The sequence below is a fragment of the Delphinapterus leucas genome, chromosome 11 (genome assembly GCF_059928025.1).
Source record: "Delphinapterus leucas isolate spDelLeu-1000000601 "Yukka" chromosome 11, BTC_Dleu_Yukka2, whole genome shotgun sequence".
Classification (NCBI taxonomy): domain Eukaryota; kingdom Metazoa; phylum Chordata; class Mammalia; order Artiodactyla; family Monodontidae; genus Delphinapterus; species Delphinapterus leucas.
This window is the reverse complement of record NC_143139.1, coordinates 4,184,472-4,256,330: the sequence shown is the minus strand read 5'-3', so window position 1 is coordinate 4,256,330 and position 71,859 is coordinate 4,184,472.

The window sequence follows — 71,859 nt, the reverse complement described above, 5'->3', positions numbered from 1 at the left end:
GGCTTGCCAAAGAAGTGGGAAAATGCTACCTACAATGAGGAGAAAAATCCATCTCTCCAGACCAACCTAGAAAGGACAAAGACGATGAAATCAGTAGACAAGGTCTTTAAAATTATTACTGTAACTGTATTTCACATGTCCAAGAAACTAGAGGAAAGATTAAGTGTGTTACGTGGTGACGCAGAAGGTAGAAAATGAACTTCTAGAGATAAAAACTATATGTGATTTTTAAAAATACGACAGATTAGATTAATAGCAGATTACATGTCACAGAAGAAAAGATTGACACAGGCAATAAAAACTACCCAAAATAAAACACAGAGAGAAAAAGATTGAAAACAAAAAGCTAAACAGAGCATCAGTGAGGTGCGAAACAACTTCCAGTGAGTCAGTACACGTGTGGCTGTGGTACCCAAAGGAAGGGGAAACAGAAAAATACTCAATGAAATATTGAAATGGTGGCTGAAATTTTCCAAATTGACAAAAACCATAAACTTATAGATCCAAAAAGCTCAGCAAACCCTGAGGAAAAGAAATTAGAGGGAGAAAAACACACCAAACTATATCACAATTAAAGCTTAAACCACTGATAAACAGAAAATCTTAAAAGCATCCAGGGACGGGGGATAGAGATACGTTACATACAAAGGAACTGATATAGGAATGAGAGCCAACTTCTTATAAGAAACAACACAGGAAGACAGGACGGCACCACCTTTAAAATACAGAAAGGAAAAAAAAAAATCTCTCAACTTGGAATTTTATACCCAGTGAAAATATCTTTCAAAAATAAAGCCAAAGTACAGATTTTTATAGACATACAGAGGTGAAAGATTTCATTATCCACAGGTCCACATTATAAGAAATGTTAAAGGGCATCCTTTGGGCAGAAGGAAAATGATAACAGATGGAAATCTGGATCCACACCAAGAATGAAGTGCTCTGGAAAAGTAACTTTTATGGATAACCATAAAAGACCTTTTCCTTATTATTTAAATCTCTTTAAATGATTATTGACTGTTTAAATTAAAAAATAATAACAATGTCTTCTAGGATTTATAACATAGGTAGGAATAAAATGTATGATGGCAATAGCACAAAGGCCAGGAGGGAAGGAATGGAAGTACACTGCTGTATGATTCTTATAGTACACGTGAGGTGCTGTAATATTACTTGAAGAGAGACTATAAGGTCATTATACTTACTACAAGCTCTAGGCATCCACTCTATAAAAGCACAAAAAGTTATACATAATAAGCCAGCAAAGAAGATTAAATGGAATCTTAAGAAATACTCAGGTATCGTCCCCCAAAAAAGGCGTAAAAAGAGCGCAAGTGTAACAAAGAACAGATAAGTAACATAGAAACAAATAGCAAGATGGTAGGTTTAAACCCTACAGGATCAATATAATATTTATAATTACATTAACTATAAATGGTCTGAACACCTCAATTAAAAAACAGAGGCTATCATATTAGATTTTCTAAACAACCACATGCCTCCCTGTTTGAAACTTACTTTTAACACAAAAACAGTTTTTAAAAAAGGATGAAAAACAATATACCATGTTAACTTGAATAAAGGGAAAGCTGGAGTAGCTATAAGAGTATCAGAGAAAGTAGATTTCACAGCAAATAATATCAAGAAAATGAGGATCTCTTCATAATGATAAAGTGGTCACTTCATCAAGTAGACACAGCAATTTCAAATGTTTATTCATCTAATAAAAGAGATGCAAAATATATGAAGCAAAAACGGACAGAACGAATCATTAGGGAAATGCAAATTGAAACCACAAGGAGACACCACCTCACACCCATTAGGATGGCTAATAATTAAAGAAAACAAAAAAACGGGAAAATAAGTGTTGGCAAGGATGCGGAGAAACTGGAAACCTTTTGCAATGAGAATGAAAAATGGTGCATTCACCATGGAAAAGTTTGGCACTTCTTCAAAAAATTAAAACTAGAGTTACCATATGATCCAGTAATTCCACTTCTTGGTATATGCCCGAAGTAAGTGAAAGCAGGGTCTTGAAGAGATATTTGTGCACCCATGTTCATAGAAGCATTATTCATAATAGCTAAAATGTGGAAGCAACCCAAGTGTCTATTAATGGAAGAACGGACAAGCAAGATGTGGTCTATACATACAATGGACTATTATCCAGCCTGAAAAGGGAGGGAAATTCTGACACACGCTACAACATGGATGAACTTTGAGGACATTATGCTAAGTGAAATGAGCCAGACACAAAAAGACAAATACCGTATGCCTCCCCCTACATGAGGCACTTAGATTAGTCATATCCATAGAGACAAGTAGAATGGTGGTGGCCAGAGGGTGGAGGGGAGAACGGGAGTTATTGCTGAATGGGCACAGAAGTTCAGGTTTGCAAGACGAAAAGAGTGCTGGAGACGGATGGTGGTGATGGTTGCACAAGAATATGAAGGCACTTCACACCGTTGAGCTGCACGCTTAAAAATGATTATGACAGCAAGTTTTATATTATGCGCATCTGACCACAACGAAAAAAATGGAGAAAAAAGCTGATAGAAGCAAAAGGAAAAACAGACAAAACCTGATTATTCTGGTGGCTTGAAAAGCATTAAAAAATCAGCAATCCCTGGATTTAAAGCCTATGAAATCTGGATGCAGCATTTCCCATGCTATCTTTTCTATCCCTTTCAAAATTCCTGAATCAAGAGACTTGGCTGGGAGTGGTGGTGAACACAACACATGAAACGTTTACTTGTCAAATGAGCACTTTAGTGCAAATTCACTCTCAAGGTCCCTTCCCTCCTGAGAGGAGGAAGAAAGTACATTGTTATAATGATGGGAAAGAGGATGAGGACAAGCCCAAGAGGCCATTTTCCCAGGGCATACCTGTGGCTCAGAGACAACAAGTCACTGGTTCAAGGTCATAGAGTCAGAAACTGGTGGAAGGTGGAGTCAGACTCAGGAGAGGCAGTGCTGCCCCGAGGCCGAGACTCTGACGGGCAGGAAACCAATAGTGACAGCCCTGCCTCCACAAAAACACTTTCCCGGCAAAGTCATCCCACTTAGGTCCCACCGTGCGGCCCTCTGGACGCTCTTAAGCACCTGGTCATTTTCCCCATTGAACACAATCACCTGTCCCTCTCGTGAATCACCCCACCCTGGACCCCATCTCCAACAAACTGGCGAGGGCCCGCCTTTATGTAGGTTCGTAAAAGATCTTGGAGAGGCAAGCGTCTGACTGGGCAGCCGGTGAAGTTTCAGCGAGCCTCAGCCCCAGAGCAAGGACCACGCGATGAGCGAAGGCTACGTTGAGACCTGGGAGCTCTTTCTCCAGCCCCGGCTTTGCCCCTGCCTCGCTGGGCATCCTTGACCAACCTTTACCCTCTCTGGCCTTGGATTCCCGTCCGTGGAAAGTGGCGGCACCGGATTCGAGGCTGTGGACCAAGCAGGCAGGTATGTGGAGACCACGTGGGCCGCGTGCACAAGCGGACGGAGGGGGTGGATGCGGACACCCCTGTGGGGAGCAGGAACCAGGAGGCCAAATGAAACATCTGTGCAGGGAGGTTTGGCCCATGTCCTCCTGTTACTTACCAGCATTGTGCTCACACCTGGGGGACTGAAGCCCAGAGAAAGGAGAAGATCCGTGGAAGATGAGCCCGGAAAAATAGGTGCACAGCCCTGAGAAGCCAGCTGGGAGGAGAGCCTGGGCTGGTCACAGTCACCAAACACAGAAAACAGAAAGCACCGGAGCCCGGGGCAGTGGCCGGTGCTGACGGAGCCTGCTCCCCAGAGCAGGCCAGAGGAGGAACCAGCCACGGCAGTCCAGCCACGCAAGGCTGGGGGGAAAGGGACGGCGGCTGAGGTAGCTGGGGTCAGTGAGAGCAGTGGTCCTCAAACCCTGGTGGACATCCCACCTCCACTGAGGCTGGATCCCAGCCTCGGATCCAGTCAGTCTGGGGTGGGGCTGAGAATCTGCATTTCTCCCAAGTTCCCAGATGATGCGGGCGTGGCTGCTCCAGGGATCCCACCAGTAACCAGCAGGAACTTGGGTCCTGGGACGTGGCTGCTCGTGTTTGGGACCAGCGTCCGCCACCTCCTTGCTCTGTGACCCTGGGACATTCACTGCATCTTTCTGAGTCGCAGTTCCCTCTCTCGCAAGCCAGGGACATTATTAGTATCTGCCCTCAGCGTTATTTAAGAATGAAATTAGATTATCCACGGAAAGAGCTTGGGAAGATGCTTGGGGCAGAGTAAGTGCTGGGTGAGCACCATCAAGTATTTCTGTTCGTAAGGGCAGCTTAGCGGAAGCCCCCGGTGCTGGTAAGATGACCCCACGGTGACCTCTACGTGTCAGGGCTCAGGAAGAGAGAAGTTACTCTCAGCCCAGAGGTGGTGAGGGCTCATGTGGAAGCCTCAGTTTAGGGGAAGAGTCGACGGTAGAGCCTACAGGGAAGGAGCTGGAGGAATAACTGTTCTGAGCTCACTCCCCTCCCTTCTCTGATCTGCTGATGCTCCGTTGGTGGCGCCCCAGCTCACAACACCCCACCATGGGACCCTGCCAGCCAGCAGCCTGCGGGAGCTGGGGTGGGAGGGGAGCCTGTCCATGCAGTTCAGCTTTCTGGGGCAGAGAGCAGGGTGGAGAAGGATGGAGAGCACGTTAGAGGTGCAGATGTAAGACAGCAGCACGCTTGCACATCGTTTCATGCATACCCTGCCCCCTGAGGCAGGGCGACCCCCTAATCCAGCCAAGAGCTGGGGGACTCGGAAAGGCTCCAAGGCTCTGGGTGAGCAGCTCCTCTCCAAACCACATCCTGCGGCTAGAAATACCAGCCACACCCCAACACGGATCTGGTCCCTGGCACTCCCAGCAAGGTGAGCGGGACGGTCCTGGTTCCAGCCCCGGCCAGGGCTCTGGCACTGAGCCATCCAGGCACCTACCTCGAAGGAGACTGAGCTCTTTGGCTTTCTGTGGGGAACAAGAGACCACCTTGCAGGAAGCAGAAGAGAGAGGATGGATTTAGCCGAGACTGGAAAATAGACACAGCAACCTGACACATGGAACAGTCAGGGCTCAGAGCCCGGCTTTGGCCCTGAAATCAACTCTCTGGCCTTGACAGCGGACCTCTCCTCGGAGCCTCCCTCTCCAAAGGACAGTCACTATTAGTCCTGCCTGTTTCTCTTCCCAGCTCCTCCTTAGCCTTCAGGATTTGGGGCCTAGAAAAGGATTCCCAGATGTGTTAAGTCACACTAGGCTCCTTGGATGAAATCACTAGAGCCGTATCTAGCCACAGTCATAGATATGACTGTGATTATTCATTATCTAAAATTGGACGGGATAAAGTACTGCAAAATAATACACTGTAGGGAATGTTCTGCCGAGGCAACGGACTGAATTAAAACCATCGCTGTGAAACATTTCCCACTGGTGACCTGCGGTGCTCTCTTTACTCACATGCCGGGTACCACACACTTCCCTGACACTGACGGGAAAGTGACGTGTAAGAGGCAAGTGGCCGGCTTTCCGAAAAGGTCCAGGCACAGTGAGGTGTAGACACTGTGACAGGGAGATTACCTTGAAGAGAGAAGATGGTATGCACCCTGTCACGGGCACGATTCATGCACTGAACACTGCGACAGGAAGAGCAGAGTTAGCGCTGGAAACCTGAAGGGTGTCTCAGTGACTCACTGGTCCTGTCCCCTGGCTTCAGGTAAGATGTGATCCACCAGCCCAAAGGGTCCAAGGGGCTCCCTGGGGGTCACTCAGCCAGCCCCTCAACCTGAATACGAAATCCCCACTCACCCCGAAACATACGGAAACTTAAATAAGAGTTATCTGCTCAACAGGCACTTGCCCTATTCGGGTTACGAATCAGAGCTCTGCAGAGAGGCTTCTGGAACCCCCAAGACCCAGCCCATTTTGTCACAATGGCAAGGGGAAGAAGGACAGCCTGGAAGCCTCCCATTAGCACTTTCTGGGAGGGTGGGGTGATGCCGGGCGGATTGAACGACGTTTCCCATAAGGAACGACCAGAGCACCTCTCCTTACGGGTTCAGCCACCTGTCCAGGTTCACTCCCTGTCATAACCTTTGTCCTTCTTCCTCCTAAAGGATAAGGCTCCTTGGTAAACCTCAAACTCCCTGATTTTGTTTTCTGCTGTGCTCTCAGGGTCAAAGGCAGCTCAGAAAAGACACGCCCCCCTAGTAAGCAAGCTGCAGAGTCTGGACTATCACCCAGGTCTCCTGAACCCCATGAGCTCAAACCTGAAGTTCTTTAACACCCAAGCATCTCCACCAGGGCCAGAAGAGAAGGAGAACGGTGACCCTGGTGTTAACTCACAACGTCCAGCAGCTGCAGAACAAACACCCGCCTTTGCTCCTCTGAGCAAAGCGTCTCTACCCATAACTCATGCACTCGCTCAGCCAGCATCCACTGAGGCCACCTGGAGTGCAGGCGTCACGCTGTCGTGAAGAGGACGACCTGGCAAAGGGCAGGGACAGAAGCGGGGCAGTGGCTGCAGTGATCCAGACAAAGGATGATGAGGGTCTGACTGGAGGCAGCGGGATAAGGAGAAGGAGATGCAAGTAAAGGATGGGAAGAAGGTAGATTTGGCAGGATTCTCTTGCAAATTCTCTGGGGAGGCCCCTGGTATGACTGCTGACCAGTGCCCTTCAAGGAGGCAGGAACCCGGGGCAGGAACAGATGCACAAGCTCGGAGGAAAGGTAGGGAGCTCAGTTTGGGTCGTGGTGGACTTGAAATGCTTGCCGCACACTGAGGAAGAGAAACCCACCCAGGAGTGCAGGTCTGGACGTCACAAGACGTGCAGGAGGATGAGGTCATCCAGGGACGGGAAGCCGGGGTCAGCGTCACTACCAGCGGGAAGGAATAAGGATCCACGGGAGGGCTGGAGAGAGAATAGCCACAGGTGCGGGAGAGATGGGAGGAGGGAGGACGCACGACCCCGAAGAGGAGAGGGAATCGGGAAAAACGTCGCGTCGCATGCCGTCGATTGACCAGGTGAGATTAGAGACCGTTGCAGTCAGTTAACAAGGGGGCCTCCAAGGCCTGGGGCGAGAAGATGTCAGAGGACAGTGACTGCAGGGATGGCCGTCGCATCACCCCTCCTCTGGGCCCCTGGCATAGCGCTCGGCTGCTGGCACCAGCCATGGTACCAAAGGAATACAACATCCTGGCTCGGCCTGGATCCTGGGAGACATGCCAGGTCCCAGTACTTTAGAAATAATGGTCCAGCAGCGCACACTGCGGAAGACAAAGAAGTATGGCACTGACAGATTTGAAACTCAAACCTTCCCTTTCGTTCCCTCTACCCCGTACGCTTTCTGAACAGGCGAGACCCATGGCACATCAAGTGTCTGGTCAAGCGGGGGTTAAAGGAACCACTGCCCAAGACAGGAGCCTCTCCAAGATGTAGGTCCCCAGAGCCCGGGGCCAAGAAGCTGAGGCTGCCTGCCCCACCAGCTGAACCGCGAGCCCTGCACGTCTCTCCTGCCCGAAAAGGAAAGAGCCATCGCTCTCAGCAGCGCAGAGGGCCCAGCCTGGGGAAGGGTAGAGCCCGAGCCAGCAGGCGGAGAGCAGAAGCACAGGCAGAGGTTTCCGGAGGGAGGTTCGTTCTCCTGCCAGCCTCCTCCCCTTCCGCCCTGTTCAAGTCAGGACCCTGGAAGAGGTCAGCTCCCCGCCAAACCCAGACGGGCGGCACCTCTTTGCTTGTCCCCAAACCTCCACTTTCTACACCATTTGCCACCTCGAGGGGAAAGCGTCTCGCGTGCTCAACAGCACAAGTTTAGCGCACGTGGGCAAGTCTGGAAGGGGAAGCCATGTGGAGGATGGTGATGAGCTGTCTCCATCCCCTCTGGCAGCTCGATAAGGGGAAACAGGCACAAAGTTGGCCTGGAAGGCACCTGAAGCAGCAGGGGAGTCACAGCGAAGTTTAAGGCTTGCACAAAGCCTCCCCGCTTTCCAAAGGTCCTCATGCCCTGGCCTCCATCTAGTTCAGGGCCGCCCTATCAGGTGGGATAGACAAGGACCAACTCAGGCATTTCTCACACGGGTGACTGAGAGTCAGAGGGCAGATGGCAACAGAGTCAGGGCCGCGGGTTCTGCCTCAAGCTTCTCGGCTCTTCCCAGGCTACCTGGTATCCACCGAGGGCCCGAGGAACCAAAGTGAATAATCCAGGGAGGCCGAGGCCGAGCCCCCTTGGTGCTCAGGATGGAACCTGGCTGCCTCGACTAGGGCATGTGCAGTACCCTCTAGGGGCGGGGGCGGGGCTGAGAGCTCTGGTCTCTGATGCTGAAGCAGAGCTGGAAGAAGAAAGGGAGGTGGGCACAGGCTTGGCCGAGCTTCAGTGACGCCTCCAGGAAAAGCCACCAGAGCTGACCGTGTGGACAGAAGCCCAGGGCCCTGCTGTACCGGCAGCCCAAGCCGCTGGTTTGCTTTTCTTTCCCTCCTGGAATATGGAGCATCTTATTTTTAACTTTATAAATAGAAGAGTGAGTGACAGCGCCGGCCTAAGACAGTCGCATCCTCCCGCAGAGCGCCGGCCCCAGAGCAGGAGGTTGGGGCCCCCGAGAGCCTGCAGCTAGGAGCCAGAGCCTCAGGGCTGTTCAGACCCCTTGTCTGGACATATCTGCCTCCCCCACCCCACCACGGCCCCTGCTCACATCAGCCAATGATGGAGCATCAGGCCTAGTGGGAAGGAAATACATTGTCTGACACAAACCCCGAGACTGCCCTGCTTCGAGTAAGGTTCCGCAGGGCTACCTCCACGGTCTCTCTGCCCCCTCTTCCCACCGCAGAAGTGCAGGGAATTCCCCCCACGGCCCAGGCAGAGCCCTGACCGCCCCCTTCCGCCCTTTCTGAGACTTAAGGCTTGCCTTGTTCAGGAGGGTACGAAACGTATGCCCTTGTTTGTCTGAAAAATCTCCTCTTACCCAGTTTGCACTGAGTGTCACCATTCTCTCTGCAGTCCTGCCCTTGTCGCACAGCGGTGAACATCTGTCTGGGGCGGCTTACCTGCAGCCTTGCTTTGGGTTGGCAGATGACGGCTGTGACCTCAGAGACTTCCTTTTTAGGGGACGCTGGGTGACTGACGGTCCCAACCAGCGTAGAAGGAAGGGAGCCATAGATAATGATTTAAACGCCAGCATCCACAGAACATTTTCAGTGCAGGAAAGGTATATGTCACAATGAACACTCGTAGAACAAAAGGTCTGTAACCTCTAACAGGTACCAGGCGCTGTGCTAGGTGCTGGGATCCAATGGTGAACAGCACGGATGGAGCCCCTTCCCTCACAGAGTTTACGGTGGACTTGCAGACAAGGAAGTCAGCCAGCGAGTAAAAAGCGATACACACTGTGACAGAGGATGCACAGGTACTGTAGGATCACATGGCGGGAGAGCTAAGTCTGACTTAGATAAGGGGGTGGAGCCAGGGAAGGCTTCCTGGAAGAGGTGACATCTAAGCTGAGACCTGACGGAAGAGTAGGAGGTGATGAGGGGAGGGAAGGAGATGAGTGTAGCTGGAGCAGAAGGGAAGGACTTCAGAGAACAGCATTCAGGGGCATGAGCTTGCGGAGCCAGCTAAGCCACGGCAAGGAGGTGGGTCCTTCTCCGATGATAACGGAAAAGCCACTGAACGCGTCTGAGGATGGGAGAAGCAGTCAGGTCGCCACTTCAGAAGGCATGTTCGTGCTGCTGTGAGGACAGACCAGAGCCAGGCACGGCTGTGTGGGGGGCATCCAGGAGGTGATGCAGAGATCCAGGCAAGAGAAGGAGGGCATGCCCAGTACGGCCAAAGTGGGACCCAAAAGAGGAGGACAAACTCAGGGCAGAGGACAAGCCGATGAGGTGCAAAATCACCAGGATATAGCCATGGAGACAGGACAGAGGAGATGGGGCCTGTGCCTTGGGCAACTTCACACTCGGCAAGATGACGACCAGCAGGAGGGGGCAGAGGGGTGGGAAGCGGTGACACCAGGAGGGGCCCTGAGGAGTCTGAGGTCCCTGTGTGGCACCTGAGCGGAGGCGTCCTGCGGGCAGCCAGACATACAGCCCAAGCTCGAGGGCCGGATTTGGGCTTTGGCTGGGAACCCTCAGCACATCAGGGAGGAGGCGTGAGGTGGCCTGGGGAGAGCGTGTCGCGCCAGAGAGGGTGGCCACCCAGCCCCCACCTGAGGAAAACAGCACCCGAGGTCGCACATCTGCTGCAAAGCCAGGGCTGCTAACCTTCCTGACCCTGACCCTCAGATCCGCTCTACAAGATTCCCACCCAGGGCCTCGCTCCCCGCCCCCCCGCCCCCATGTGCCCCCCATACAACCACCCCACCACGTTGAGTCATCAGTCCCTAGGTCAACCCCAGAGCTCCAGGCTAGTGGTTAAATGTGCACCTCATTGTGCGTTACCTGCTCTGAACTGCAAACCACGCGTGACAAGTACATAAGCGCACGAGCACGTGCTTCTGCGCGACGGCCCCGCAGACTCACGTGCGTGCCCACACCCCCACGCGTAAACACACCCGCCGCCCCGCAGCCTGGACGAGGTCGTTTACATCCACCCGTGCTGAAATCCGCAAGGACTCTTCCCACTTTGCACTGCGAAGTTTCCCCCAAAAGCAAAACAAAAGCTAAGCAAATAAATGCAAAGTTACAACAGGAGGAAAAAGGTGAGAACATGCGTCGAGTTTCTTTTTTCTGTCTTCTCCTGTGATTGTATTTAACCTTCATGGATTATAAAAATGGGTGTTAATCCCAGAGGCATGAGGATGAGACTCAAACTCACGTCTGCCTCCAAAACCCTCCCCGACGGTACCCTGGGAACCGCAGCTTTCACTCTGGAGAGCTGGGAGTAGACAGACTCCGTAACAAAAGGAAGTTGGCTGGTGTACGTGTGATGTGCGAGTTTATTTCCTTTATTCATTCAATAAATATTCATCACTTCCCTGCCAGGTGCCTGAAGGCAGAATTGCACTGATGCACGTTAATAGCGAACATCCCTTAATTAGGATCCCATTTACCCTTGTGATGGGCTGCAATCACTTTTGTGGGATTCTCTGATTGCGTCTCCTTAGAGAAGTGCTGTCATAACTGCCTATCAGGGCGAGATGAAGCCCTTGGATGTAATGCGCCTGGGGGAATTGCAGCCTCTCATTTTCTGGCAGCCCCAGCTGTTAAAGGCCACCCCTTTCCTTCCCTTCAGCTAACAAGAGACGATCCTTCACCATAGAGCTACAGGTGGGGACCTGAAGGAGGGATTTGCTCATCGCAGTTCCCTTTATAGTGGTTTGGTCTCAGCTGTACCACCCTCTGGTTGGGCCTCACCCACCGTGAATGTCCTTTACTGGATTCATGGCCAAGAGGACAGGGTGTTTAACTCGGTAATTAACACCCCATTTGCGGCGCCTGCCTGGGTGATGCCTCTGTCCTCCTCCCCTCCCGCCAGGCCTTGTTCTCCCGCCGTGAGAACATGGGGAACATCAATCCAGTTATGGAGCAGTAGGAGTGGCTCTTGTCCCAGCAGCAGGGCTTGGGGGCACCCGGAGAAGGCCAAGAGGTCTGAAGTGGGTGCCCATCTACACCCCCCCTACTTCTCTCCATCCCTAGGCGCTCCGTGAGGTTTTGTTTTCCTGCTGTGGACATTGCGAACACCGGAGCCCTGGACCCCAACACTGAGTGTGCGTGTGGAGTGGGGCAGGCCAGCCCGCGAGGCATGGAGAACCCTGTCCCTCCTGAGAATGTTTGGATCAGTGAGTCCATCACGTCACCAGTGGAGGCCCTTTATTCACCTGTGCGCCCCCCGCCCCTTTGAGACACCACCGGATAAGCCCGGATGATAAATCACAGCTCATCTTGACTACCTGCCGTGTACCTACGTGAGCTTCACACGAAGTCACTCAGTTAACCCTCATAATAGCTCCGCGGGATAAGGTGCTACCACCACGACACAGACGATGAAACCGGGCACAGATGACGGTGTAATGCGTGCACGCCAGGACCCAGCCCGGCTGAGGTCTGCACCCAGGCACGAGCCCCAGGTCCTGCACCCCAAACCTCTGCACAAAACTGCCTCAGGCCCAGAAGCCAGCAACCCACGTGGCTTAACTGTTTGGAAGGTGCCGAGAAAGTCCTTACCGCTCCTGTCCTCCAGAAGAGCCCTTCACGGAAGCTAGGAACGGGCTCACAATGCTACCACTACGATAATTCTCTGGCAACGACAGAAAGCAAATCGCCTGGGAGGACGAGGGGATTGAACATGTGGAGCCGGGTACAGGCTGGCAGAGGCTCCAGCCAGCCTCCACCCTCTCCCACACACGGACGGACGTCTACCAGTTCCTTCCAGTCCCCAAAAGGCTCCCAGTGGGTGGGACCTGGTGTGGGCAAAAGTGAGGACACGCTTCCCACTGGGGATGTGAATAAAAGAGGGGGAAGAGGCCCCAGTCAGCAGCAGGACTGTAGTATAGGACTACTTACTGGTCCTGTAATCTTCGTCAAGACAACCAACCACTGTGAGTTTCCATTTCTTCAACTACAAAATGCGAATAAGAAGAGTTGCTTTGTAATGTTGCGTAAATTAAACAAGGCAACGCATACGAGGCACTGAACACACACCCAACACAAAATAGGGACGTGAAAATGGCAGCTCTTGTTATAATTTTGCTGCAACTCAAGGAAAAGGGGGCCTGACCAAGGTTCTGTGGCAACAGTGGGCAAGTTGGACAGTGGGCAAGCAGCGGGAGACAGACTTAAAGGAGAGAGACGACCTTCACTGACTCTGCAACTATTCCGAGCCCTCTCTACAGATTCATTGCCATCTGCCAGCCACTCTCTACTCAGACCTACTACGTGTGGGCACCATGTTAGATGACGTTATGAGTTGAATCAAGTCCCCCCAAAAGATGTACTGAAGCCCTAACCCCTGTTACCTGTGAATTTGACCTCATTTGTAAACAAGAACCTCGCTGATGTAATCGGATTAAGATGAGGCCATACTGGACAGGGTGGGCACTGATTCCATACGACTAGTGTCCTTAGAAGAAGAAGAGATACAGACACACGTAGGAGAAAAGGCCACGTGAAGACGGAGGCAGAGAGGCAGTGCTGTGTCTACCAGCCAGAGCATAGCTGACAAGCACCAGAAGCGGAGAAAGAGTCAGGGAACAGATTTCCCCCTAAGAACCTCCAGCAGGAGCCCACCCTGCTGACGCCTGGATTCAGACGTCTGGCCTTCAGAACTGTGAGAGAATAAATTTCAGTTATTTAAGCCCCCAGTTTGTGGCACTTTGTTGCATGAGCCCTAGACAATGAAATAAAACTACAAAGATAAATTTAGAAAACCAAGCTCCTGTCCTGAAGTCTCTGCTATTCATTTCATGCCATGCAAGAAGCTGGATGAGAGTTCAGGTTTAACATGGTGGCCTCGGTCCAGCTTCCAGAAAGGTATACTTTGTTAGTCAAGAGTTTTGCCTGGCCCACCAGCTGGGACTCCCAGACCCAGGGACATCCGGGAGGAACGAGGACTGTCCTGGCCACAAGTTATACTGGGTCCCCGCCAGCCATGGGGCATAGCAGTGAGAACTGAAAGCAGGAGGAGAAAGCCGGGGCTGGTATCTTTTCCTCGGTTTCTTCCCAATCCACCATTCTTTGTTTCTCCTGTTAACTTCTCCATTCTTTCCCTTTGTATTTTAAGTGTCTACTCTGTTCCTTCTGCTGTCTTCACAGCCCGGTGGACTGGAAAAAGCAGAGGTCTCAGTGGCTAGAAAACCAGAGTTTGAGTTCCATCATTTACTAGCTGTGGGATCTCGGGCAAGTAACACTAACTTTCCGTGCTTTGGTTTCTTCATCTGTACAATGGGAATAATATGTAACTTGACGTGTTATGTATGGTGTACAGGATGTAACATATGCGTCTATGTATGTAACGTACGACGGCACCCATTCAACGAGATGATATATGCCGAAGCATTTTACGTGTCGTACGAAAAGGACAGAGATCTTGCTATGCACAATTCTTAGATCTTACGTAGGGAAACACTGGTTTTCGATATTACGTATCAGGATATACCAGAAAATTAGCACCAAATGTAAAAACAGTCAAGTCGGTGCTAAAGGGGGTAGAAACGGCATTGACCTAAGAGGAAACATGGACCCGACGCCAACACCGAAGCGCTCTGACGTTGGCAATGTTTTCCCGTCTCTTAATTTGAATGATCTGAAGTTCCCATCCGGCTCTAAGATTCTATGACTTTATAAAATTACACTTTAAAAAGAGATCTTTGCTTATGGGTCACCCATTACAAATCTGGAGAAAGCTGTGATACCTGGGGGACTTCTAATAACAAGTGAAGGAGAAAAGCCATTTGAGGTGTGAAGTATCCCGCGGGCCGGGTACCACCGGAGGGGCATGTCTTCTCAAACACGCCTCTCCTGGCTAATCCAGAATTTCAGAGGAAGGGGTTGGAAACGCTCCGAACAGAGGCTGGTAAAGAGGGTGAGACACCCCTCCTGCAGCCCCAAATGCAAAGGCAACCAGACGGTTTTTAATCTCCTTTTAGAATAACATAAACCAAGGTGACTCCAATTGCACCGGAAGAGATGGAGCTCAGACCTAAGGAAGAACTGACTTCCTGACTCTTGAGATGCACAAGGGGTTTGGGGAAGTTGCCTCCTGTGAAGCTTTGTAACAAGCAACCAAGGGGCCAACTGCGTCGTGCGAGCAAGAAGTGGACTCAGGGCTGGAAGCGCGGACAGAGCGACCTTCGGGAGGCCCCTTCCCGCCCGCGCTTCCCCTCCTCTCGCCAAGTCGGTGCACAATGGGACAACACGCCTGCCTGTCACACAACACGACCCCACCTCCAGCTACCTTGGCAGCTCACATCTCGCCACACTGCTCATTTTTTTCCTGCTGGCACCGTAGACTCCAAGGTGTAAATGCTGTTTTTACAGATTTTTGCACGTTCCGTGCTGGAATGTGATAATCACTTCGCATTTCAGTTAGCACCGAGGAGGAAATGAAACCCACTCCCGAGTCAGAGACGGGAGTGTGGTTTCACCCTCTTTGACAGCCAGAAGCCGGTGGGGGACTCTCTGCAGAGCCACATCTCTCGGGGGCGGGGGGCGCAAAAGACACGTGGGCATCTTCTTAATTCTCCTGAGCTCAGTTCAGGGCTGAAATCCGTGTTTGCTGAGGGATGTAGACTGTGGTTTGGCGATCATTTCAGCTGGAGAAATAAGGAAGTAGGAGAGTCCATCCAGCTGGTGCTTTTCTGGCGCGACTCCTAAAAGCTGACAGGTTGACGATCCTGCAGGCCTCGGGAGCTCACCATGCTCTAAACCCTTTGCACGAATTAATTCATTCAATCATCGCAACAGTCGTACAAGGCCCAGAGGGGTTCGGGGACTTGTTCATCATAACAACACGTCCACTGAGTTCAGTGTAAAGGCAGGCAGTCTGGCTCCAGAGCCCCACGCGCGTCGGAAAGAGACACGATGCAGACCCCAGAGAAGTGGGCCTGGGTCCAGCCTCCTCTTGCCCTTTTTCTTCTCCTCCCCTCCCTTTGTGCTATAGGACCACACGCTTGAGCCAAAAACCCTGAGAAGAGGGAACCATGAGCGACGTCGGAATTCAGCCCATTTCTCCCCATAACTCACAGGGCAGCGCCCATTGGTACCCTAACCCCACTGTCCTATTGTAGGAATTTTCCCAGCCCATAATTATTCTCTCTCCCCAGGCCAGTAAGTCAATAGCACATTCCAAAACCAGTCTCCAAAATGACTCCTGTGCTAAAACTATTTTCTCACCCCGGGGGCTTCTCCTCTGAGGTGCGAAAACCCCAATCAGGGAGTCCCACCGTAATAATGCATCAGGCTTTCACCGAGAACCAGTAAAGCAAGCAGAGGCTCAGAAGGGTCCATCATCCCCCAGGGTTCATAATTGGGCATTGTGATTCATCCATTTATCTGCTCTTCAGACAAACACCCCAGGGGAAGAGTCAGTAATAATGGACTATTAAACAGGTACACAGGCAACCAAAGTGCACCCATGCTTCGAGCTTTGCAGCACCTCGATTCCCAGAAACTCCACTCATTTTTTGAGTTTTCAGGGTCCACAATAACCTAAGCACAGGAGTGGGAGATGGGAAGCCCAATTTTCAGAAAGCCGTGAGCGATTAACACCCAGAAGCCTCACGAGCTTGTTCATAATCCCAGGAATCAGTCAACATTGGTGAGCATTTTAAATTTACTGTGTCAGGTACAGTGTTACGAACAGGGTAGACACCCTCCCCCCCAAAATAGTTCATTATCCAACTGAAGAAACAGACATGTAAAAAGCCAATGGGAGATCAGCTCGGTGCTTTGTGACCACCTAGAGCGGTGGGATAGGGAGGGTGGGAGGGAGACGCAAGAGGGAGGAGATACGGGGATATATGTATACGTATAGCTGATTCAACTTGTTATAAAGCAGAAACTAACACACCACTGTAAAGCGATTGTACTGCAATAAAGATTTTTTTTTTAAAAAAAAGCCAATTATCCTGTAATAGGAAAAGTGAGAGACAGGTGTTAGGAACACAGGAGGAAGGAGAAGGAAAACTCACTCTCTGTGGAGTGGAGGATAAATGTCGATCTGGGAAGGCTGCTGAGAGGAAGAGACCTTTGGACTGGGTCTTGCTGGTTGAGGAAGATCTTTTGTTTCGAGAGAGAAGGGGGGTGGGTAGAGTAGCCCAGGTAGAGGAACCAGGAAGCACAAAGGCATTCAGGCATGAAGTCAGTGTTTGCAGAGAACTGCATGGGGCAGGTACTGAAGGGCTGAGGAAATGGGCTTTATCCTGTGTCCTAAAGGCAACAGGGCGACATGGTAAGTTTTGAAAGCAATGTCTGATCATGAGCAGATTTGTACTTCTGAAAGCCCATCGAGGGCTGGATTAGAGGAGAGGACAACAGGAGAGAGGCTGTTGCCTTAGTGAGGGTGATGGCCTCTGCACGGACAGCCGGCTGGGAAGGAGACCAGACAGTAGAAGGTTTCTAATGACACATACGGAGCAGGGGATGATGCCCTCGGCTGAGGAGGAGAAGCGCATCTGAGGGACAGAGCCAGAAAAAGCAGAAACGGAGCTCACCATGCCCACCCTGCCCCCGCCCCAGCTCCAAACTTCACTGGTCAAGGGAGGCTCTGCTCACAAGCAGGTTTTTTTTGTTCCCCACTCTCTCCTGCCTGCCTAAGGATTAGAATATCTCTCCCTAAAAACCTTGTGAGAGGTCACCTTCTCCCTGTCACCCTTGCCTGTCCCAACACCACATCTCTCCCTTCCCAAACATCCTCTCTCCCTATCCCTCTCTCCTGCTCCCATCCAAACATGGCATCTTTTTAGAAGTCACGTAGGGACCTCCCTGGCGGTCCAGTGAGTAAGAATCATTGCGTCCACTGCAGGGGGCAGGGGTTCGATCCCTGGTCGGGGAACTAAGATACCGCATGCTGCACAGTGTGGCCAAAATAATAATAATAATAATAATAAAAGAATAGAAGTAGCAACGTAGGGCAAAGGGCAGTGAATCAGAAGCAGGGGCAGTCTGTGCTCCAAGGCTGTCTGTCCTAGCTGACCAGGTAACTTTCAGAATTTGCTGAACCTCTCAGCCTCAGCATCCTCACCTGTAAAATGGGGCTAAGAAATGAAAACTAATCTTTGCTTATCTCACAGGATTACGGTGAGGATGAAATGAGATAAAGTGCTTGTAAACCATACCAAGGAAAGGTAGGAAAAGGTGCTACTGAACTATCTGGATCATCTGGCACTACTGTCCACCAGACTGTGAGTTCCTTGAGGGCAGGGGCCTGGTGTCTTCATCTTTGGATCTCGAGAGGCTAATCATTCCTGGCACAGAGTCAGTGTTTGATAAAGATGTGTTGAATTAAAAACAAGGAGCGCTACCACCATAGACACAACACACACACACACACACACACACACACACACACACACACCCCACAGAGGCATCCTTGCCTCCCTCTCTCTCACCATAAATGCAGGCAGACCCACAACACCCCACTTTTGGAAGTACTGCTCTAGTCCTGGCTCATTCCAAAAACAGCCAGTTCCTGGAAGAAAACCAAGTGATTGTCACGCTGCCTGGATGCCTCCATTGGCCACGTTTGACCAAGTCTGAATTCTTCCCCTTCTCAGGGGAAGCTGTGAAGAACTGAACCCCAGACTCACTCCCCTTCCCGGAGCCCCAGCTGGATCTGCCCCTCCCACTTTGTGCCAGGCGTTCGACATGGGTTTTTTTTGTTTTTTCTTTTTGTGCTCGCAGGAGCTCGGCCGCCTATACTGCTGTTTTCATTGATGCCTTGAGCAGAGCTGGCATGTGCAACCGCCGAGAAGGGGGAGTGCGGAGCTGCGGGGGAAGCATGTAAAAATAGCCTGGCGTGCGTCGTTCGTTCTGCCTGCTCCGGACTCCCTGAACCCGGGCCGAGGTGGGGAAGCTCACATCGCCGTGCACAGTGCGGAACCTGGCCGGGGTCTGCACCCAGACACGGCGCAACAACCGGAGGGCCGGGGGGCTAGAGAACTGCGAAAACTTTTTTTTTTTTTAAGAAGCCGAGCGGTAGGGAGATGGGTAGAGAGAAGCTGTTTCTTGCTTCTAGCGCTCCAGCCACACGGCTGCAGGGACTGCTACGTGCCCGCTGGTCCAACAGATTACAGAAGTGCAGCCTGGACTCTGAGCTAGTTTTAGAAACCCATTCTGCAGGTGGGCGATGGGAGGGAGGAGGGCGAGGGGTTTGGTAAGGCTAGCTCTCTGCCTTGCACTACACATCATTCTGAGTGTCTGCTTGCCTGGGGGCGGGTGTGGGGGGGCGAAGAGGAAGTGGCGAGGGGACCGCAGGCGCGCATGCTTTGCCCTAACTCAAGGCGACGGCATTAGCTCCCGAACACCCCACTGTTCTCCCCCAGAGCGTGTTTGTTTCGAAATCGACAGTTGCCAGATGCATGCTGCTTCTAGTTTCTCAGAGAACGGGGATTTTAAAAGCTTTGCTGCCTACGCGGTGGGGTTAGGTGGTAGCTGCAGTTCAGACCTCGAGGGGAGAAGATCGGGAAGGGTCTCTGCCCCTTTCTGCAACCCAGCAAGACAGAGGGACAATCCCCGTGCCACACCTCCATCCCGCCCCACGCTGCATATGGGTAACCATATGTGAAGTGCACGGCAGCCCCACCAGACACCCGGCTATTAATAGAGCCCGGGAATTTGCTCTCTGCCTTTTTCCTGCCACCGAGTAAGGGATGATCTTCACACACATACCCCACTCCGCCCCCACCTCGGCGCACCGTTCCTCCACGAAGGTAAGGGGGCTGCCCACGCGGATCCCCTTCGTGACTACAGGTGCCCAGAGCCTACGGGCTAACCCAGTTGTAATGACAGCAGGGTCAGAGCGAGGCCAAGGAACGCAGCCTCCAGTCTTTGCGGCTCCGAGCCAACTCCAGAGTACAGAAAGGGCAGCCGCTGGGCTGCCGGAGGCGGGGGACGAGAACGCAATTTGCGGAGCTAGAGCGACCTCCTGGGAACTGCTGCGGGACGAGCGGCTGCGGACCCATTTCCCGATGCAGCGCGGCGCGCAGGCCCCACGGCCCGCGTGGGCTCGGCTGCGGCAGGAGCGGGCGCTGTCCCTGGTCCTGAAGGTGGCCGCGGCCCGAGCTTCCTCCCCGGGGTTAGCGTCCCAGAGGCGGCTCGTAGGTGCTGGAGGGCAGACCTCTCCCCGGCCCGGATCTGGGCGCGAGGGTCTGTTGGTGGTGCCCAAGTGCCATCCCGGCACGGCGCACGGGGCCCCCCTCCCCGACCCCCATCCCCGCGGCCCGGAGCTCTCCGCGGTGCTGCGGGGACCGAGAGCTCGAGCTTGAAGGGTAACGCCGAGGGAGCGGCCGGCCGGAGACGGTCAAGGCGCCGCAGGGAGCAGACGTGGCCCCCGGATCACCCATCCCGATCCTGCTGAAACCGGCACCCTGGAGCCCTAACGGAGCCCAGAGGGGAGGGCAGGGGAGTTCGGCCGCCCAGCGTTTGGGACGTGGGGTGGGGGAGGGTGGAAAGCGAGCAGCGGGGGGCAGGAGAGGGAGCTGGGGTGAGAGCGACTCTTTTGCATTTTCAAGAGGGAGGGGGCCTGAGACAGGCACTGTCTTTCCCGCACCCAGCACACACACACACACACACACACACACACACGCACACACACACGCGCACACGGCCGGCAGAAGCAAGCGGGATGGAGCTGGGAAAGTTTGGCACCAGGTGCGGAGCGGCGGCTGCGGCGGCGGCGGCGGCGGCGGCGCGCGGCGCGGGGGTCCCGGCGGGCTGCGGGGTCTCCGAGCCCGGCCTCTCGCCTCCTTACCTCGGTGTTCTCGGCCGTGTTCTCCGCCATTTTCCTCCTTAGGAGCAGGCAGCGGGAGGAGTGTTTCATGCCCATAAGAGCCAGCAAGGGTTTGGTGATACGGAGATAGTGCCGAAAGAGAGAGCTGGTGTAGCTTTAAAACAGAGAGAGAAAGAGAAAATGGGAGGAAAAAAAAAAAAAAAAAAGCCCAACCCAGTCCCTCTGCTGGAGCATCAGCCGGTACCATCAACCACGGTGGAGTCTTTCCTGCAGTCTCCACTTTGTTTTATTTTCCTCCCTTCTCATCGGCTTCGGATTCCTTCACACAGTTTCGAGTTCCTGTGGCGCCCGCGACCCCCTCTCCGCCTCTCTCCACCCGCGCTGCGGGCCAGGCAGGAGGGAGGGAGCCCCGAAGGCTCCGCGGAGGCGGCGGCGGCGGCGGCGGCGGCTCCTCGCCGGCTGCTCGCAAAGTCCGGCCGGCCGAGGCAGTCGACAACTCCTCTCAACTTCTGCCGATCAGCGGGCGAAGCAACACGCTTCCTGCGCGTCCCTCCCGGGGGCTGAGCCGGTGAGTGGGGGCGGGGAGGAGGTTGGGCCGGGCGGGAGGCTGCTGCTGGGCGCAGACCGAGAGGGCCTCCGCGCCCCGGGCCGCCCCCTCGCCCAGGCTCCGGGGGTCTCTGGGCCGCCTCCACTCCCGGGCGCCGTGGACAACTTGCTGGGGGGGGGCAGGGAGGGGGGGCGAGGGCTGCGCGGACGCAGCCGGGCCACGCGTGATGCTCAGAGAAGGCAGGCGCCGGGGCTGGGCTCCGGCAGGTCCTCGGACCCGGTGTGCGTCTTCCCACCGAGGACGGGCCCTGGGCAAGGCTGGGCCACGGTCACCTCGCTCCCATCCCAGCGCCCGCCCACCCCAGCTCTCCCGCTCCGCTGCCAATTCATGCATCCTTCCTCCGCGTTTGGGGTTTGGGGAGCCACGGGGTGGATGCCTGGATGAGGGAGGGTCCTTAACTCTTTCAACTCTAGGGCTACGTGTAGCATCATGACCCCTTTTTTCTCCCACTCTCCCTCTCCAAGGACCTGGGGCTCCAAGCCTCGCCCAGGCCGAGAGGGTGGGACCAAGGTTCAGCCAGAGGTGGCCTGGGAAAGAGGGTGGGAGAAAGTCAGATGGGTGAGCCTTCCGCCGCGCTCCCCCTGCCCCGGTCTCCCCTGGCAGCCCCCTGCCCACACATCTCTCTTCTCCCTCCTCACCCCTCCCCCAGCATCACCAGATTCTGAAGTCCCTTCTATGGGAGGGGAGGAGGATGTCACGTACCCATTAGGATCCTCTCGATCCTTTTTTAAGGGAGTTTGGGCGGCAGCAGAAGGTGTGAATTTTTATACAATGCATTCCTGTCTTCACTTTGAGAGCTTCTTTCTCTCTGTCTTACTGGCCATCTGTCAGGCGGGTGGGGATTAAAACGGGCTTGGGGGGGGCGCTCTGTGTCCCCCATTACAACAGGCCTCTGGGGCTGACTCCTTCGAAGACAGCTGCACTTTCAAGCTTTCAGTTCACAAGTCAAGGGCAGGGACCTAAAAGGGGCTCCTTGGGCGTCCTGGCTCTCTTCCCTTCCCCGCTGTGCTTACGAAGGCAGAGCAGTCCTGCACGCATGCCCTATTTGTTATTTAACGTCACCTTTGACAGCCAGGAGGTGTGAGCCTGATTGCCCTCAACTAACCGGAGTCCATTGAAGAAATGGGCCAGGATCTAAAGACATTTCCATCACCTGGTCCTCGGAAAGAGAGGATACATTGCAATAAGTGGAGGAGGGGATGGAGAGTGGGCAAGAGGCTTGAGTTAATGGGTGAGTGTGTATGTGTGTGTGTATGTGAGTGTGTGTGTGTGTGTGTGTGTGTGTTGAGGAAGGAGTACATTTAAATGAAAGAATGACCTTAACCTCCTTAACCTTCTCCTCTCTCACCACAAACCTGGATGCGTGTTCAGGGTGAGCGAGTAGAGTCTGGCAACACCTGGTCATTCTCCTTCCCTTTCACATCCTGCCAACGCGCAGAAGGTGGTGGGGGGCAAATGAGCTGAATCTAAGGAGTGACCTTTACCTTCTTGAACCCCATTTTCTCTAAGCATCCTTCTCAGAGACAAAAGATCTTGAGACATCTGATCTCCTACCAAGAGAGGCTCAGCACTTGTACAGTCAACAGAAACCAGAAAGGGTCTTCCCAGTTCTTCAGTCCTATGCTCTCATTTTACGGATAAGGAGCCCGAGATCAGAGAGAGGACACGTGTCTGTGATCCATCGGCTAGCTGACAGAGCATCTCAGAGCAGCTCCCCAGCCCCCTGGCTTCCAGTCCAGGGCTCTCTCCCCACCCTGCCCCACCTCATACTGCTGCAGCCTGTGCAGTGCATCCATTCTGTGACTAACCGGGGCGGGGAGGGAAGCTCAGACAAGCTCCCACCGAAATAGGCTGCTGCCTGTGCGTGATTATGTTGCTATGAGAACCTCAGTGGGTGTGTTTCCTCCATTCTCTGTTGAAATCTTTTGCTTGGCTTGGCTTCTCCCCAAGCACGGCTCCCCTTGGAAGGGGGAGTGGAGAGGCTGAGATGGAGAGCTGTATTCTCATAGCAAAGAGTTTTCTAGTCCGACCCATCCAACCCCGAGCCAGCCTGGAGCTGTGCCTGAGGAGGCCAGGCCACCAGGGTGGCTCCAGAGTGGCTGGAGGACAAGACTGAGCGGTCCTGAAAGTGGACACTCCTGTCCTCTGCAGAGCCACCTTGGAGCAGAGAGGAGTTGCCCCTTCTACGCTCCCACCTCTTTACAAATTCACAAGCAAAATAACTGTTACTTTTAAGAGACTAAGTTTGGGGGTAATTTGCTACACAGCAAAAGATTACCTGGATACCCATCTCCTGGAGTTGTGAAAATTCATGATGCATAAAAAATGCCTAGCACATAGTAGGCATTTTGCGGTAGCATTTTCTCACCATCCCCACTGTTCACAAGAATTCGGTCTTTCTCCTTCTCTTTTGTATAGGTATGTCACATAGTCTTTTGCAAGATTTAGTCATTCCACAAAGAACTTACTGGGCATCACTTATATACCTAGCTCATGAATAGGCCCTGGGCTTAGCAATAGGCAACAAAAGATACTGGAATGACCATTGAACAGATCTTAATTTAATTACCCTGGAGGCTTTGACATAGAGAGAACTTTTGTAGAAGAGCTTTGGAAAGGACTCTGCTGGGAGGCAAAAGGACGTATGACAAGGAGTACAGAGACTTCTCCAGGATGTGAGTTAAATGAGTGGTCTGCACACTAGGTCCTACTGGGTACAGAGGTCCCGAAGACACATTTTGCTTATGTCATTTTCCTTATGCTAGATCTTCAGTGCCACAAAATGTATTGAAGAGTACATGTAAAATGCTTAAAACAAGGCCTGGCTTATGGTCAGACCACGGACATTGTGCTAACATTTGCTAGGCACTGTGCTAGGCTCTGAGTTAAACTTGACAGAGCCCTTCCTTATGTGCTGGAGACTTTCCCAGATGTGTCCTCATGAAGTTCTTTCGACAACTCTTTGAGGTAGAGAGATGCTGTCACTGTCCCCACATCATAACAGATGACACAGAAACACAGAGAACTGCCCCAGTGGTAGAGTCGGCATGCGAATCCAGGAGGTTACCCAGGTTCCAGGAACAAGGGAGTGGATCTAGAAGGTTTCAGTTGGACTAATGATTTGGTGTAGCTGTTGCAGCAGAGCTGCAAACCCTGGAAGGTTGAGCAAGGCCTCTGAAGTTCCATCCCATAATCATCTCCTCCCAGGCCTCCAGAAGGTGAAGACTGTGTGTAGTAGCTCTACTCCAGGAGCCAACCAACCGTTCCTCTGCTGCCTCCCAAAATCCAGTGCCTGGGGGCCAGGATGCCGCTTCTCCGACCTGCAGACCATACTGCCTGGGAAAGCCCAGATTCTAGCCTGTTCACGTGTGCTTGCTTCAATAAAAGGGGCTGTTTAAGAAATAGCGTGTGTCTTCCCCCTCAGGGAACCTCACACGTGGCCAGGGCTCACATATGGCCGAGACACGCTGCAGTGAATCCATGGCTCCTCAAGAATCAGGCCACAGCCGTTATCCATCACCACCTCCCAGCAGCGAACCCAGCAGTGCGCTTCGTGTCTTCTGGGAGATGGGAGACAAGCCAAGGCTGCGGCAGCCGACTACCTGGCTGAGCCTCCAGACGGCCCCACACCTGGGAAGTTCTCCTGCACAAGAGCCTCTGCCGTCCTAATTCTCCCCAACCCAAGGCTGAATTATTTCTTAAACTGTGTTCCGAAAAACAACTTGTAAGAGTGCCACCAACGCCTGCAAAGTAATTTGGGTTTCTTCCCTTTTTTTTTTTTTCCTTGCCATTAAAACCGGAATGTTATGTCTTCCTTGCTCGGGTAATGTCTGATTGAATCAACTCACTGTGGCTTTGCGCTGGATATGATACTGTTTGGTTTGACTGTTTATTCTCACTATATTTGGGAGGCATTTTCTTAGTAGGTCTGCAGTCAGAGCTTAATCCTTGGTGTTTTAGGCCCCGGAAAAGCTAGACTATTTTCACCTGCCTTTCTCTAAGGGTGAGAAGGACTCCAAAGACATCCAGACATTTTCTCAGTGGCCTACGATGGAACCCAAACTTCTCTGGAGAAAGCAGAAGAGGGACACAGTGGCAGAGCCCTTAAAGATACTAAAATATTCTTTCTAAAATGCTATCGCGACAAAAATCAGCTTTTTCTTCTTGGTGGAAGTTGTACACGCTACTCCGTTCCTCTTTTTCAAGTCTCTCATAAAGGCTCCCCTTTTTCTGGAAAATCTCTCCTGAGTCCCCCCAAAGCCAGCTAGAAATCAACTCAGTCTATCTGGTGCAGGAACTTAACACACATTTTCTTCCATTAGCCCTTATACCACAGCTACTACAGTAGCCAAGCACTGTGCCAGGCATTCTGGACTAAAAGATGAAAAGACAGCCCTACCCTGATGACCTATCTTCCAGGAGGAGTTGGTTAGGGATTCAGGTACTATCAGAGGTCATATGGATTGGTTCTTATAGGTTAAATACAGCTATAATAAATGGCTTATAGTCAGGAAGGCCCTGCCAGAGCTATCTATTGATATGGACAGGGAGACCCTGGAGGCTTTAAGGCCTGGACCAGTAGCCTCCATTCAGGTAAGGCTGGGGACAGCTTCTTTATCAAGATACCAAAGTTCTTGTGTGCTTCCAAAACTTCTATGGATGGGAAGTTTCGCAGCCTTGGCCCCCCAAAAGCATTAAGTACTGATGCCTCTTGGGGCATATAACACACTGTGACCTGCCGTAGCGCAGGGCTGATCTCTGGAGTTTCATGGGTGGCCCTACCTGAAGGTGCACAGAGAATGGAGGCGGCAAAGAAAGCTGTGCTTGATTCCACCTGTTTCCTTTCTGGACCAGTTAACCACCCTGATCTATTTCTTCCATTCCCAAAGGGTTTTTTCTTTAATATAAACCTCTGCTAGATTTTTTTAAATGTACAATATTACCCCTCTACGGTGATACTAACATTTTGCTGTGTATCCTCCATTTGTTTCTCATGCAAACGTATGAATAGATCTTCCTTGACTTACAGTCAGGTTACCTCCTGATAAAACCCTCCCAGATGGAAAATACATAAGTCGAAAATGTGCTTCACACACTTAACCCTCCCCAACATCACAGCTTAGCTCGGCCTGCGTTAAACATGCTCAGAACACTTACATTAGCCTACAGTCGGACAAAATCATCTCACCCAAGGCCTATTTTATAATAAAGTGTCAAATACACCATGTAATGTATTGCATACTGGACTGAAAGTGAAACACAGAACGGCTGTCTGAGTACAGAACGGTTATCAGTATGTCGGTTGTTTACTGTGATCTCGGGGCTGACGGGGAGACCTGGTCGCTGCCACTGCCCAGCATCATGAGGGAGGGTTTCCCTGCCTATCGCTAGCCCGGGAAAGGATCAAAACTCAACATTCAAAGTATGGTTCCTACTGAATGCGGATCACTTTCACACCATGGTAAAGTCGTAAAATCGTACATTGAAACTCTGTATATGTGTTGTATAGACGTGGAATAATAGACATGGCTCAGCAACTCGGTTTCTTTGTTACACAGTGTATTGTAGACTCCTTTCTATGCTATTACATGTAAATCCAAGTTATTATTATTTTATTTTTCTTTTTTTGCGGTATGCGGGCCTCTCACTGTTGTGGCCTCTCCCGTTGCGGAGCACAGGCTCCGGACGTGCAGGCCCAGCGGCCATGGCTCACGGGCCCAGCCGCTCCACGGCATGTGGGATCTTCCCGGACCGGGGCACGAACCCGTGTCCCCTGCATCGGCAGGCGGACTCTCAACCACTGCGCCACCATGGAAGCCCCCAAGTTATTATTTTTAAAAGCTGTAAAACGTCTCAGTGTGTGCATAAGCCATGCTTTCGTAAACCAGCACCCTACTGATGGATTCTCAAGTCATTCTAAGTATCTTGAATGTCACTCTAAGGAATTCTGCAATAAATGTTCTTTTACACCCTTATAAACAGGAGCTTTGCTTCCATAAGATAGTTTCCCAAAAGTGATATCATTTTAATTTTTATTGCCAGATCCTCTCCAAAATGTGCTTCCTCAGACTGTAGCCTGAACCCTTGGAAGGTGCACATCCAGCCTCCCTTCCCATCTGCTATTCCAATGTCGAGTACAAAAATATTTACTGCATTCAAAACCCTGGAGTAAGCACTTGAGGGGGAAGATCCATGAAATAAAAGACACGATCCTTGTTTAAAACGCATTTCGACACCAAGAGCTCTACAGCCTGGCAAAGTGTTCACGAGATGGGCTGAGACATGGGGTATTTTTCCCTAGAGGGAAACCAGATTGATTCCAAGTCTAGGCAGCCAGGCATGAATTGGATGTTACCAAGAGGCTCTATAGTCTGAAAAATAATGAAGACAAAAAAAAAAAAAAAAAAGTAGGCATCAATTACATGCCACTTGGGTGCAATGGCCACAGAGGATACTCAGGCTTTCGGGGCCACCTTCATTTCCCATTCCTTCCAGGAGGCTGTGCCGGAAGGAGAGCCTGGCTTGGAGGCAGGATGCCGCTGCCACTTTTCACGGGGCCTGATAGAAACCCGCCACCTGGAAAACCACAGCCTCCACCTCCCAGAGGAGTCTTGTTTGGTCCCTTTTGAGAGAACATTTGTCGTGTTTCAGACTTGCCCATAAGATGTGACCCACCCGTGACCCCTTAACCCAAGGAAACCTTACACCACTTAAAACCTCCCATTTCAGGCTATCAGAGGATGCCTGAAAGTGTGAGAGACGCCGAGGGAAGAAGAAGCAAAAGGAAGGAGAGACCTTTGGCCAGAGCCTGGGAGAAAGGGCCTGGGCTTTGTGGTCTTGCGGACCGGTAGGTAGCCTCTCCATCGGTACAAGAGTGGCTTCCTGGTGATCGCTCTCTGGCAGATGCATTGGGAGAATAAAATGAACCAACGTAGATAAAGCATTAAGCACATTTCCTAGGAAATAGCATTCTAAGAAAAGTGAGTTTCCTTCCCAGCATCTCTCCGGAGAGGACCATGTCTATCCACGTGGGACAGTAACGGCGTGATGCTCAGGGAGAGCATCACTGCCGGGGGCCATCGGATCTGTGCCCTAGTCCCAGCTCTGTCGTTCAATAGCTGGGTGGCTTTGAGGAAGTCACTTTCCCTCTCTGGGCCCCCTGCCTCTTCTTTAAAAGAAGGGGTTTGCATGAGACAAGCCCCACATCCCCTTTCTGCTTTGTCCTTTTTATGTCTGGCATGAATTATGTTTCTAACCACACCCACATAACAACAAAGGCCGGTCACATGCATCTCAAACCAAAACTCAACTCTGATGACCAAAACAAAGGCTGAGGAGTGGGACACACTCTCCCCTGACGTGTCAGAGTGATCAAATGGAAGGTCCACTCCTGTCGAGTCGGAGACTTACAAAGGGGGCCTGCAGCTAACGTTCATTACAATGGTCACTCCAGCACTGGGCCAGGATTAGGGCTTTCCAGAGGTCAAAGGGCAGATTCCATTTTTTTAAACTGTCCTGTTTGACTTTAGCGGTCTCAAAGTCATCCCCAAGTGGTCGTTATAAATAGTCATCACTTGATTTCCCAGACGCTTACGAAGGAACAGAGCTCAATGGGAAAACCAGTGAATTCCTTGACAGCCCAGGCTGCGGGGCTCTGGTCAATTACAACCCTATCAGGTCTCAGTGATCCGTATCGATGCATGAATCGTGCAAATTGGCAGATTACCCAAAAATCGCTTGTCTGCCCCATTTTATGTTTCCAGGTGCGTGCAAATAGAATTTATACCTGTCTCATGAGTCTTGGCTTCAAAATTTATTCAGATTAATGTGTTGTCCCCAGTACACAACGTTGGCCACGGGCGGTGGTCCAGACAGCGTCCAGCTGGGTTGCTGGCGAAGCCGGCCAGAGTTCTCACCCTATCAGGAGTGGTCCACTCTGGGGCTGATTCGCCTGTGGGGAAAACAAAAATCAGTTATCATCCTCACATATCTCTCAGGGTTATTCCATGGGAAAAACTGCATAAAGGTTGGGTGACATTTAAAAATCACACAGCAAGGAAAGAGTGGCTTCGGTTCCATGGACCGTCCGGGTATCCGTTTAATTCAAATGCAGCTGTGGCTTCCAGAGGGAAGGGCTTCCCTCTCTTGGGATAGAAATATTCTGGAAAAGCTAAGGGCCTCTCCTGTGGACATGCCGCTTCTCTCCTAGGGCCTCACGGGAGGAGGGGGAGCCTGGGGACCTCAGAGCAGTGACTGCAGGCCAAGCAGTGCCAGGCCAGGCACTGAGTCCACACCAAGCCCAGAGGTGAGCACGCTCCTAATGGGGGACTGAACATAGCCTAGAGCCCATGCCTGCCCACAACTCCACCAGGAGGAAGAGCACAGACCTGGTTTTACATCCAGATTCTGATACTTTCCTCTGTGACTTTGGGCACATCACTCCACTTCTCTGAAATCCCCACCTGCAAAAAGAGGTGGGCCGAATCGGCACACAAAAAGATGCTCAGCATCACCGATTATTAGAGAAATGCAAATCAAAACTACAGTGAGGTAGCACCTCACACCGGTCAGAATGGCCGTCGTTTAAAAGTCTGCAAATAACAAATGCTGGAGCAGGTGTGCAGGAAAGGGAACGCTCCTACACTGGTGGTGGGAATGTAAGTTGGTGCAGCCTCTATGGAGAACAGCATGGAGGTTCCTCCGAAAACTAAAAATAGAACTACCATATGATCCAGCAATCCCACTCCTGGGCATATACCCTGAGAAAACCATAATTCCAAAAGATACATGTACCCCTATGTTCATAGCAGCACTATTTACAATAGCCAAGACATGGAAGCAACCTAAATGTCCATCGACAGATGAATGGATAAAGAAGATGTGGTACATATATACAGTGGAATATATTCAGCCATAAAAAAAATGAAATAATGCCATTTGCAGCAATATGGATGGACTTAGAGAAGGTCATACTAAGTGAAGTAAGTCAGAAAGAGAAAGACAAATACCATATGATACCGCTTATATGTGGAATCTAAAATATGACACAAATGAACCTACCTACAAAACAGAAACAGACTCACAGACATAGAGAACAGACCTGTTGTTGCCAAGCGGGAGGGGGAGTGGGGCAGGACGGAGTGGGAGGTTGGGTTGAGCAGATGAAAACCATTACATATAAAGTAGATAAACAACAAGGTCCTACTGTAGAGCACAGGGAACTATATTCGATATCCTGTAATAAGCTATAATGAAAAGAATTTTAAAAAGAAAAAATATATATATAACTGAATCACTTTGCTATAGAGCAGAAATGAACACAACACTGTAAATCAACTCTACTTTAATTAAAAAAAAACAAAGGTGGGTCAGGTTGGTGCATCTGGCCTGACCCAGAGCCAGGCTCATTGCACACCTCAGTAAACGGGTGCGACGGTGTGCTGGGTGTGGATGTGACCAACTTCAGTCTGCAAAACTGCATCTGCTGTTATGTTCGACTCTCCGAAACAGAGCACCCCCAGAGGCCCAGTATCTGTCAACCGGGTGATGGCTCGAGACAGGGCCACTCCATCTAAATGGCACCTATCAAACCGTATTCTTGCTGCAGCTCTTTCTGTCACATCTGCTTAGTAACTGCTCTGAGTGGTGTCACCCCGGGTCGCATACCATACTGGCAGGTATGGAGGACATTGCCCTTTTCCCTTAACTTCTGGAAAACTCAGCTTATGCAAGTGGCCAAATCTGCCACTCAACATCTTCAGGACTCAGTGAATGCATCCTGAACAAACTGGGATTAATCACAGGCAGGAAGGAAGGAGTCGGCACTTTGGCAGGTGGATGGCTGAGGAAGAGGGGGAGAATGACATCAGAACAACTTTGCTTATACACCCTGGCTCTTCTACAGCCTGCGAAGATGGCCTTTTCTTTTTGAAACAAATCTCCATCTGTATCTTTCCCCGCTGTCCCATAAACCAGCCCTGGAAGGTTCAGGTCACGGTTTCCAGCTGGGAGGCTCTGAGCAAATCTCATCCCCCTCCTTCCGCCTCATTTTACCCTCAAGTTCATAAGACAAGGGTAGGCTTCCCCCTTTCTTCTCCTGATTGGATAATGCAGTCCCTGAAAACTCTGCCCTTTCCCAAGCCAAGTTTGGGACAAAGTTTCCAGTCCTGTAGAATCATGGCCATGACTTGGGTGGGGAAGAAGGAGATTGCACCCATGAACTACTGGACTTTCTCTAAGCAGGGCCAAGGGCTCCTTTCCTGTCCTGGGATCAGAGGCATTTTTGTCTATCAGCATCTCAGGCAGGGCTCGGCTGGTGTAAGAGGAACTCCAGTATAGCCAGGCCACTCCACCCTGTGTCACAACTAAGTAACAAGGGTCCAAAGTTCCTCTTCTTGAAACTACATGTGACAGAGAATCCCTTATAGTGCCCTAGCCCCCCGAAGACCCTCCTAAGGGTCTCTAGGGCACCCTGCAGGACCACACTGCGCGCACTCACGCTGAGTCTTCTTCTTCGTCTCTGCTCCCCTTGGTCAACATCCAGTGACCTTGAACTTGCTTCCGGAGCCTTGCCGTGGCCCGTGTTGTCAACGTCCCTCAGGAAGCTGCTGATGGCCGTGGAGGCTGCTGTCTCCCTGTGCACCTGGCAATTCCCGATGTCGTGCAGAAGCTAGGGCAGATCTGCGAGCCCCCAAGCTCACTTCTCGTGCTCTGAGTCTCACTGAGCCTTCTGGGGAAACGGCCCTTTCCGTTTCTGACCCTAACCCTTCCGTTCGTCTGCCAGGACACGAGGCCCCGTGTCAGGGTGGAACAGAGATCACACCCCATCCCCTCTGCCGCCTCGGTCTCTTCGCCTGTCTTCCAATCACAAAATAACGGCACAAGCACCTCTGTTCTTCAGCCATGGATGAGAGCGCCCATGCAGGTCAGTCCATGCAAACGATATACCCTGGGGGAGCAGAGGGGACCTGCCCCAGTGTCGATGGCTCGGGCTGGGCGTACTCAGAGGGCAGATGGGTGGGCAGCCCTGTCTTTCCCTTTCAGTTTCCAAACATTTGCTCACGCCTCGGTGACAGGAATTTCCCACCAGTGTATCTGGTCATGTTCTGCCCTACATGTAGTGGGCAGGTGGGTGGTAGCACGTATGGAAGGTCCACAACAGGGAGGACCCGTTCTCACACCAGTCCCAGCTCTGTCCTCCTGCTTCAGCGAGTTTCATATCTCTCTGCCCCGCCTTCCCCTCCACCCCTACCACCATCAGCTATCACCTCTCCTGGAGAAATAGCCCAAGTCGGTTGCTAGCTGTCAGCCATGGGTGGCCTTCCCAGAGGTACATAAATTTCAGGAGGAGACTCTGGAAGCCGGCCTCACCTCCAAGTGACAAAGGAATGAATCTCTAATGGTGGAAGGTCAAGCATCAGTTCCACACTGATGAGAGCATCGTTCTGGGGTGGAAGTTCACCCCGCACGCTTCCCAATCAGGCTACACCGGGGTTTCATTCTCCTGCCTGACGGTATAAGTTGTGCCCTGGCTGGCGGGCTGCAGAGAAAGCATGGAGCTCTGGGGAGGGGGTGGGGGGGGGAAGCACTGAACTGAAATCAGGAGTCTCAAATTCTAATCCCAGCTCTGCCCCAAGTTGCTGAAGACCCCGGGGAGGGAGTTATCAAGAGAGAAGTGGGAGGGCGTGGCTAAGGTCTGTCCCGGCGCTTCGAGTCCCTGGCGTTCCCGGTCGTCTTTCTCTGTAGAGTTTCGACGAGCTGAATCCGTGGGTCACTCTCAACTCTCCATTCTGTCGTTGGGAACCCGTGGTGGCATCCAGAGGAGAGGTGCTTCCCCAGCTCCAAACAAATGAGGAAAGGAAAGAAAAAGTACTGGGAAAGCTTGTGCTCCAAGGGCTCCAGCACGTGGGCCACAAGAACACCCAACCCTACCTATCTTCAAAGTGGTTTTTCTGTTTAAAAAAAAAAGAAAGCTTAAATGCCACCTCTTCCCCCTGAGGATCTCAAATGCTCATGGTCTCCCAGTAGGAATCATCTGTTCTAAAACACTGCATCCAAGTGAGGCTTGCAGAGAGGGTCTCTCTAGCTGGGAATTTATGGAGAAATATGGCAGCCAGGGTTCCGCATTCTCCGTGCCCACGCAAAGCATCCGTGGACTGGGACCGCTGGGCGTCTATTTGCAAGGCAGCCACAAACGGCTTCCTGTTCCTCTCCCATCTTCCCCACCACCACTGCCTCTTCCTCTCTGCCCCCACTTCCACAGTGTCCTCCACTTCCACTGAGATGCTTTTAAATGAGTGGATAGTGCCTGAAGCATGAATAAAGAAACCGGAGGGCCGAACCCGACACTAACAGGTAACATGTAAAACCATGTAACATGTAACATATGTAACATACACAGCAGGTTCCAAGAGGCCTCCTCATTCCAGGGCAAAGATGCCACGAGACCATGTGTGTCCAGCGTTCCTCGGGGGTAGGGAGAGCCCTCAGGCTGGTCCTTCCCCTGAGCCCAGTGGGCTTGCACAGGAGTGATTTAACCTTTCTTGGCCATCAGCAGGTGAAAAGCAGGAAAGCCTTTTCAAGAGATGTCACGGTAGCTGTGTCTTTGGAGGTTTTATTTTTTTAAGCAATGAAGACAGTTATCTAAGGAAAACAGTTTAAGTCTAGTGATGCCTGGAGCCAGGGGGCAGGACATAGGGCTTCAAGGGCCCCCCACTAGATTGCACAGTCTAGGACTATAATAAAAACACTAGCCAAGTTCCTGGGGCCCTTCTGAAGACAGCCGGTTGGGCACGGCTGGTTCCCAGCCTCCCCCAATCTGGAGAGCCAGGGAGAACCCGGTCCAAGGCCCATGCGGGTGAAGGAGTCTTGGGACCAGCTCTGGCCCACAGGGAACCAGGCCCAGCCACGAACAGCGGCCACCAGGGAAGCACAAACTCATGCCTGGAACATTAACCCTGCTTGGTTTTCTCAGACACAATTACACGGAGGAGAGAAATTGGAGGGAGAAGGTTACTTTAATAACATGAATTTTTAAAGAGCTTCCAAGACTTTCTCTGTGGAGAGGCCTGCCAGGGGCTCCAGCCAGGACTGGCTCTGCCAGCTCAGACTCCGGGGACCTTGGGGCAGCCCCTTACGCCTCCCCTCCCACCCGCCAGGCGTCCTAAAGCAGCACCCTGTGGCTTCGCCTGGACTTCTAGTACCTGTAACCTCCTACAACAACTTTTATTTCCTTCCTTCATTCCTCCCCAAAGCCCTCAGGGCTGCTTCCTGACGGATCTTCCCCCTCCATCCAGCACAGCTGTCAGTCTCTCAAACTGGCCAGGCCACCGGGCAGACCTCCCAGTCAGGCATATGCCTGATGTTCTTAGCAACCTAACTCTGCCATCGCGCTGTTTCCTATGGGTAAAGGTCACACAGGTGTGTCTACTGCCACCCAGAGCATCAGGCTGGGAGAGAGAGACTCTCCCAGCCTCATCCCCTCTGAACACTCATGGGGTGGATTTGAGAATTAAGAGACAGCAAACACTTCATGGGATGCTGGCAGCCCCAGCCAGGTAGCCATGCCTCTTTAGGCTCCAGAGACAAAAGCGAAGGCTCTGATGGGGGTTGAGAGGAGATCGCCGGCGTCAGGTCCATCGCACACTTTACCATGGTGACCGCGCAAAGGCAGCCAAAGACCTTCTATAGCAGCAGTTGTTTCTGTTCAGCCAGCTGTCCTGGGGAGATGGTGCGTGAGTCCACTCACCCCCAGCTAGGAGCAAACTGACTGTCTCTTTCTGAGACAGAAGTGTGTGCAGTTGGCCAAAAGGAGGTTCTTCACTCCCACTTTTATCCTGCTTTTTGTGACCAGTTTTAATTTTTTTAGAGGGAGCCAGTGGATGGTAAACTCTTTGAATCCCTAATGTCCAAAGCGACTCTTTTCCCCTACACACTTGAAGGAGAGTTTTACTGGGGACAGATTCCAGCTCACTGTCTTCCCCACCCCCGAGGGTTCATGCTCCTGATTCCACTGCCTTTTTGCATCTAGTGTAGCCAGTGAGAGGTCTGTTGTCCTTCTCACCCTTCTCCTGTTTAGATCATCTTTTTTCCCCCCTCTTTCTCTCTGGAAGTTGTTAAGTTTTTGTTTCTGTTTTTTCTAGTAGTCTTCCTCTAACTTTGCGGTTGTGCCGTAACTAGTTATAGGTGTTTGTCACTCTCCCTGCTTGACCCTTGGTCATCCTATTTAATCTTGGGATTTTGTCTTAAATTGTTTCTTTTCTACCTCCTGGTAAATTTTCTAGCAGTGTTTCTTTTCTACTCTATTCTTTCCATTCCATCCTTTCCTTCCTTTGGAAATTTCTTGTGGGCAGAATGTGCCCTCCACATCTCAGTGTTTCTTTCCATGTCTCCGTCTCGTGGTCCTTTAGACCACATGCTGCAGAGAACTCCTTCAGTGCACGAATTTCTCTTCAGTTACATCCACTCTGCTGGTCCAGCCCATTTGTTGATTTTTACATGTCGTCGTGAACACTTTTAGTTTCCAAGGTCTCTGGCTGAGTTTTTACAGATCCGATAGCTGTACTTATTCCAAAGGCTCTGGAAAAGTCCTATTCTGCTTACACCGTTAGCATTTCCCTGAGTGCGAACTTTTGTTTGCTGCCATCAGTGCCTTTTGCACATCTTTTTGGTGAATCCTGGAGGCACACTCATTTTTTGTATCAGAAAGTCCATGTGGGCCTGGTCAGCAGAGGGAAGGATTTGGATATATGGTGGGGAAGGTTTTACCCCAGCCTTTCCAACATAAGCAAGGGAAAGCCCCTGCTCTTGGTAGAGTGAGTGAGCAGGGAGTGTAGAAGTGGACATCTTCCTGGGTTGTGTCAGCCACCCGGAACACTGCCCTGCCCCTCTCACCCAAGCATCCAAGCAATCTCTATTGCCCACTCCCTGCCCCGTGGGGGTCAGATATGGAGGTGTGGGGGGATTCACCTGCCTGCCTGATCCTCCTGGTAACCCCAACTGCTCACCCTCTCATGTACTCCTGCCTTCCCTCTGCCCCATGTCTGCCACGTCCAGTCCCAGAGCCCATTTCTTAGTAATCCTTCTGTAGGGACATTTGAAGCCGTGAGTTCCTTCATCAATCGGACCTTGACTACTTTCCATCCTTCAGGGATTCGTCCATTTCTGATGTACCAGGGGCATCCTTTTTTTGATTTCTGGCACTGCTGATATATTTTTTTAAAGTATATATTCTGTCATTTCTGGGAGTTTGGGATGGAAGGGTGAGATTGCCAGTTTTGCTGAAACCCTCATCTTGAACCAAAGAAGTGATATGCTCTCAATAAAGAGTGGTTAGATGAATGAATGGATTCTAATGCCTCACTCTGCATTTTATTTTAAATTTTCCTGCGTTTGAAAAATAGTTGTTGATTCATTGACAGTGACTGATTTCAACAAGCTCCCCCTCCCATTCTAAGTGGATGGACAACTGGCCATCTGTTGGAAGGGTCTTAGGCCCAGTTGAACGGTTGTTGTTTTTTTCGCTTTTCCCTATTATTCTGGATTTCCCAAGGATTTATAAATTGAAAAAAGACCCTCACGCTTTTTGTTAATAACAGGTGCGCACATGAGCTAATACCCGCTGGGGGCTCCTGATTCCAAGTGCAACTTTGTCATCCTTCCGAAATATTAGGGAAAGTTGGATTCTAGAGAAGGGGATGGGCCTTTGACAGCACAAGAAGGAGATGAAACCAGCCCTCTTCCTCCTCTGCCTTTGAAGCACACATGGAAGCTCAGTGATGCTGTCCCATTTTTTGTCATTGGAGTCAAAGCCCGGGGAACAAGTTTCTCTCCTGTGATTCACATTCACAATCCAGGCAGCACCCGTGGCGGCAAATGTGCCACTGGTTCCTGTGGAACGCGGAGGGGCCCAGGTTCTATAGGATAAATTCCTGCATGGGCTGCGGGATGGAGGATGTGGCATCACGTAGAGCCTCATGAAGAGTTATGTGTACGTATCATGAAGAGATCCTGATTCCATTGGAGAGTTCAGCCTACCCCTTCTCAATAATGTGGCCGCCTCCCCTCGACTCACCAAGGCCCCGTCCCATTCCCAAGGTCTAGCTAACTTTCCATCCCATAAAACGTTTCCTGTGGCCTCCCAGCCCCAGGGGAATCTTTTTTTTTCTTTAAACTCTCAAAGTATTATACACCATGTCACTCACTTTGACAGAGCATCTTACAGAGTTTTGTCCTACTTTAGTCAAAAGTTACATCCAGCCACTGTGAGTCTGCAGAACACAGCTTAAGGCAAGGAAAACGCTCTCAGAAGAGTACAAGAACTGTCATCGCACTGTCCCTGCAACACCCCAATCACCAAGCCAGAGCTGATTACCCTTAGGTTGAATACGAGGCTCAGCTTTGCTCATTAAACAAAATCGCTTCTGTCCTTCCTCCAGTCAGTCGGTCCTCGATTGGTAAGGGTTACGGCCGATTAGGGTACCGCAGCGGCAAAGCAATAACAGGCTGGGGGACAGTCAAGGGAAGGGAAGGTTAGGACCAAACCATTAAAAAGAGATGAAGCTGTGTTCCTTGGGTTCCGTTTCCTAAGGCAGAGGGTGGTGTCCTTTTAAAGATCTCCATCAAAAGTGCTCAGATGAGATGTTTCCCAACTTAAAGGCCATAGGAATACCCACCACAGGGAAATCCAGGTACCCGGGGCACCCCACGTCCCCCGCTCCAGTCCAAGATGAACAAAGTGCAGCTACCTCCCAGTCTTGTGCTGCATGCGGGCTCCGCCGTGTCCTGGCCGTGCCCCTCGGTTTCCCCACTGTGAGCCCCAAGAGCACGGAGCCAGACCTTCTGTGTGTCCCCCTCTCCGTGCCTGGCCCTACTCTGTGCTGAGCACACAGAAGGTGCTTATACACACTAGTCGAATGAATGAATGAGCGAGTGAGTGAATGAATCAGTGGCCACACCCCAGTTCTGGCCCCTCCCCCTAACCCTTATTTTCAGGCTCACTGCCTTTCATTATTCTGGAGCAAGGTTAGGAAGCAGGTTTTTTTAAATAATTTTTGCACAACCAGGTAGCCTCGTAAATAGACCCCTGCAGCCCCACAGCCCTCGTGACCCCCTTTCCCCAACCCCCTCACATCCAGCACCACCGGAGGAAAATTGGTTCCCACCTACAGCCAATCACACTCCAGGCGAACCCTACAAATGCAAGTTCCTGCAAATATACATACACATACAGGATGCTGATTCGCTCAAGATGCTGCCTGGTTTCTCCAAGACACAGGCCCGGTCAGCCCAGTTCCTGAGGGCCCCTCCTCCCTCCACCATCCACAAGTGGACAGACTCCAAGCCCTGTCCCTGTTTGGTTCACAGCCCTGCTCACGTCAGAACCTGCAAACAGCTGCAGACCTTCTGTCAGGCAGAAAAGAGGGCAAGAGGTGGCCGTCAGAGCTCTAGGGCGACCATCCTGATGAACCCGGCCGGGAGGGCTCCACCGGAGAAGGCTGTTTTGCAGGGACTCATCCAGTCTGCCTCTTCTCCTGACCTGCCTGCACAGCCCCGAGCAAGAAGCCTACCCCAAGAGAGGGAGGGGAGAGGGAGGGAGAACACGTGTCTGCGGCCGAACCAGGGCTGGGGCTCGACGGGCGTCCTCCAGGGCCTGTGAGTGCAGACGCACTCGCAGGCACTCGCCTGGTTCACTGTTTATAAACCTGCCAGTAGCACAACCTCTTTCACGCGGAGAAACAGACTTGAAAGAAGACGTCTTAATTTCCGCCCGCCTCGCCCGACAGGCTCACGTTTCTGTCACTGCACGTGGAGGAGGGCTTGTCCCCTTCCAAAGACTTTTGGAGGCGAGGCCACAGCCTCCCTCATTCCTAGACACCCACCTCCTAGCAAGAAGGGCTGCTGTGTGCCTGGTCTGACCCACCCCCACTGCCGGCTGAAGCTCCCCTCAAAGTTGCTTGGCTCCCAACGGGGCCAGAAAACTTTTGGGCCTCTTCTCTGGAAACTCCAGTCTTGGGGGGGAAGATAAAGGAATTTTTATTAAAATCAGTCTTAGGACCAGTGACCTAAATGAGGTCTTCCCTCTACCAACATGCCTAGGTTTTTAGTAGACAAAGCACGACTCCTGAAGCTAGGCTGAGTACCCAGCCCAACCCCGTTCTTGGCAAATTATCAGAAAACCAACTTTAAAAGCTCTAACATGGGAAAATATGTCTAAAACACAGAACTAGAGGCACAAAGTTCATCGCCCTTCAGACCCCCGTCCTCCACGCACATCACACACCCACAGGACAGGGAAGGGAGTGATCGTTACAAACAAGAGTGTTCTGGGACACAGGGCTCTCCCAGGACTTGAGCACAGCGGCTGCCTGTGCCTCCGCACCCCAGCATCAGCCTCCTGGGACCCCAGCGCTGGGACCCCCTGGCCAGGGGGAAGAGGCAAGCTCAGCTTCCCAGGGAGGCCGGAGGGGACAGCCGCTGCTCGCCCTGGCCAGGGGGAAGAGGCAAGCTCAGCTTCCCAGGGAGGCCGGAGGGGACAGCCGCTGCTCGCCCTGGCAGGACCACACTTAGGGAGGTTTGTGCAGATTGCTTGCCTGCATGCCACCTCCACCTCTGCCAGAGACCAAAGCAATGCGTACCCCAGGAGTGTAACAACTCGGGAGGTGGCCGCAGGCTGCAGAGCCACGGAGGACTTGGCCGGCAGGGGGCCGGCAGCTCATCAGGCCCAGGTCATCAGACAGAAGAAACCCCCAGGGATCCCTCGCAAGACAAACAGGCAAGTTCACTGGTTCACCTGGTGGCAAGTGACATTCAGAGATGCTCTGACCGGCCTGAAACTGATTTTAAAACAAAAGCTGAAACCGTTTGGGTGGGGAAAGGTCAGTCCTTGGCTGACGGTCCCCAGGTCCAATGTCCAGCGCCCTCCCAGGCAACCAGGCCTCGGCTCTGCACACCCCCCAAATGTGCTCGGCCCCATACCACCACTGCCACCTCTCATGAGCCGGTGCCTCGGGGACAGCCCTGGACCCTCCACGCCACTGGGTTTGCTCTGCACAAAGTGGGAGGAGGACGCAGTCTCCCCATGTGACATTTCCCACCTCCCCGAGGCCGGGCAGTGGGCAGTACTGACAAGGGCCACCTGTGTGCTGACTGCACCGCTCAGACGGGGACCCTGCCCTCAGGGAGCTTACAATCTGATGGACTGACAGCCCCTACTCTCCAGAGGAACAGAAACAAACAAGAAGGAGAGCATTATAAACCGATAAATAATGAAAGTGAGGATTCCAATACCGCCCGGAGACAACTCCAAGTTTAGGCTGTCCGTTCAACAAAGGTTTACGGACAACCTGAGGTGCCGGGCTGAGCACTAGGGATATAAAGATAACGAAGACATGATCCCTACCCTCCGGGGCTGCATCACTCAGCCAAGAGCCCTCGAGAGAGACGGGAGGTGAGGGCCTTGACGGGACGATGGAAAGACTCTATGGAAACATTTGGGAGCCACACTAGTCTAGGTGTGTGCAGGAGAAACTTCCAGCCGGTGAAGAGCCCTAAACAGTGGTGAGGGGTGTTAAGCAAATAGAAGTGGAAGGCGCGGGCTGCAGACAGTGGCAGTGGCGTGGAAACAAGGAAAGGATCGGATAGGGGCGGCTTCTGGGGAGGACACAGCTCAGGAGCCAGCGCGGGGGCACCGGGCGACTGTCGGGGGGGGGGGGGATAAGCTAATGGTCCAGAGACAGAGCCGGCCCTGGTCCAGGGCAGGAAACAGCGGGCCCCACTGGGGGCGCACCTGCCCTGAGATAAAGATCAAAAGACAGCTACAGAAACAGACTCAGCCCCCAAAGAGCAGGCGTCGCCTGCCCCCTCGCCAACAGCTGGACACAGAACACAGAGGCTCACAGAGGTTAAGTAACTTACTCAAAGTCACACAGCAAAAGTGCTGTCGGGACTTGAGCACCAGTCTCCGGGTCCCACTCGCCACGCTCATCAAGACCACGGGATGTGGGGGGCCTTGGACACCCTGCTAAGGAGTTTGGACTTTATCCCGGAGGCACTGGGGAAGCCATGAAGAATTTTAAGTGGGAGGAGGCAGTGTCGCATTTGTAGACGCTCATCCTGGCCACTGCGTGGAGAATGAATGGGAGGGGGCATGGGCGGGGGACGGGGTCTGGAGGACACCGTGGCAGCCGAGATGAAGGATGAACTCCACCGACAGGGTGAGGGCTGGGTTTGGGTGCAGAGCAGAAGGAACCACGGCGCAGAGCAGGCACCCGGGTGGGCTGAGCCACAGCTGGGTCTCGTGCAGTGGTTGATCTGGCCAGTGGGTGGCTGGAGACAACATTTACCCAGATAGGGAGCCAAGGAGGAGCAGGCTGGGCGTCGGGGAAGGAATTCAGTTTGGGGGTAGCCAGGAGGAGGTCCCCGTTGACAGACGGTCCTCGGGAAAGACCTCTGGCTGGGCGCCCACGCCAGCCGGCAGTCATCTGCACCACGATAACATGTGAACTCAAGGAGAACGTGACAGTTGGGAACGGCAGAGGGCAGACACGGAGTTCTGGAAGACCCCGATCTTTAAGTGGGGTGAACAGAGGAAGAGGATCTCAGCAAGGAGACTGAGAAAGCAGGGCTCGAGAGACAGCACAGTCAGGGAAGTCAGGGCAGCAGGGCATCTCGGGGGAGGCGAGGTCAACGGCAACCCTCGGAGGAGCCTTGGAGGTATGGGGGGCCTGGGAGGGGTGTCCACTGGGCTTTATAAGCGGAGGTCAGCAGTGATTTCAGCTGAGTGGTTGCACAGCACCTTCGAGGGCAGAGGTGGGCAGTCTATGAGAGCTGGATTGTGAGGGTTGGCAGGTGAACAGGAGGGGATGCCGGTAGAGACAGTAAACACAGACGGTACTTTCAAGAACGCTGAACTGTCAAGAGAAGCGGCGACCAGGCCCCAGTTTCAGAGGGACCTGGGGTTGAAAGAGGGTTTTGTCGTAAATTGTATTGAAAGAGCCAGGAGCGAGTTTAAACACCAAGGGAAAGGAGCTGGCGGTGAGGAAAAGATTCAGGCAGGGAGAGAACCACCAGACATGGAATAAGCCCCCCAGGCAACAGGGAGGGGACGGGACTCAGAGGCGAGGCGCGGGGCGCAAGCGCCCTCCACCAGTGTAGCGGGACAAGGGGCTGCCAGGAGGAGTGGGCAGAAGGGTCCTCCCACGTACTGAACTTCACTTTCACCTTGAAGTACAAGGTGAGGTTGCCGGGAGCTGGGGCTGGGGAGGGGAAGTTAGCAGGAAACAGAGCTCAGGGAGACAGCTGAGGGTTTGGGATGGCACTTGTGGGGACCAGGGATGAGGGTGTGTGGGACCTTGGGGCCTCATCAGGGACAGCACAGCTGGGAAGCCCCGTGCTGGCCTGAAGCCGGGAGCTCGTGTGGCCTTCAGCCACTCTCAGCCAGCCCAAGTAGGAGCAGAGCAGCCACCCAGCGAGACTGAGCCCAAGTGGCTCCCACAGCGGTGGCTCAGCCGGGCAGACGAAGAGGCCGAGGAGGTGACATGCTTATTGCAGGAGTGGTTGACACGGCGGGTCATAGCGAAGCACGTGACAACGCAGGGGACTTACTAGGAGTCTTGGGAGGAAGACTCCCAGGCCCTTGATGCTGGGGGACCGAGGGATGAGAAGTCGGGATGCGAGAGGCGCGGGCAGGTGGGCCCGTGACGGGTGGGGGGAGGGGGAAGGTGATGGGGACGGCTTGTCTCCACCAGTGCACCAGCGCACAGCAGCCACCGGCAGCGAGGGGTTCCCCCGCTGGGGCTTCTCTGGGCACCTAGTGCCTTTCCCCGCCCAGACCCTCCCCTCCCCCACCTCCCGTCCGCACTGCATCACAGACTCAGACTGTAAGAGCCTGCTTCGCATCAGGCTGGCGCTCGGCGGGCTCAAGGGGCAGACGAAAAGGAGGCACTCCCGGCCTCCGATCAGAGGTCACCCTCCCGGCAGCCGGCGTCTCCCCCCAGCCCCCAGCCCCGGGGCTTGCTGTTCTCTGATCCTGCTGGCTCTCGGCTTTTCGATTTGCCCATTCACCCCCACCCCCATTGACCCATGGCAATGGGTCTCTGGCCCCTAAGCCTTCACGGACCCCATGGCACCACTGGTGGTGCCACCCCCATGCTGGATCCAGCTCTTGCCTGGCTGGGACACTGTTAGCCTGGCCCTGGTTGGAAGTGGACCGCAGTCCTGGCGGCCTTGCTAACTCCCTGGGAGTGAGGAGGGTTCAAGCGGCTTGGGACTGGGCCTGGCCTTCCCTCCCCATCCACAGACATGGCCGGGCAGCTGATTTCCTGGTGGGCTCGCGCCCCATGCCCACATGCGGTGGGTGAGTGGCCCCTGCCCACCAGCCCCCTGGAGCCAGCCTGGTCATTACACTTCTCAGAACATGAGCACCTCGCCTCGGGCCCTGTGCTGGGAACCCTATGGTCACGGCGATGCCCCAAGCACTTAGCCGTGGGCATAATCCTCACCTTACAGTTGAGGAAAGGCAGGCTCAGAGAAGTTAAGTAATTTGTCCTGACGTCACATAGTTGGCAGGGGGCAGAGCCAGGATTCAAAGCGAGGCCTTTCTTCTACCAAAGTCAGATGCCTCGACCCCCTCCCAGCCAGCCCTCCTTGAGGGTCTGATGGCTTTCGTTCATTCGTCCATTCATTCATTTACCAAACATTTAAGGACTCACTGGCCTCCAAATCCTACTTTGGAATTCAGAAACGTTCAGTTTGGTGTAAAAAGGAACAGGTTCGGATGGGCTGAGGTGTCAGGTAAGCAGGGGCAGAGTGGAGCCCATTCCTTAGGGCAAACTGAGAATTATCTCCTGTAGCCAGAAAGAGCTCTGCAGACCTTCCAGTCGCCTCTTCTTGTTCTCACTTACAGGACCCAAAAAAGGAAGAGAGAGAGAGTTGGGAACGAGACGGCACTTCCCAGCCTCGCTGGGGGAGACCTGACTCGGGGAGAAAGAGCTCTGCGGGCAGGGCTGTCTCCCGTGTGCACTAGCTTCATAGTTTTTATCGCTGGGACAAAGCTCAGACAGGCCGAGTCTTAGGAGGCCTGCTACTCCCTCATTCGACACGCCCCGCACACACACCCATCCCACCACCAACACAAACAGTCTGCATCCACCTAGGACACCCGGCTGTCAGCTGCGATTCTGTTATCCAAGCTACAGCCGACATCTCACTTCACGACGGCCAGTGTATCATTCCCGGAGGTGGCCTCGTGTGAAAGTGGCTACTGACAGGGGTCACGGTGACAGCGGTCTAATCGAACTCTTTCCAGAGATTTGAATTCGAGAGAAAAGGCAGCTGGTAGTGTGACTAAAAGCTAAAAGGCACAGAGAGAGAAGCGCAAGTGAGCCTCTCGGGGCCGAGAATAAGCGGAAGCAGGTGGTTGAGAGTGGCAGAGTCGGGGCAGGGGGCCCAAGGACCAGGCGGCTGGTCCGGGGGCTCCATCTCGCCAGAAAGCCAGGATAAGCATGATCCCTGGAGCTGCTTGAGATCCAGAATCCTGTTCAAACTCCTGGAAGCCAATCTGCCCTCAGCGTTTATGGAATCTTTCCAATTTCCAGAAATATCCTTACAATAAATCCCCATTACTGAAGGTCACCCCAGAGGGCCTCTGTGCCCCTGAGAGAGTCTGACTGACCCCCAAGCTCCTTAAACCTGCGGGGGGTCACGGGGAGAGGATGGAAGAGGGCTGGGGGCTTGGGTGAGTCTCCACACTCAGACGCCTGCTGCCTTTCACCCCATCCTGCCCTCCCGGACTCCTGCCCAAAGCCCAGCGAGTGGCAGGAGTCCGGGGTCAATCACTCCCCTCTCCCTCTGCCTCCACGGGCCCCTCTTAAGCCACCCGGGCCACAGCTGTCCGCCTGAGTCAGTGATTTATAGCAGTGCACGGTCCTTCCTTCTGAGAGATACCAGTCCCAGGTGGGCCCTCACTTTGCACCTCCCCACCTCCTTCCCCCGGAAAACCCTGGAGGTAAAGGCACACACGGATCTCCACTCGCTGAGCAAAACTGACGATGTAGAGCCTGGAGAACGGGGTTGGGGGGAGTTTAATCAGGCCTCCCCTGAGCGGCCCCCAAACACAGCCCCCCATTTCCTGGGTCCTCTTTCCCTCCACTACAGCTTTCTGTGTTCTTGGCCCCCTGAGTGAGAGGCACACGGAGTCTTTTGGCAAAATAACAAAAGTTAGTACAACGGGGGCATCTGCTGTGAGATCCCAGATGCAGGAGGCTGGCGGATTCGGAATACATGGAGATCACCGGCTGTCCGGGGTTACCAAGGTCTGTGGGGACGTCTGCCTTTCCGCAAACACAGTGAGCATCCCGCTTCTCTGGGAAACGAGCCATTCCACATGCCTTATCTTTCTAGCTCACTGACATTGGACGCCAGAAGTTTTCATATTTCTTTAAAAGGTTGGAGGTTTTAAAAGAAATTATTTTTTTTACAAGTTTATTACCGATGACCTGCTCCCCTGCTTCTTAAACTAAACATTTTGGAAATAAGGCAACCTTCTCTTGAGGGGGTCATCATTACGGATGCCCACTGCTGTGTGGGGTGTCACCCCTCCAGAGCACAGGGATCATGTCTTAGTCGTCTTTCTATCCCTTGGCGCCCAGGGCCGCAGGTGGCCAACAGGGACGTGGTGCCCATTTGTGGGGTGGCCTTGGTGAAGCCGGCAGAGGCTGCAGGCAGAGCTTGGGGCTCTAGGTGGCTCTGCTTCTGAGTAAAGATCTCCTTGTGTCTGAATCCTCCTTGCTATCACATTACCAGGCTGCCAGATCTTCTTCAATATAACATTTTTTTTAATCGAAATATAGACTACCTATCACAAAATGTACCTTTTTTTCTTTGTGGTACGCGGGCCTCTCACTGTTGTGGCCTCTCCCATTGCGGAGCACAGGCTCCGGACGCGCAGGCTCAGCGGCCATGGCTTACGGGCCCAGCCGCTCCGCGGCATGTGGGATCCTCCCGGACCGGGGCACGAACCCGTGTCCCCTGCATCGGCAGGCGGACTCTCAACCGCTGCGCCACCAGGGAAGCCCAAAATGTACCCTTTTAAGGTGGTTTTTAGTATATTCTCAAAGTTGCACAACCATCACCACTATCTAATTCCAAATATTTTCATCCCCCCGACCAAAGAAATCCCATACCCATTTAATTGTCACTCCCCATTCCCCTCCCCCCAGCCCTGGAAACCGTTACTCTCCCTTCTGTCCTTCTGGATTTGCCTCTTCTGAACATTTCTGTAGAAATGCAGTCCTGAGTATCTGGCTTCCTTCATCAGCATAATGTCCTCAGGGTCCACCCGCGTCTGACCGTTCCCGGCCCTACCCCCTTGCATTTCTAACCTACTGGGAGCATGATAACAAAACTAGTTAGAATGTGTGCCAGACAGAACGGATCGGTTTTGCGTAAAACCCTGCGCTCCTGTAAAAATGCAGGGCATGGCGGGACCTATTTCAGGTGCTTAGAAGCATGGCCGGCTTGCTTCCAATCTCTTGGCTGTTTTCTCAGTGGCTAAGGCTTCTGCATAAGCGACTCCCAGATAAGGAAAGTATCAACTTAAGAATTGTTCATTTCCCTCGTGCTGTTTATTTTTACACATCCTTCCGCAGTTCTCTGTCTTGAGTCTCCCAGCAGTACTGAAGAATTAGTCTCTATGACAAAGAGAAACGCAGCCCCAGACCTTCAGGAACTGCCCTGTTGCCCACAGGTCGGCCTCGGTTTGTCAGGGGTAGGGCGGGCGCTGGACCAGGGTGTTCTGTTGGACATAATCTCCCAGGACACCAACGTCAGACACAGTCACTGACCATAAGGGAGACAAAAGCAAGACTACTTCATAATCTGGTCTAAGCAGATGCACAGACGTCAGGCGTCTCCCCATCCTAGGTATACGCCCAAGCGTCTCAACTTCTAGGCGACAATTATTAAGATCCACAGTCAGAACCTCCCACCTGCTTCCTGATTAATATTCAACCCAGAGAGAGACCCCACCATACTGAACTACACCCTCCCCAGGATCACCCAATACGAGCCCAAACCCCAAAGTTTCTTCTGACAACCCCTCCACGGGTGAGCGTTCTTCCCCTCTTGTAACAAGTCAAAAAAACCCATTTTTATTCAATTGCAGGCGCGTTCTGGGTGGGTTTTGACTGGAGGCAATTGGCAGAAACGGAGGTTCCCCTGAAGAGTGAGCTTAGCCACAGCCGAGAAGCCTTGTTTCCTGGAACCCAGAGACTCTGTTCTCTGCTGTGGACCTCACATCCGACGCCTCCAGGCCTCCCACCAGCTGGCCCGTGGCTGGAGGGGAGCTCGGCCCAAACTGAGTTCCAGGATCACCTTGAGGCCCTTTGGCTCTGAGCACATTCTGTTCTCCTAGGAATGAGATGCTGCGGGAATTCTCGGTTGTCTGGTCAGACTTGGGTCGCTCCCTGGGGAAACTGTTGTCTAGCATTCTAACTGCTGCTCCTACGTCTGTCTGTCTGTCTAATGTCTTAAGTGCTGTTTGTGGAAAAGCCGACAGGAAGAGCACAGACACGGTATCAAGTAGTCTGTCCTGGCACTGGTCTCTGGGATGCAGGAGTTCAGGAGATCTCCTCAGACCAGCATCCTTTGGGACCAACTTTATCTCAGGTTATTGATTCGAAGCCTTCCAAAGCCCCCTTGCCCAATCTTGTCTTTGTGTCGTTCTAGGGAACTGCCTTCTTTAAAGTTCCATCTGCCTGGAATCTGGAGGATTCGGGTCAGCCCCTGACCACTGACGACCAGCCGTTGTCCTCTGACCATGGTCCCGAGACACACAGCCTCCTTCCTGAGTCTTCTGGTTTTCTCAGGGTCTTTCTTCTTAACCTGAAACGACACTCTTCTTGGCCTCACACCTGCTGCTTCCACATTCTCTGTTGTCTTAACCCATTTCTCAGTTCTCTAACACAACGTGAGAGACAGTTTGGAATTGCAATGGCCACTTGGGGGAATTTTGGCAAGAACAAGGTGGTTCATTTGAGAGGAAACTGCATGAAGATCTGTCTTGTCTAAGACAGAGATTATCTCATTTAATACAGGAGACACAACCCCCCACCTTAGTTTCCATACTTTGGGGATAAATAAGTGTTGGCTTTTTACCATACAGCTCGATACAACTGTCAAGGGCCCATGCTATTGTCTAAAACAGTGTGAGGCCACTCTTTCGAGTGCATATGTCAAATTCTGCTTTTCTATATCTAACCTTCCTTAGCTCTTCATGCACAAGAGGCTTCGTTAGCCTTATAATGATCATTTCATGTTATTGGAAACCAGTTTCCTCTAATTTTTTGGTCTCTAGCCCTGTATTTTTCCCTCTCTTGGAAAACTAAAGATAACTGACCAAAAATATCCCTCAGTAGTTGTGTGTACATTCCAGGAATATCTAGAGCCCAGATGAACAGTCAAAAATGTCTGAAAGGGAAGTTATTCAGTTGTGTTTCTTTGCGTGGACGCTGAGAAGTATACTTACATAATAGTCTTTTTATTTTTACTACATTGTTGAGATACTTAGAAAAGGCTTTAGCTCCGAGGTAGAGTCTTGGGCTTGATTCAGGGTCTTCAAAAATAAGTTGCCCTGTACAAATAATGTCAGCACAATGCTTTCAATGAGGCCATGGTTCAAATTCTCATGATTCAACCTTCCTAAGTTTTCTATACTGGTTTCATGATGTAAGTAAGTTCTGCTGTTTCCGTAACTTGTTTAAAAAGAAAAATTATATATATGCCATATTATATTCAACTAAATAGAATAGTGATAATGGCTCATGTAGGGGGTGTGCAAAGCCCTTGAGATTCTCGTTCATGTGCGTGTCATCTACTGCTTATCGCTGTGCTTTGCTCTCTTTGCTCAGCACGAGCTCCCTTACCTTCCTCCTCCTGCTACTTGACTCCCTATGTTCTTCTGCCACTTAGGAAAAACCAAAACTCGTGTTTTTCTTCAAACTTAGCTCTTGCTCTGAATTTAACTGATTTTTGACAAACTCTAATAATACTTCTTTAAACACTTAAGAAGGTGGATGTCCTTCTGTGGGCCCTTCTGGCTTTTAAGTTTCTCTCACACTATTAATTCCAAATTTGAGTCTTTAAAAATTGAAATTTGCCTGCACTTCAACAAGATGTTTCTGCTGAGGTTATTACAACCCTATCAGCAAAACCTAGTTCACCAGGAAGGGGAACTAATACTGCAGCTCTTCCAGCTACAAGAGTCCATCTGTTCTTGCTTTGCAGGAACTACTTGAATCCACTCAAGGAATCTGTCCACCTTGAGGGACAAAAAGTTGGCTCACCCCTACGGTGCTAAACAATATTCTCCTAGTACGGTATGTGCCCCACGAGGGCATTACTTCTCCTGTGGACATCATGCTTACACCCACCTGCCATCACACTAACGTACTCTGTCTCTTCAGCATAGCTACTGGAGACTTTCAGATGCTTCAGATGACCACCCCTCCAAGTTTCCCTGAAGAGTGCACTCAGAGGCCTCCAAAAGAGGCAAGCACAGAGCACATCACGCACTCTGAGAGCCACAGTTCCCACGGGAGGGGTTAACACGACCGAGAAAGGTGGTCCAAACTTGTCTCTGACCCTAACAGACATTATAAAAAACAGCACCCTCTGCCCTAGAAATCCAGCAGGTCAGTTCAAACGTCATTAGCCAGAGTTAGTTCATGCTGGATAATCACAGACCCCTCAGTTTCTTCTTAGGTAGTCAAAGAGAAACTGATGTTACAGCAAACAGGTCTTGCTATCCCTATACGTCAATACTTCAGGACAAGTAGGACAGTATCTGACCAGGTACAAGAAAAAGCCACCTGGCTCTCTAAAGCAGACCCAGATGGATTCTGGGACATGTTTTCACTGTCTGAGTTTTATCTAGGCCCCCCGGCTTTGAGACCAGTCACGAGAACTAAACATCCTTTTGTTTCCAATGGTTGCCTGTGTTGCAGTGGGTTGATATATTCTGTCCAGGATCTTTGATGCTATTCTGCGGTCATTAGCAAGTCTCAGGAGCCAGCAACTCACCTTGCAGCAAAGGAACCAGAAGAAGATTGACCCCCTAGGCCAACTACACACTACGTTCTCTGGACCCCCTCCTAATCTTGACCTGCAAAAATTCAGCAGTGGGCGAGATCTGGATGTCAGAGATGAACGTCGTACAGCTTGGCTCTATCTCCTTTGGCCAAAAGGAAGAGTCTTTGGCTGGAGGACATGGATACATGAATTTACCCATTTTTTAGAAAAGGAAACAGAGATTAAGTGACTTGCCCAAGTTCACACTGCTGACAGATAGCAAGGCCAGAATTCGAACTCAGGTTGTAAGACCTGGCCGGGGATCTGGGGGAAAGTACACCCTGCTGAGTTGTCTTCCTCAGCACCAAAGAGGGGGAAGAGACAATTGGAGACCCCACATGCCATGCCAGAGGGACCACAGCCTCGCTCAGTTCCATGACCCACAGAATGTCAGAGCTCAAAGGAACTTTAGAGACCATCCAGTCTAACCTCTCGGTTTACAGATGAGGAGACTCAGGCCCAAAGAAAAGCAACTTGTTCAAGGTCACACAGCAGATTAGTGGCAACGCTCACACTTGAGCCGAGATCACCAGAGCTTGGCGCCCCCGCAGCGTCCCTCCCCTCCCTCGTCAACATGCATTCATCCTGGTCACCAGAGCCTGTTATCGTGTCTGGCTTCTGTGCCCCACCCTCACAGGAAGAGACATCTCCCCCCTGGGGGAACCAGTTCCTCCCATTCAGCATTTCAGACACGTCCTCTAGGTTTCTCAGTTGTCTATCTCGGCCACAGAGTGAATTACAAAAGAATCCAGCTCCCCTTGGTACACATGCATAGTTCTCCATGCCAAATAAAGAGAAGCAGCAAGTATGACACTAGTGGGCGGGCAACCCCAAACTGCTGTTCCCTTTCAAACATTCTCAAGTCACCTTAAATCCACCCGTGCAATTATCTTCTAGGTTCATTCTCAAAACTGAGATTCCAAATTTCAGGTTCTATTTATAGCCAGACCATCCTACTCCCCTGGTCAAAAAATCTGTTACTCCTTGTGCCTTAAACATAAAGTCACAAAGCCTTAACCCATTATCCAAGGCCACCTGTGAGCTGGTTTAAGCCTACCTCTAGTGCTAATGCCCCCTATCTCCCCATCAGGCACTCAATGTACCCCTAGAAGCTCAGATATACTAGAAACAACTGCGCCTTTTCTTACCCCCAAACCTCTTACCTCTCTCTTGACAAATCAAAGAGAGATGCTAGGGTGTATGCCTTTTCTTCCCCAAGGGCAGGGTCTTTTTAGTTTATTTTTGTTAATCCCCACCTAGGAGAGAGCTCGGGAGGTGACAGGTCTTAATAGTGAGTAAATGAATGAGTGTGTGCTTAGAAAAATTACATTTGTCCTCCCTCTCCACGCCCGGGAAAAATCAACTGCTACTTTAGAGAAAACAGATAATGTCTTGAGATTTTCTCAACAGAATATAAACAGAAAGCTCAAATGAGATAGCAAGTTGGAGAAAGTGTGACGCTGCTTTATTTTTAGGGTATTTTTTTCTTTCTTAAAGAAGTACACGGAAGAAACACATTGCATTAGCAGTTGAGGAGACGGTATCGGCTATCTTTGTGGCTTGTGTGCACTTTTTAACCAGAATTCATGGCTGGGGAAACGAAAGAGCCTCTTTGCCTGTGTAATTGTGCTCCCTTCCTTTATTGCTTTAAATAGGCAGGATGCGGTTTGCATCCTTTCACCGCTAATGTTTGCTTTGTGTTTCTGAACAAAAATAACTTGCCGTTCAGATGGCTCTCAAAGGCTGTTAACCATCCCCTCCCCCTTGTACATGCCACTCACTTGTAACCCAGATCTTGAGTATTGCTAATGGAGGCTCCCCCCCAGCCCCACATCTCCTGGGATAAAGCAGTAGGTGGTAGGGCCCGGTGTGTTAAACCCCAGGTGACAGCAGCGTCTTTAACCTATGAGAATCCTCAAGCTGGAAGGATCATCCTGCACATACAGCTGCTCTAGGCGAGAACGTGCACCAACATCCCAGGGGCATAAAGATCATCACCATCACCATTGTCAGGTGATGACAGCTCTTTACAGTTTACATATCTTTTTCCTGGTTGTACTCCCTCTTGATCGTTAACAGTCTCCTGCAAGATAGCTGTTACTCTCTAGAGCACCGCCCAAAATGGTAAATGGCTTGTCCTAGAGCACACAGCCTGGCAGGGCCAAGATTCAAATTTAAATCCAATGCTTTTCCCTCTATGCAGCTGCAAACCTCCACTAGAGTTTATGAAAGTCCAACTTCTTAGAGAAATGGAGAAAAAGCAACTATAACCTTCCTTGATATTCTAACCTAGCTAACAATCTTCGGCCAGAGAAAATCTTCCAAAAGTCCAAGACAGATAGGTACACGTGTACACCTGTAGGTGTATACATTCACCCACCAGCCATAACCTTCCATCTGAAACCAGAAACCAGAAATTCTCAGGATAACGTTGTTTCAGTCATAAATCTCACTTTCAAGGGCAGTTCTGATTCGGGTTTCTAGCTCCATCCTTCCAGATGTCTCTGATTTTACCATAAGCAAACCCTGAATCCTAGGGCCTTTCTTCTGCTAATTTCACTCCTTCAACACACACTCCCGCGACCTCCGCCACGCACCACTCTCCAATAGGTACTGACCCCTACACTCAGGCAGTGACGCATGGCTGCGCGCGTCTTTTCCATCTGCCTGTATCTATGCTACAAGATCTCAGGGGAAAGGACCAGTCAGATCTTTCTAACAGATACGTTTCTGTGACCTCACTGGCTTAAGACCAGTTCAGCCCAAAGTGACCATGCTTTTTGATGTTGGTTGCAGTCAGGGGACCGCTGGCCCTCCTCAAGCACTTTAATTCCCTGGCACGCCTTCTCCTTGGCTTGTCTTTGGCCCTGCCAGCAGCTCTTCCTGGGACCAGTCCTGAAACTCATACGTGAGCACACAATGGGCTTTGTCATGAGGAAAAATAAGAGGCCCAACTCCCTCCTCTGTCTGCAACGTGGACTGCACGTGAGAGAATTTCCTGCTCCAAGACAGGAGGGAGGCTGTCTCAGAAGAAAGAGAAACTCACGTCCGCTGAGGACGCGCTTCTGTCCAATGAGGTCAGGGCAGGGCTGTTGGCAGCTTCCGTTAATTCCGTTGGGGCAGGCGAGTGGCAGCCGGCAGTTAGCTCTGAGGTTGCGCTGAGGATGCTGGGATGGCTCTGTCTCTGCGTCCTCTCTGTCGCCTGGGGTGGCAGCTCAGACACGATTGAGGAGAGAACCCCTGGTGGCCAGGTGGGGCTGCTGCCCTAAAGCCCCCACCGAGCAGCTCCCACCTGGCGTGCATGGAAGCACCCACACCTCAGTGAATGGCCCTGTCTTTGTTGGGGGTGCGGGAGGATTTGGTCCAGTTTCGGGAGGGGGCACAGAAGCAGAAGTAAGGGCAGCGCCCCACCCCTCCTCCAGCTCCCCTGCTCTCCTGTCCCATCTCAGGGTCCTGGTCCTCTGGCTCTACGCCTCCACCCCCAGGCCTGGAGGACCCTGCCCAGTGCCGCTCCAGCTCTCCCCTGCCAACCTGCCGGTGGCAAAAGGCAAAGGCGAGTGGGTGAATCATGGCCGGGTTTGGGTGAGGGACTGGGACCCAGCTTTCCCTGGCCCTGGCCTACGCCTCCTTGGATGCTAAGCCATGAACAACTTCCTTTGTGGTGGCTTCCCTTCCTTTCCAGCCCCCATCACCCCTCCTCTAAAGAGCTTTCGCATAATGTGGTCTTTCATCAAGATTGGTGATTCACTTCCCATCAAACTGTAAATACTCCCCTCTAAAATGAGTAATCCTGGCTCTGAAAGGAGCAGCCTGGTCCCTATCTGGTTCCTGCTGCCGCCTGCCTTTCCCATTTAAAGCCCGGAGGGGCAGGTGGGAGATGCCTTGGTGCCCGGGGAGGGGAGGGGGCTGATGCAGGCGGGGGTCCAGGAGACTCAGCACCTGAGCTGGAGGCGAGGTAGCTGCTGCACTGGGCCCCCCGACAGTCCTTTCCCATCCCACCTCATAGGGGTCTATGAAGGGCCTTTGGTGGCCATGTATGAGGACCTCTAATAACGTGGCGAAGTGTCCCTGAGGCTCTTCCCGCGCTGCCCGGGGCCTTTGACCACAGCTTGCAGCTCTCTCCTCACCCCGGGCCCTGCCACGGGCTCCCCTCAAGCACGTGCCCAGATCTCAAGAGGGCATCCATAGGCCACGCCTCACATGCGGGTCGCCATGCTTTGTACCCTGTGACACCACCACCCTGGCCGCAAATGTTGGACGTGGGATTAGTGCCTGAGCCAACAGTGGCCACCTTGAGGCCAACCAGCGGCCCAGGACGTGGGCTTGCTGGGGCCCCAGCCCCGAGGGCCCAGCCGTGTCCTCCCTCTTAAGGACTCAGAGGAAACTTAAGGAGATACTGACAGAAGGACAGAGAAGCCGGAGCCTCCGGGGGGTAGGCGGTGGCCTCAGGAGCTGAGAGAGATGCAAATGAAATGCTGGAAGCAGGAAGCAGTCTCCAGGCGAGATCAGGTGCTGGGCCCCCGTGACCGTCCAGGGCTCCACGCGGCTGAGAGCCAGAGGTCGCCCGCCTTGGCCATGTCCTCATGTAGCCTTACAATAAGCCCCCATTACCTCAAGTCACCTGAGCCTATCACTGCTTCCTGAAAGCTGAAAGAGCCCGTCGTAAACTTTCCGCAAGAGACACGGGCGACCCCGTCGTCCCAGCCCTGAAGACCGTGCTCCACCAGAGGCCGGAGGACCCTCCCCGCCGGGAGCCCAGGCTTGGGGGCTGGGCCTGAGAAGGGGGTTTCCATGAACGAGAGCACCAGGGTACCACACGAGCTGAGCCACATCCGGACCTGGTCACGGGGGGCCTGATGTGAGCCGTGCAGGGGGCAGCCCAGCGGGGCTGATCTGAGCCAGCCGGGTGTGGAGGCCTGAACCAATCAGGACTGGGTGCAGTGCCCTCGGGGTGGGCTGCTTTAGGCCGGTCCTCTCCAGCTGTGCAGGGGTGGCTCCGAAAAGGGAGCTCGCTTCTAAGGATGCCCCCTGACTCTGTGCTCCGCCCCCCCAAGTCGTTGAGCCAGACACATCACCCCCAGGCCCACCTCGAGGTCACCTCGGTGTGGAGAGCGTAGCCTCTGGCTTTTCCCAACAGAAAGCAAGGTTTCGGAAGTCAGAGGCCACGTCCTGCACCTCACCTACGGATCCTCACCCAAGAGCACGTGCCAACCACCACCCTCAGGTCGCAGCGCCAGGCCTGTGGTCCTGCCCGCTGAGGCCTTAGGCCCCAGGAGTCCTGGAGGGGCTCTCTGATCACATGAAAACATGACCCCATCCAGTTCTTACGTGTCTCCCCCATCAGGTTGTAAGCTCTGGACAGGCTGGAATGTCTTTTGTTTGATTTTTTTCTCTTGAAATGCCAACCAAGCTGCGCTCTGCCCACAGATACATAAGGTTTGCCGAGCGGTCCTCTGATTGGCCCCTCTTGTACCCTCCTCGTGCCCCACCATGTCTTAGAGATGCTTGCCTCTCGGGTCTTCAGATGTTTCTATGGCAGCCTTTGGCGGGGGGGGGCGGGGGGCAGCCTTCCCACAGTAACCGGGGCTGTGGCTTGAACATTCCCCAGCCCTTCAGGGGCCCCAAGACGAATCAGTCTTGCAATCCAGGGCTCCTCCACCTTGGGAAGCCTGACCCCAGAATCCCACCCTAGGGAGGCAGATGTCCTGGGAAGAGGCCCAGAAGACAGCAAGCCCCGTTCCTAAGCCTGGGGGTGCGGGCAGGCTGCACCAGGGTTGTCTATGAAACAAGGGGCTTCCAGGTCACACAGCTGCCCTTCTGGTACATCCTTGGATGTGGGCCCTCAGTTGCCAGCAGCGAACTGCAGGAAGGGACCAGCAGAGGCTACCTAGCCCCCCTCCAGCCCTGGACGGGGGCCCCCAGCCCAGGGCAGCTTCTGAGAAGACCACTCGGGACGTGAGCTCTCAGAGCTCTCAGAGCTCTCTGGTGGGGAAAAGGCAAGACACGCGTGGCTGGAAATAATTTTCAAGTTCCATTTCAGATTCTCCTAAAATTTCCTGTGCTCTGGCATCTGGCCAGAGAGGATGTATTCATCCTCTCTCCGTGGTGTTTGAATGAAGCCAAGAGGAAGGGGGGCCCCCATTTTCTCAGCTCAGCCGCCTGAAGGCCACGCGGGCCTGGTGCTTTCTTCCTAAAGAAAATTGCAGGTCACCGGGAAGATGCTCTCATCTTCACCGTCATTAATAATTCTGACTCGGCGTCCTGCAGCTTACTTATGGGGAGAAGCCCCGTCTATCTTCCCTACTCCCCACCTGCCGGACAGAGAAAAACGGCTACAGTTTTGTCGTGAAACGGCACGAGGCACAGTAGATCAAAGTGATGGCTGGGATCAAGGAAATGAGCAGAAGGTCGAGGCGAAGGAGTTAGGGCAGCTGCCCCTGGAAAGTGTTCCAGAGGCTTAAGTGAGTCAAGGTGCAAGGTGGAGTCCTTAAGAAATCACACTGTGATGTGACCTAATGGAGCAGAAAACTCCACGGGGTTCTCTTGGCTAATCAACTCTGAAGGGGGCGTGACTGCCGGAGCACAGAGGCATCACTAAGCCCCCTGTCCACCTGTAGCCAGGAAGAGCCATGGTAGGCCAAGCAACTGCAGATAGCATGCAGCCTCCCGGATGCTGCCGGGCAAAAGGAAACTTACAAAGGGACAGTCCATATGCAAGTATCAGGAAGTACAGTCACCCCGCGTTTTGCAAGCATCCTTTTGCTGGTGGACGTGTGTTAGAGGCCCCACGAGTGCTTGAGAACCAACGGGTGTGGTAGAAAGAGCACTGGACTGGGAATCAGAAGACCTGGGTTCTAGGCCTGGTTCTGCCACAAGTAGCTGTGAGACTCCGGGTCAGTTACTTCCCCTCTCTGGGCCTCAGAACGCTCACCCGTAACCCGAAGGGGCTGGATCAGATCACCTCCACGGGCCCTTCTTTGGCACTTCCCCAGCACATCACATGAACAGCTCCTGTTTGCTCAAGACGGACCCCTGCAGTGGTTTCACTTCACCATCAAAGCAGAACAAGGCTGGTGCAGACCAGAGGGCATCCACTGGTCACCCCCGGCGTCCCCCAAACCCCTCAGGGCTCAGCAGGATCAAAACTATTGTCATCGTAAACCTGAGGTGGTGTGTACCTTTGCCAATGTGTTGATACTTGCACTGATGGTGCTGAGTGCACGGTGGGTGCATTGCTGGGCCCCAGGGCCAGCCAAGGCAGGGCTGGTCATTGCGGTCGGCACGGGGCGCTGAAGGTGGCGGAATGGCAGAAGAAAAATAGCTAGTTTCCCTTAGGAATGCCCTTGATGAAGCAGCAAACGTGAATTTTATTGCATCTCGACTCCTGATACACTTTGTACAGTATTCTCTGGGATGCTGAGGGAGGTACCCAGAAAGCACTTGGGCTGCACAGCAGGACGAGGTGGGGCGTCAGGAGGAAAAGCCCACGTGCCGGTGAGTCGTGGGCCGAAGCAGCCGCTTTCTACACGGAGCAGTATTTTCACTCAAAAGAACAATTTATACTACAATTATGTAGACTCTGGTACTTGACAGCCATTTTTTTCAAAAATCAGTGAGCCGGTCACTTCAAGAACAATTCACAGTATTTTTCTAGCCAGTGACAAAACTGGATCTTTCCAGAGGAAACTAGAATTTTGGAAAACTTGGATCTGTCGTTGTGACCTTGACAGCTACCCAGTACTTAAAAACTTTTCTAATAAGATTAGTATGAACACATATAATGTCTTTTATAAAGAGATGTGTCAACCTTGAAAAGACCTGCACAAACGTTTTCCAGAGAAGTTTAATGTGTGATGTTCCAAAAATCTCACATGGGGGCTTCCCTGGTGGCGCAGTGGTTGAGAGTCCGCCTGCCGATGCAGGGGACACAGCTTCGTGCCCCGGTCCGGGAAGATCCCACATGCCGCGGAGCGGCTGGACCCGTGAGCCATGGCCGCTGAGCCTGCGTGTCCGGAGCCTGTGCTCCGCAACGGGAGAGGCCACAGCAGTGAGAGGCCCGCGTACCGAAAAATAAATAAATAAAATTTTAAAAAAATAAATAAATAAAAGAATCCAGCTGTCTTCTGTAAATCAAGACATCAAAAAGATTTGTAAATGTAAAACAGTGGTTCTCAACCAGGGTGAGGTTGTCCCCACTGCCCCCAGGGGCATTTGGTTGTCATAACTGAGAGGAGGGGCGCCCCTGAAATCTAGTGGGCAGAGGCCAGGGATGATGTACAATGCACAGGCCAGCCCTCCAATACCAAGAATTATCTGGTCCAAGATTTCAAGAGTGCCATGGTTGAGAAACCCTGATATAAAAATAACACTACCGCCTCACTCAAGTTTTTTGTTTCACAAATATTTACGTGAGCATGTAATGGGCATATTATTGTTATGTTTAAGTTAATAGGTTTTTTTTAATTTCACAGTTTTAATTTGTAATACAGGAACCATCAATAGATGTAACCCCATCTAAACAAAAGCTCTTTGGTGTCCTTAGTGACTTTCAAGATTATAAAGGGGTTCTGAAGCCAAAACGTTTGAGGATTCCCGAGACAGGCAGGAGAGGGCACAGATTACAAAACGAAATTTGCTGAGCAGGTCTACACATCGGCCACCATAAAAATAAGAACCCTTCATGGCAGACCACACCTCTAGAGCAAGGCCAGGTGAATAGGCGAGTGCAAGGGGAAGGGTACCAACATCGGGGTACCCTGTGACGTGTCAGGGTTTGGAATCACTGCGAGGGAAGCAGCAAGGACTGAAATGCATTCACTGTTCCCCAAAAGCTTACTGTCTAGAAGGGAAGAGAGACACATGAACTGCAATTGTAACTAACATACGGGTAGGAAGAAGCGAAACATATGCACGGGGTTAGTGAGATCAGCGGGCAGGAGCCTACGGTTAGGGGTTGGCGTCGGGGCCGGGGAGGGGCTGGGCGGGGGTGGAGATAAAGGAGACAGGGACGGCTCCCCCGAGAAAGTGATGTCTGAGTTGAGTCTTGAAGGATGAGTAGGAATTTGGTCACTGGGCGTGGGAGGGGGCAGTGCAGCAGGGGCCCTGCAGGAGGAGGCGGCGTTCCAGGCACTGGGAACAGCACAAGCAAAGGCGCACAGGTACAAAACGGTACAGGAGATTTGGAGAAGGTACGAAAGGATGAGGAGAAAACGAAACCTGGACTAGATATGCCCCCCCCCCACAAAACAAATGCAATGCCACCAATAAAACTAACATTAGTAAATCAAGAAAGGACAGCTCTGATAATATCAAATATCTATTTTTAGAAGAGAATCAGCTGGTTCATCACTTAGGTATTCTGATACAAAGTACCTATTTGGGAAAACAAAAATGAGACCTTGCTCTCTTGTCTAGACACAGCATAAAATGCTCTGGGCGCCCTTCACCCCCTTCACACACCCTTCTCTGTCTTTACACTCTCTCCATCTCGGGTCCACCAGGGCTCACCAGAACGTTCACTGTGGGTCATCAGATTCTGCTGAGAAAGTGCAGCCCTCACCCTCCCAGCTCATTGGCACGGACGCCCCAGAGTTCACTCCCCATTTTTCAGAAAGGGTCCTCCTGGTTAGTTCATTCAAAGACACGCACAATTGTTTTTCTTACCAAAGGAATCAGTCGAGGTGGTTGCACGTTTATTTTTGAAGCAGTAAATCAACACCATTCTAGAAAACGGGGCCAGCCCACTGCACTAAAGCACACGGAGGTGGGAGGAGGCCCTGCTAGTTGCTTAAAATAAAAGAGGAACGGGAAGAGAAAAGCACCATTTTCTAACAGCGGCATTGCCCATCTATTCCCACCAACAGCCTCCATCAGAGGCCGAGCTGATGGGAAGCGCATAGCTTCCCATTTCCCCGGCGTCGGGGGAGAGCCAGCCCTTTCCAACAGGCATTGCTGGCTGCACAAGAAGCCTCTCTGACACACATCTGGGACGCTGCTTCCAGTACAAGTCTGATTGGTCCCCCTTGAATTAAAGAGGTCTAGCCAGTCCCCAGCCCGGAGCCTCGGCTCGCAGAACCCGCTCAGAGGGCATAGGCAGGGTGGCACGGGGCGACCCACGAGGGTCAAACCAGGATGGGCGTCTGCCCAGAACAGCAGGCAGCCTATGCAACACGGCCAGAGTGAGGCTGTGCAGGGGGTCGGGATGGGGGAGTGAGGTGTTGGGAAGGAGGGCCGGTGATTCCACGAACAGGAGCAGGAAGCTATCACGCGGGGCAGAGGCCCAGCAGCAGCTGAGATGGGACATTTGGGGCAGACTGGGGGCGAGCAGCAAAGGCGTGAGGATGCCAGCGGTGGGTGACGAGCGAGTCCCTACTTATGAACAGACAGCCTGACTGCAAGGGTCTCACCCTTAGAGGCCTCGCTTACACCCCTCTGGTCAGTAACCCAGGAGTGGAGAAGCACTTCTGGACTTCGTGAACATCTACGGGCCCAGGCCCGGGAGGCCTGCGGGCAGCGTGCGTGCCTGAGGAGGTGAGATCGGCAAGGAGGAGGGGGCGAGCTCGGCAAGGAGGAGGGGGCCGTGCATCCCCAGGAGGGCCGCGGCCCCTCCCACCATCCCGGGCCAGGATGCAGGCCTAGAGTGAAGGCTTATCAATGGAGTCTCTAAATCCAGGTGGAATCATACAGGAGCCCCTGTTGGTGGGACCAGGAGGTGAAGGGCTCAGAGATGCTTGTCCTGAGGGACCGACGGACCTCACACCCGACCGCAGGAAACACCCACCATCACAGGTCCCACGGATGCACGTGTGCTGGGGCCATCGCTAAGGGGGGATTCCAGGCTGGCGAGCATTTCATCCACAGGAGGTTCCAATGTCAGGTGTTAGGTCAGAACAAAGAGCTGTGTGTGCCAGCTACTGTGGCCACCTTCCGCCTCCCAGCCCGTCAGAGCCATCAGACCAGCAAACGGAACCATCGGCGCTGCCCCAATGACCCTCGAGTAACCCCAAGATGCGCTCGTTTACCCAGTTTATCAGAAGCTAGTGGCTGAAACACCATAGCTGCTATAACAATAACAATGAAGACTCAAATAATAGCTAACAGTGCCAGGCTACCACGTCGGTGCCCCTGCTCTCACCCCTGGAAGCAGGCCAGCCCATCGCTGCATCGCCTGGGTTTCTCCCTGTTTCGCTCTCTTGCCCCAGGAGTTGCAGCGGCACCCACATTCTGCCCTGAACGTACCAGCCTAGCTCCTGTCATTGAAACAGTGCTATTGGCACGACCTGGGCGCCTAGCCCTTCCCGCCGAGGCAGATTTGACCTCTACATTTCCCCTCTGACCAAGACGTTCACTCAACACACACTGATCACAAGAAATATCTAGAGGGAACTGAGAATGTGGTCAGAAAATCAGATTTTGCAAAAAGACTAAAAGGGGGCGACTTTGGGGGAAATGTGCTGGTCTCCCTGGGACTTTGCCCTGGGAAGGTGAGCTCCAGGGCCGCCAGAGACCGTGGTCCCAAGGCTGTTGTCTGGACCAGGCATCCTTCCCCTTGTTCGCATCCCCTTAGACATCAACAGGCCAAAAGAGTACAAGAAGCAAGGTGCCAGAAGGGAGAAATGCCCGGGAGGGTGATCGCCATGAGGTCCAGGAAGGCATCGCATGTAGGAGAAGGGGGTTCCCAGCATCCGGGAATTGCACTCTCCTTGACCCAGAATGGCCGGGAAACAGAGCTCCATAGCACATCCGATAAGAAAGGAAATTAACCCAAATCCTTGTCTGGGTTCCAGGCTAAGGAGGAATAGGACAACAGCTTTCTCACTCCTGGCCACTTCCATAGATGTATGGAAAAGCACAAAGACTTTGAGATCACCCTGTACATAATATATTGAAAATATCACAGGGAGATGTGAGAGTGAATGGGTGGGGCGGGGGGAGGGAACTTTGAACCGGGTTCAAAAAGATGATGTTTAAGCTGAGAGCAGGCTATTAAAATAGATTCAGTTATAAGAAGATTTGGGGTAGTGTATCACGGGAAGGGAAACCAATGCAAGTCTCTAAGGTAGGAACAAACTTGGGGAACAGAAACAAAGGCAGCTGTGGCCGGGGAGTACCAGATGTCGGGGAGAAAGGCAAAGCTGACACTGACCAGGTTGGAAGGGCCGGGTTGTGTGTATAAGTCAGGAGCCCCCAGGCCAGGGAAATGGGTCTGGATTTTATCACAAGTCGGATGGACAGCACTTGGAAAGTTTTAACCAGGAAGGGTGGTGTGGTCAGTTTATGGTTAAAGATAACTCCGCATGGTAGCGTTCCTGGTGGGAAATCATGAGGGCTTTGACCAGGGTGGGAGACAAAGCTGTACCGGTCTGGGAAATGTCTTAGAGGCAGTCTTGACAAGACTTTATGGTAGATTGGATGTGAGTGGGGGGAGGAGGGAACCGAGGACGACCCCTAGGGTTTTCCTTGAGCAATCCTAGGTGGATGGTGGGCCACTTAGACAGAGGGGAAGGGGAAGCAGGTTTGGGAGTCGTCATTAAGAACGCTGGTTTTGGACATGTCGAATTTGAGAATTAATAGCTTATAAAATGTAATGCTATCATAGGACCCATAACGCTTCCCTGGAGCTGTGGCTTTTTCCCTGGGGTTTTAAGGTCTACAGGGAGGAACACCTGCAGGGCCCACAGGGTTATATATCATCCTCAAGGTCATCAAACAATGGCTTTGTCCTTGGACCACTCATTCATTCATTCATTTACCCCACAAACACACACGTATGTCCCAGAGAGAAGGTCTACACTTTCCTCAAGCTTCATAATAATCCAACCCATAAAAGACTTTGGATCTAGAATCTGTCATTTTACTTTTCAAGAATTATCTTTGGTAGCAGATGTAGGCACAGAACAATACAGATGAGGCCAAACTATGGCCTCATATCCCCCAGTAGAGAGTGCATCCGAGGGGATTCACAACAGCTCCAGGACCCACCCTGGGATCCCAGCCACACTGTAGGTCCAAATGGGAATTTCCTATTTCCCATCCCCCCAGCAGGGACTGGGCAGTTCACGTGCTGGGGGAGGGGAACAGGTCAGGGGTGGGTTGCTGCTCAGGAGCCTCGGTCAGAGCTGCCACCGGTTCCCGTCTCTCCCCCACCGCACAGCATTCTTGAAGGTACGCTCTGAAAAGTCATTTTCCTCTCTGTCTTTGGTTTTTTATTCTTTCTCATTTTCACTTTTGTATTTCTGCCTTCTCTGTTTAAAAGAAAAAATAATAGCCACCCTACAATTTGCTCTTCAATTATTTTATCAAGTCTTCAGATCTTCCGAGCTCCAAAACAGTTTGTTTCAGTATTATTTCCATTGCTCTGCTTTCCTTGTGTTTCTTTTCTCCATTTCTAACTTTTTTAGCTAGATGCTCGTGTCCAATTCATTACCACACTTTCATTTTTAGTTTAGTATTAAATGCTATGAATTTTCCTCTTTGTGTAACATTGGCTCTATTCCACTGATCTTGATATAAAGTGTTTTCGCTGTCAGTATTTTAAATAATTGTGCAGTCTGGGTTTTTGTGATTTTTTTTTCTGATTCAAAGTTTATTTAGAAGAGTTTTGAGATTTCCAGAGCTGTTTTTAGATTTCTGTGACTTGTTTTCTAAATTTACTGAAATGTGATTATAGAAAATTTTATTTTTCAAACAATGTTGAGGTCTTCTTTGTAATTCAAAGGGTAACTTCTGAGGAATGGTTTGTGGTCACCCAATGTTGAACATTCGTTAAATATTTTTAATTACATTACACAGAGGTTTTATACCCAGGGGAATCTTAAACTCTTTGAACAGAACCGTCTGCTGAGCCAGCAGAGCTTTGTATGTGAGTCCTCAGGGACAACCAACAATAGATTTTCCCCTTCTTTGTGCATTTATTCCACAAACATGGAGAGCGTTGAGCACCCGCTTTGTGCTAGGACTTCCACAGGGCCCTGGGAACACAGGAGTGAGGCCTGATGGTTATGGATGGACACATGCTCACCACACGGTCATGAGTCCAAAGGCTTTCCCAGTAGAGGGGGCAATGAGAGTGTCACCCTGTGATGGAGAAAGACCAGAGCCCAGGAATCCCTAGAAGCCTAGACATGCCAACCTTGGGGTCTGGTCCATCACCCAGCTTCTGGGAGTATTCAAAGCGGATGATGACTTGGAGCAAAAGGGGGAACTGTTCCAAAGCAAGTGGCAAGGTGAGCCCTGCAGAGGAGGTGCTGGAGACCTACAGAGGGTGGCTACAAGACCTTGAAGAAAAGCGGAGGAGAAGCGTTTCTTCTCCTCAAAAGCCCAATTCTGTCAAGTGAGCTGAAAGCTCTTGATGGTCCACTGAGGGCTCGGGAGGCTGACAGACAGCTCCTCGTCCCTACACAGGGGGCTGCTGATCTGAGAAAATGAGTAAGTGAAGCAGTGATTAAAGTCAAGCTCCTGGAAGTGAGTCCTCATGCATTTGGTAATCCAGGTGGAGCATCTGACAGAGAACATTACTCCCCAATCCCTGGGCACAGGGTAGAAGGCCTGGCTCCCACCCTCCAGAAGCCCCTCTTAGCTGCCATGACTTCCTCCCCCTCCCCGCTCCTGCTCCTCCTTCCCTCCATTTATCCCCCAATCCTATGTTTCCATGGATACAAACTCAAGGAAGCTGGGTGGACCACTGCCTCCCCAAAGCAGGCTCCTGCCCAGGCTCAGTGGTTCACCCCATCCTCCCCTGGGGCTGGGTCTCCCCTGGGCCCCCTCCCTCAAAACAGGAGTGAGTTCCCTCCCAGGGTCCCCAAGCCTCCACAAGGCCACACTTGTCAAAATCACGAAAGACCAAGAGGACCTTAAGACACTGTTTGTTTCTCAAAACATTTTTGTATTATCTGCATTGATTTTTCATTTAGAAAACTTCTAAATGGCAATTGTGCTTTTGCTCTACTTGCATCTTGATAGAATTATAAATTTCAGGACAGTTTTAGAAAACAGAGATCATTTAAGATGCTCCCATTTTATTATCTTTTCTAGAAAATATAAGTAGTAAATTTTCATTTAATGATTCACTCCACTACTTGCTGAAAATATATAGCACGTCTGAGCGGTTCAGCAATAAAGGACATTTGAAATAGCAAAACCCGTATCCCTCTGTTAATGTTTCTGTGTTCTTCAGTGACAAAAAGGTGGAAGTTATTTGTTGATCTCAATAAATTATGACTGATCTTTTAAAAATTAACGTTAGATGTTAGATCCTGATATACCCCTCCCAAATGTTTCTTCCTGTAAATGTGGCCTGGCTTCTGAAGGAGATCCCAAGGAAAACATCACAGCCAGAAGATTGCTCCACAATTGCCAAATTCACATCCTTACCCTTCTTTGATGGGGTATCTCTATCAATGAAAATCCTGGGTCACACCCCCAAACAGGTATTTCTTTGTATATAAGTTATATGTGTGTACCTCTGTATTAATATATTTATTGTAAAGCAAACAGAAAATGTTTTTTGAAAGAATGCCATGAAAATTTTTAAATGTTCCCAATATATTTAAATTTACTTATTAATTATGCAAAATGTTTGCTCTCCTTAAAATGCTAGCCACAACCATATTTTTAGTGAGAGCAATGTGGTGGAATTTGCTTAATTTTTTTGAAAAGAACTTTGGTATTATGCTTTGACATACATCAATTCAAATATCTCAGACATAAAACTTTTAATACATCAATTCATGCTTGCTTTTATGATCCTCAGAGCTAAGAAAGGTAACTCACAAGGGCACTATGGACTCACCACACAGTCTATGGCCATACCACCCTGAACGTGCCCAATCTCGGAAGCTAAGCAGGGTCGGGCCTGGTTACTTGGGTAACCAGTACTTGGGTGGGAGACACACCACACAAAGTGCATCATTAACAAGAGGAAGCAAGTCTGTATTTTTAAAGCCTAGAGAATTGGGGGGTGGGGGGGTTAAGTCAACTTCTTATCCAATTAAGTCTCTCATTGTTTTTTAGCTCATAATGATAGTGATGGAGAGATTGTTCCAGGCACAGAAGAAGGGTTGATTCTGCTGTTTTTCTTGCTGTTTTCTTGTCTTTGAAAAATCACTGTTGTCTTTAACCCATGCATTTATTCGAGGAATCTTTAAGTCACTCACCCATTTTAAGGGTTAGTTTGGTTCAAGCTAGATAATACATTTTAACGTGGCTTGGGGAAATGGCAAAACCTTGCAGCGTGCTGGAAGCTCACAAACCAGTAGGGAGGCCACTGCCAACACCTTTGCATAATGAACCTCCTCCTTCCCTCAGCACCCTACAGGGGGCGCCATACAAGGGGCTGGCACAGGGCTCCCATCACTATCCAGATAGATTATTTTTAAAGGTAAAATAAGAATCGAGGTGTAATATCTCCATCTGGTGCCTCAACGGTTTGTGTGGGCATCCCGGTAGAGGCCACCCTATTTGTTTTCCAGATGCAGAAAGACGAGGCACACGCAGGTGATGACTTGCCCCAGGTCACACAAACATTACAGTCAGAAGAAGAGCTGGCTACACCAAACACCCAGGGCTCTCTCCACACCACATGGCACCTAAATCTTCTGCCACACCACCCTCTCCATTCCTGGCCCTGTTTGGGACGCCTCATTCCCACAGAGAACAATGAATGCTCCAAAATGAAGGCAATAATTTCACGCATGAGAGCAAATGGGTGGATGAGAGCAAGCTTATCTGGGTGACACAGAAGGCACCACTTTTTATGACTATTGGATAAATGCGAGGTCCCAGAGAGTCACCCCCACCTTTACTTCCCATGTGGACCACTCTGAGTGAGATGGTAACAGTAGCTGTCGCCAGCGGAAATGATAACACATTGAATTCGTGTCTATTGGAAAGTGTAAGCGTCCGTAGCTGTTGCTGGGAATGAAGGCTGTAACCGTGAGCTAACAGTGGAGTTTTACGCCAACAAGTCAATCAGGAAAGACGCTGGGATGGAAGCTGAGAAAAGGCGAATCTAACATTCTAGAGAAATAAGGAAGTTATCAGAAAATACATCAGTTTTTGTTTTTTTAAATCGATCACAGATGACAATGCCGTCAGCTGTGTCGGTGACATCACCCTTAAATGAGGTGTGACACTGGGGCCGATGAGCCTGTTCCACTGAGACCAGCACTAGCCAGGAGAGGGGGCAGGAGAGGCCACCTAGAGCAGGGTCTCCAGGCATTGGGATTTAGCAGATAAGGAAAATTCTGAAAGTTTGGGACTCCATAAAGGATTGCTTGTTTTTTGATCTGTCCAAATAAGGGCATAAAAACAAATAGGCGGGCTTCCCGGGTGGCGCAGTGGTTGAGAGTCCGCCTGCCAATGCAGGGGACATGGGTTCGTGCCCCGGTCTGGGAAGATCCCACATGCCGCGGAGTGGCTGGGCCCGTGAGCCATGGCCGCTGAGCCTGCGTGTCCGGAGCCTGTGCTCCGCAACGGAAGAGGCCACAACAGTGAGAGGCCCGCGTACTGCCAAAAAAAAACAGGGGAGAAACCAATAAATTTAAGACATTGAAATTTAAATGAAAAAATAACATACAAATTTGAGATAAAGTGTAAAAGACTTGTTTTTCACTGCTTTATCTAAATTGCAAAATAAATATGAATATATAAAATGTAAACGACACATCAAAAAGTGTGAACCATAAAATTAAGTGACATATGACAAGTTGGGACACTTTTGCGAATATTCTCCTTAGGGGTTGATGTTTTTAAACTCTAGACTATTTTACAAATCAACATGAAAAACGTTCATGCCCAGTGGACATATGGGTCAAGTTCTTGAACAGAAAAATCACAGAAATTAAAATATCACTGAAAATTAAATGCTTCCAATTGTCGAAAAAGAAATGACCACCATTTTCAAAAGGACATTTTAATGCCAAAAAGGTAATCTCTCCATCTCAGAAGGTAAAGAACAGTCCTTGAAACTGACTATGCCTAGTATTATGAAAACTCACCACTCTTCTTATTTTTCTTATTTCACCATGAACCAATGACGAAAACCAGGGTGGGGGCCACTATTTGCACCTCTGACCTAGAAAATTCTGACTACGTGGCAAGCCTGTACAAAATTGATGGAGGGTCCCAAACCGCATGGACACCCAGGGGTTGCTGGGCTGTCAAGGAGGCCACTGGGGTGCATGTGTCTGATGGCCCTGGAGCCTCCAGAGAGAAACAGTGGAAATACTCAGGAACGACCCCAGTGGCCCCAGGACCCTAGAATGTAGAGGGTCTACAAAAAACCACATCAACCTCTTGGTTGGGGGGCAGCAGGGGGGCAGCCCATGAACGCAGGTGTGGTCAGGAGAATGTTCTGCCTTGAGACCTGTTTGTTGGACACAAGGGGCTGACATCCAGACCCTGTGTTTTCTCAGTTTTTCATCACAGGAGGCTGACGGTTCAAGACCAGCTTTATGGCACTTGTCAGCTGCAGCCACTGAGAATTGAGATAAATCTAGATAAACAACAACAGCCCTTGGGGAGAAGTACCAGTGACATTCACACAGGTGGTGGGAGTCACTACTGCAGCTGAAGGATCTCGCCTGCCACGTGGGTGCCCGGCACCGGGGCTGAAGCAGGGGAGGGAACTTGCATGAGACCCCCTCTACTTCTCTGGACACAACATACTCACCTGGGGTGATAGGGAGCCTCAAAGGTGTTCAGCTCACAGAGCAGAGGCAGGAGGCCCAGCTCCTCCCTGGGGTGTCCCCAGGCTCCACTCCCCCAGAGGATGCTGTGTCTTTATCTGCAGGTATTAAAGGGTTGGCATAACTAGCTCTGCATTTCCCAGACCCTGGAGAGTCCTAGCCTTTGATTACAGCAGTAAGAAATCAGGCAAGACAGACCAAGACTTCCAAACCCACAGGTACCCCTGACATATTCTGAGCACCCACATGTGTCAGGCCCTTCACGTAAGCACTTGATCTGGAGCATGTCCTGTGAACCTCACCGAATCACTTCAGGCCGTTCACTGGCCCCATTTTGCAGCAGATGGCACTGAGGTTAGAAGAGCTCAGAGACAGTTCGAAAGCTCACACAGTAAACGGCAAAGCTGAGATTCACACCCAGGTCTGTCTACTCCCAAAACCCCTGTTTTAGGCACAAACACTCCCAAAAAGTGTTTCTGCGAGTAAAAGCTAAAAATAACCTGAAAGTAGATTAGAAGGAGAATGATTAAAGAAACCGTGCAGTCCCCATAGTGTAACAGAGCAGGATGCTACGGGGCCTTCCCGGACCAGACACCCACCCCCTATGTCCTCCACCTGCCTCTTGTCTGTAGAAAACCTTTACCCTCCTAGGCCTTTCCTGCATTCCAAAGAGTAAATCTAATCAGAGAAATGAGAAAATGCAGAAAGAAAGAAAAACAGTCAAGCAAGACAAAATAGTAATAGTTTAGCCATTAAACAAAGTCAAGGACCTTTAGCTCCTCCTCAAGGGCTATAGATAACATCCTGAGCCAAGACCTTCGAGCTGTTTTTCAGATACTGAAGCCCCCACTGGGCGGGAGAAGCTAACGGTATGCTGCCCACAAGCACATAGACCCCAGACCGCTTGGAACCAGAAGCCTGAAGATGCTGACTCCCGATTACCTCACCACCAACCAATCAGAAGAATGTCCACGAGCCAATGACACATCCCACAACACCCTTCCCTCACCCTGTCTTTAAAAACCTTTCCCTGAAAGCCTTTGGGGATTTCCGGTCTTTTAAACACTAACTACCTGGACTCCTTGCTTGGCGCCTATAATAAACATTGCACTTTCCTTCACCAAAACCTGGTGTCAGCAGATTGGCTTTACTGCTCCCTCGGGGGAGCGGACCCAAGCTTGGTTCAGTAAAAACAGTATGTGATTGTATGCAGCTGTTGAACAGAAGTGAGCCAGATATTTATGTATTAACCTAGACGCTTTGTTATACGGTTAAGAGGGGAAAAAGGAAGTTACAGAAAACACATATTGTATTTTGCCATTTTTGTTTTGATAACATTCCTACACGTGTGGCTATGTTTGCAGAGGCACAGAAACCCTATGGAAGTATACAGTGCAAAGGAACCTTGGATACCTCAGGGAGGTGGCTGAAGGGGAAGAGGATGCTTATCATTTGAATTGTTAGAACATGAATATTTAAGGTCCATAATTTAAAAGCAAAAAGAAGACCCTTGTTTTTGTGTACTTTGGACACAGTAGGAGCTGAGTAAATGTTTGCTGAATTGAATCAAGTTGAGCTGATTGAACCCTCCAGTCTGCTGGACCCCCCACCAGTGAGGCAGGCTGCTCAGATCAGGAACAGGGAAGCTGTACTCCCAGAGACAGAGGCTAGGGCAGCGGTGGAGAGCACGGGCAGCCTCACCTGCTGAATCCTTCTCTCCATCACCCGGGCCTCAATGCTGCAACTGATCAGCTGGAAATAACTTCAGCTTGATGTTTAACTGACTCATGGCTTTTGCATTTCCAGGCCGCTCGATCACATGAGCAGCCTCATAACCCAATTACGGCCGCGCACCCAGCCAAAACTTTGTGCAAAATGGGACAGCCGAGCCTGGCCTGCATCATTGCCTCCTCTTAGAAAAACCACCGGCAGCATGAAATCTTTTAGTCTATTAATAGAGATCTCCTGCACTCTGACAGTAGCAGCTCATAAAAAGAGAAAGCCGATACATGGGTTCCAATGGATGAAACCGTAATTTTGTCACAGTGGCTCAGCCCCCGGCTTACCTGGGGCTGCCAGCGTTGAAAAGATGGAGAGCTTTTGCCTTTCAAAGGCATGAACTTGAAAGTTACCCAGCGTTCCTGTGGAAACCGTATTAAGGTGTTTTAAAAGCAAGTGAGTGTCAATGACAAATGTGACAGAGCCATGAGGCAAGAAAAGCCTAGTATATCTCAGGACTTTAGGTGAACTCACTGCATAGCTGGATCATGCCCATCCTCACCAAGTCGTGACTTTTTATAGGCGGGTAAAGGGGACCCAAGGAGCCCAATAACCTTCACTCAAAGTCATAGGGCAGCGACAGCCTCGCCTTAGACCAACCTCAGCACGGTGTGGACTCTGGTCCTGGACCCATCCCGTCCCCGCCCCTCCTTCCAACCAGCATCACTCCTCCTAAGAAGGAATCAGTCAGATTTGGGCCTCTGTTGCCTTTCTGACACTGAGTGGTATCTGAGACCAAGCACTGGGTTCCCTACAGGTGACATGTAACAAGCTGAATCCCACAGCTAGGACACGGAAAGAACCCACGAGTCTGTGAGGTTCGAGAAGGTGCAGATGGAAACATGTGATGTTATCACAGGAAGGAAAAACTCATCCTCTTCAGCCATACAGCACTGTGCGGTTTTGAAAGCATTCTGCAGGTGGAACCTCATGAACCTTGTATGACAAGCCCCTCCCCTGTTGGGTGGCAGGACTGGCCTAATTATCCCCATTTAATACAGGAGGACATTGGCGCAGCGGGGAGGAGGCAGAGCCCAGACCAGGGACTCTGCTACCCCCTGGCCCGGCTCGCTTTCTGCACCATTTACAGAGCAAAGTAAAGAAAACCTCTCCAGACATGCCTCTCCCTGGGACACCTCGGCCCTGCCCCAGAGCGAGGAATCCCACCAGCCACAGCTGAGCTGGGGCACTTCCCCAGGACCCCCCAGTTGGTCCTGCCCTTTCATCATGGATCACGTAAACCTCCAGACGCTGCAGAAATCGCAGCTGGAAAGTGAGTTATTAAACAAAAAAAGAGA